This window comes from Ranitomeya variabilis, chromosome 2 (genome assembly GCF_051348905.1).
Source record: "Ranitomeya variabilis isolate aRanVar5 chromosome 2, aRanVar5.hap1, whole genome shotgun sequence".
NCBI classification, from domain to species: Eukaryota; Metazoa; Chordata; class Amphibia; order Anura; family Dendrobatidae; genus Ranitomeya; species Ranitomeya variabilis.
Genome location: NC_135233.1, coordinates 372990448 through 373062050, shown reverse-complemented (window position 1 = coordinate 373062050; position 71603 = coordinate 372990448). Strand labels below are relative to the sequence as shown.

The following is a 71603-nucleotide window of genomic DNA, read 5'->3' as shown; positions in this document are numbered from 1 at the left end:
GGATGTTGAATAACAACGTATTTAATATTCATTTAACTTTCCAACTGTCCTTATCCACAGTGGAATTCTTGGAATTAAGGCTTATTCGCCAAAATGACACCATCTACACGGATCTTTTCCGTAAGAGTACGGCAGCCAATGGACTATTGGACTACAAGAGTTTTCACTTGAAGAGGAACCTACCGACTGGACAATTTTACAGAATCCGACGAAACTGCACCCGACAGAGTGATTTCTGCTCTCAGGCTAAGTCTCTCTCAACATGCCTATAGGCAAGAGGATACCCTAGATCGATTGTCACAAAGGCCCTACAGCGTACCAAATCAATACCGAGGGCAAACTTGCTACAATCAACCAAAAAACAATTAGATAATAGTCTTAGATTGATCACATTACATAACCATTGGAACAATGTCTCAGAACTATTCAAACAACACTGGGACATTTTAAAGACGGATCCAAAGGTGGCAGATCTCTTACCAGTATATCCCGTTAACGGCAAGACGAGCACCTAACTTACGGGACTCTCTCTCAAGGAGCCATTTTGTTAGGCCTACAACCAGACTGGGCAGAGGTTGCACTTTGAGAGGAATGTACCCATGTGGGGACTGTAATATTTGCCCACTTGTGAGCAGGGGATCTTCCTTTACCAACCCTGGAGATGCATCAGTGCATACTCTTAGGGACTATATGAACTGTAAAGGTACCTTCACACATAACGATTTCGTTAACGATATCGTTGCAACGTCATGCTTTTGGTGACGTAGCAACGATCCCGCTAACGATCTCGTTATAGTGTGACAGCGACCAACGATCAGGCCCCTGCTGGGAGATCGTTGGTCGTAGGGAATGATCAGGACCTTTATTTGGTCGCTGATCACCCGCTGTCATCGCTGGATCGGCGTGTGTGACGCCGATCCAGCGATGTGTTCTCTTGTAACCAGGGTAAATATCGGGTTACTAAGTGCAGGGCCGCGCTTAGTAACCCGATATTTACCCTGGTTACCATTGTAAAAGTAAAAAAAAAAACAAAAAACACTACATACTCACATTCCGATGTCTGTCACGTCCCCCGCCGTCAGCTTCCCTGCACTGACTGTCAGCGCTGGCCATAAAGCAGAGCACAGCGGTGACGTCACCGCTGTGCTCTGCTTTACGGCCGGCGCTGACACAGTCAGTGCGGGAAGCTGACAGCGGGGGACGTGACAGACATCGGAATGTGAGTATGTAGTGTTTTTTTTTTTTACTTTTACAATGGTAACCAAGGTAAATATCGGGTTACTAAGCGCGGCCCTGCACTTAGTAACCCGATGTTTACCCTGGTTACCCGGGGACTTCGGCATCATTGAAGACAGTTTCAACGATGCCGAAGTCGTTCCCATGATCGTTGGTCGCTGGAGAGAGCTGTCTGTGTGACAGCTCCCCAGCGACCACACGACTTACCAATGATCACGGCCAGGTCGTATCGCTGGTCGTGATCGTTGGTAAGTCGTTTAGTGTAACAGTACCTTAAGACATCGAATTTGGTATACGTGATCGCGTGCTCTTGCCCTAAAATATATGTGGGGCAGACCACGCAAGAACTACGCAAACTAACCCAGCAACATATCTCAAATATTAATTGTGCCAGGCAGGATATGTCCAAAGGCAAAAATATTTCTACAGTTGCTATGCACTTTTTACAGGTTCATTCTAGCAGTATTCATGATTTACGGGTGTCGGGGCTGCAAAGGATCCCGAACAATCTTCAAAAAACAGATAGACAGGGAGAACTACTCAGATTAGAGGCCCATTGGATATATACAGTTAGGTCCATATATATTTGGACAGAGACAACATTTTTCTAATTTTGGTTATAGACATTACTGTCATGAATCCCCAATGGCTAGGGATAGCACAGGACAAGCAAAGTACAAATAAATAACGGACGAGCTCTAGGGTGATGGAACCTGGGCTGACCGCTGCCCTACGCCTGACAAACGCAACTAGAGATAGCCAGGGAGCGTGCCTACGTTGGTTCTAGACGCCACGCACCAGCCTAAGAGCTAACTAGTACTGCAGAGAAAATAAAGACCTCACTTGCCTCCAGAGGAATGAACCCCAAAAGATATAGTTGCCCCCTCACATGTATTGACGGTGAAATGAGAGGAAGGCACACACATAGAGATGATATATATAGTTTTAGCAAATTGAGGCCCGCTGTAAACTAGAAAGCAGAACGATACAAAAGGGGACTGAGCGGTCAGCAAAAAACCCTAATCAAAAAAACCATCCTGAGATTACAAGAACCCATGTGCCAACTCATGGCACATGGGGAGAACCTCAGTCCACTAGAGCTACCAGCTAGCATAGAGACATAATAAGCAAGCTGGACAAAAAAAACCAAACAACTGAAAATCAGCACTTAGCTTATCCTGAAAGATCTGGGAGCAGGTAGGCAGGAACCAAACAGAGCACATCTGAATACATTGATAGCCGGCAAGGGAATGACAGAAAGGCCAGGTAAAATAGGAAACACCCAGCCTCAGATGGACAGGTGGAAACCAAAGGCCGCAACCCACCAAAGTCACCCAGTACCAGCAGTAACCACCAGAGGGAGCCCACAAACAGAATCCACAACAGCCACCCTGTTTTTAAAGGGACCAAAAGTAATTGGACAATTGACTCCAAGGCTATTTCATGGACAGGTGTGGGCAATCCCTTCGTTATGTCATTCTCAATTAAGCAGATAAAAGGCCTGGAGTTGGTTTGAGGCGTGGTGCTTGCATTTGGAAGGTTTTGCTGTGAAGTAAACATGCGGTCAAAGGAGCTCTCCATGCAGTCTCAGTCTCTCTCTCTCTCTCTCCGTCCCAGCACAGAAAATTTCGTATTGCACATTCCAAATCCCTACTGCGCACAAGCGATAACATGACGATAGGCGTTCACTCCCCTAAGACCTATGTCATCACTCTGCCCACGCTCATTCATTGGCAGAAAAAATGGCGCTAAATGCATCATACGAAACGCGACTTTGGCGCCAAGATCGCGTACCGCATGGCCGACCCCACACAGGGATCGGGTCGGGTTTCATGAGACGCCGACTTTGCCAAAAGTCAGCGACTTATGAAAATGCACGACCCGTTTCGCTCAACCCTAGTGGTACCTGTACTGACCGCAGACCCTGAACCTAACACCGCAACTAGAAGTAGCCGTGGAATGTACCTAGCGCTCCCTAGACATCTCGACACAGCCGGAGGACTAATTACCCCTAGAGATAGAAAAGGGAAAACTATCTTGCCTCAGAGAAAATTCCCAAAGAACAGGCAGCCCCCCACAAATATTGACTGTGAGAGGAGAGGGAAAAAACATACACAGACTGAAATGAGAATTTAGCAAAGGAGGCCACTTCTAGCTAAATAGAAAGGGACAGGACAGAGTACTATGCGGTCAGTATTAAAACACTAGAAAATATCCACCACAGACAATACAAAAACTCCACAGCTAACTAAAGACATGGAGGGTATATCTGCATCTCCAGAGATACCAGCTTGGCTAAACAAATCCTTATACAGACCAAGCTGGACAAGACAAAACATGGAAAGTAACTGAACAATAAGACCACAGCGTGTGGACAGCAAAATCAAGGCCAGAACTTATCTTTGTTGAAAAGAACTGCAAAGCAGAAGAGACTAGGCAGGGATGTGAATCCTCCAGGAACAATGGACAACTGGCACTGACTAAAGGGTGAAGCAAGACTAAATAGCCCTGTCCAAATTGCAAAAAGTGAAAACACCTGATAAATGCTGTGATTCAGAGACAGCAGCGCTACCACTTACAACCACCGGAGGGAGCCCAAGAGCAGAATTCACAACAGTACCCCCCCCCCTTGAGGAGGGGTCACCAAAACCTCACCAGAGCCCCCAGGTCGATCCGGACGAGCCAAATGAAAGGCACGAACCAAATCATCAGCATGAACATTGGAGGCAACAACCCAAGAATTATCCTTCTGGCCATAACCCTTCCATTTGACAAGATACTGAAGCCTCCGCCTCGAAAAACGAGAATCCAAAATCTTCTCAACCACATACTCCAACTCCCCATCAATCAACACCGGGGCAGGAGGATCAACAGAGGTAACAACGGGCACCACATATTTCCGCAACAAAGATCTATGAAAAACATTATGGATGGAAAAAGAGGCTGGAAGGGCCAAACGAAGACACTGGATTGATAATCTCAGAAATCCTATAAGGGCCAATAAACCGAGGCTTAAACTTAGGGGAAGAAACCTTTATAGGGACATGACGGGAAGACAACCAGACCAAATCCCCAACCCGAAGCCGGGAACCAACACAGCGACGACGGTTAGCAAAACGCTGAGCCCCTTCCTGAGACAACACCAAATTGTCAACAACATGAGCCCACATTTGCTGCAACATGTCAACCACAGAGTCCACCCCAGGACAATCAGAAGGCTCAACCTGCCCTGAAGAAAAACGAGGATGAAAACCAGAGTTACAAAAGAAGGGTGAAACCAAGGTAGCAGAACTAGCCCGATTATTAAGGGCAAACTCGGCCAATGGCAAGAAAGCCACCCAATCATCCTGATCAGCAGACACAAAGCATCTCAAATAAGTTTCCAAAGTCTGATTGGTTCGCTTGGTTTGGTGTTGTGAAATTGGATTTTGGGCTCCCCCGGTGGCCACTGGTGGAATTGAACTGGTGTGCATCATCCTCTCTGTTCACCTGTTTCCATCAGGATGTGGGAGTCGCTATTTAGCCTTGCTCCTCTGTCACTTCCATGCCGGTCAACATTGTAATCAGAAGCCTTTCTGTGCATGTTCCTGCTGCTAGACAACTCCCAGCTAAGTTGGACTTTAGTCCTTGTTTGTTTTTGCATTTTGTTCCAGTTCACAGCTGTAGTTTCGTTTCTGTGTCTGGAAAGCTCTTGTGATCTGAAATTGCCACTCTGATGTTATGAGTTAATACTAGAGTCTTAAAGTAATTTCAGGATGGTATTTTGATAGGGTTTTCAGCTGACCATGAAAGTGCCCTTTCTGTCTTCCTGCTATCTAGTAAGTGGACCTCAATTTTGCTAAACCTATTTTCATACTACGTTTGTCATTTCATCTAAAATCACCGCCAATATTTGTGGGGGCCTCTGTCTGCCTTTCGGGGAAATTTCTCTAGAGGTGAGCCAGGACTATATTTTCCTCTGCCAGGATTAGTTAGTCCTCCGGCCGGCGCTGGGCGTCTAGGGATAAAACGCAGGCTACGCTACCCGGCTACTGTTAGTTGTGCGGCAGGTTTAGTTCATGGTCAGTTTAGTTTCCATCCTTCCAAGAGCTAGTTCTTATGTTTGCTGGGCTATGTTCTCTTGCCATTGAGAACCATAACAGTTTGACCGGCCATAAAGGGTTAAATTAATTGACAGAGAAAGGAGAGAAAAGAGAAGTCTGCTGAAGATTTTTTTTTTTTTTTTTTCAGTTCTGAGTGTGCTTGTAATTGAATCTCTTGCTAGTCTGCCTATATTGCAGCCTTTCTCTCTCTCTCCTTCTAATCCTGGAATGGCTCTGTGTTCACCTGTTTAAAATGGATATTCAGAGTTTAGCTGCAGGTTTGAATAATCTCACCACGAAAGTTCAAAGTTTACAAGATTTTGTTGTTCATGTTCCTATGTCTGAACCTAGAATTCCTTTGCCTGAATTTTTCTCGGGGAATAGATCTTGCTTTCAAAATTTCAAAAATAATTGCAAGTTGTTTTTGTCCCTGAAATCTCGCTCTGCTGGAGATCCTGCTCAGCAGGTCAGGATTGTGATTTCCTTGCTCCGGGGCGACCCTCAGGATTGGGCTTTTGCATTGGCTCCAGGGGATCCTGCGTTGCTCAATGTGGATGCGTTTTTTCTGGCCTTGGGGTTGCTTTATGAGGAACCTCAGTTAGAACTTCAGGCGGAAAAGGCCTTGATGTCCCTATCTCAGGGGCAAGACGAAGCTGAAATATACTGCCAAAAATTCCGTAAATGGGCTGTGCTTACTCAGTGGAATGAGTGCGCCCTGGCGGCGAATTTCAGAGAGGGTCTCTCTGATGCCATTAAGGATGTTATGGTGGGGTTCCCTGTGCCTGCGGGTCTGAATGAGTCCATGACAATGGCTATCCAGATCGATAGGCGTCTGCGGGAGCGCAAACCTGTGCACCATTTGGCGGTGTCTACTGAGAAGACGCCAGAGAATATGCAATGTGATAGAATTCTGTCCAGAAGTGAACGGCAGAATTTTAGACGAAAAAATGGGTTGTGCTTCTATTGCGGTGATTCAACTCATGTTATATCAGCATGCTCTAAGCGTACTAAGAAGCTTGATAAGTCTGTTTCAATTGGCACTTTACAGTCTAAGTTTATTCTATCTGTGACCCTGATTTGTTCTTTATCATCTATTACCGCGGATGCCTATGTCGACTCTGGCGCCGCTTTGAGTCTTATGGATTGGTCTTTTGCCAAACGCTGTGGGTATGATTTGGAGCCTCTTGAAACTCCTATACCCCTGAAGGGGATTGACTCCACCCCATTGGCTAGCAATAAACCACAATACTGGACACAAGTAACTATGCGGATTAATCCGGATCACCAGGAGATTATTCGCTTTCTTGTGCTGTATAACCTACATGATGTGTTGGTGCTTGGATTTCCATGGCTGCAATCTCATAACCCAGTCCTTGACTGGAAAGCTATGTCTGTGTTAAGCTGGGGATGTAAGGGGACGCATGGGGACGTACCTGTGGTTTCCATTTCATCATCTATTCCCTCTGAGATTCCTGAATTCTTGACTGAATATCGTGACGTTTTTGAAGAACCTAAGCTTGGTTCATTACCTCCGCACCGGGAGTGCGATTGTGCCATAGATTTGATTCCGGGTAGTAAATACCCTAAGGGTCGTTTATTTAATCTGTCTGTGCCTGAACATGCTGCTATGCGAGAATATATAAAGGAGTCCTTGGAAAAGGGACATATTCGTCCTTCGTCATCTCCCTTAGGAGCCGGTTTTTTCTTTGTGGCTAAGAAAGATGGCTCTTTGAGACCGTGTATTGATTATCGGCTTTTGAATAAAATCACGGTTAAATATCAATATCCGTTGCCACTGCTGACTGATTTGTTTGCTCGCATAAAGGGGGCCAAGTGGTTCTCTAAGATAGATCTCCGTGGGGCGTATAATTTGGTGCGAATTAAGCAGGGGGATGAGTGGAAGACCGCATTTAATACGCCCGAGGGCCACTTTGAGTATTTGGTGATGCCTTTTGGTCTTTCAAATGCCCCTTCAGTCTTTCAGTCCTTTATGCATGACATTTTCCGTGATTATTTGGATAAATTTATGATTGTGTATCTGGATGATATTTTGATTTTTTCGGATGACTGGGACTCTCATGTCCAGCAGGTCAGGAGGGTTTTTCAGGTTTTGCGGTCTAATTCCTTGTGTGTGAAGGGTTCTAAGTGCGTTTTTGGGGTTCAAAAGATTTCCTTTTTGGGATATATTTTTTCCCCCTCTTCCATCGAGATGGATCCTGTCAAGGTTCAGGCTATTTGTGATTGGACGCAACCCTCTTCTCTTAAGAGTCTTCAGAAATTTTTGGGTTTTGCTAACTTTTATCGTCGATTTATTGCTGGTTTTTCTGATGTTGTTAAACCATTGACTGATTTGACTAAGAAGGGTGCTGATGTTGCTGATTGGTCCCCTGCTGCTGTGGAGGCCTTTCGGGAGCTTAAGCGCCGCTTTTCTTCCGCCCCTGTGTTGCGTCAGCCTGATGTTGCTCTTCCTTTTCAGGTTGAGGTCGACGCTTCTGAAATCGGAGCTGGGGCGGTTTTGTCGCAGAGAAGTGCCGATTGCTCCGTGATGAGACCTTGTGCTTTTTTCTCGCGTAAATTTTCGCCCGCCGAGCGGAATTATGATGTTGGGAATCGGGAGCTTTTGGCCATGAAGTGGGCTTTTGAGGAGTGGCGTCATTGGCTTGAGGGGGCTAGACATCAGGTGGTGGTATTGACTGACCACAAAAATCTAATTTATCTTGAGTCCGCCAGACGCCTGAATCCTAGACAGGCGCGCTGGTCGTTGTTTTTCTCTCGGTTTAATTTTGTGGTGTCCTACCTGCCGGGTTCTAAGAATGTTAAGGCGGATGCCCTTTCTAGGAGTTTTGAGCCTGACTCCCCTGGTAATTCTGAACCTACAGGTATCCTTAAGGACGGAGTGATATTGTCTGCCGTTTCTCCAGACCTGCGGCGGGCCTTGCAGGAGTTTCAGGCGGATAGACCTGATCGTTGCCCACCTGGTAGACTGTTTGTTCCTGATGATTGGACCAGTAAAGTCATTTCTGAGGTTCATTCTTCTGCGTTGGCAGGTCATCCTGGAATCTTTGGTACCAGGGATTTGGTGGCAAGGTCCTTCTGGTGGCCTTCCCTGTCTCGAGATGTGCGAGGCTTCGTGCAGTCTTGTGACGTTTGTGCTCGGGCCAAGCCTTGTTGTTCTCGGGCTAGTGGATTGTTGTTGCCCTTGCCTATCCCGAAGAGGCCCTGGACGCACATCTCGATGGATTTTATTTCGGATCTTCCTGTTTCTCAGAAGATGTCTGTCATCTGGGTGGTGTGTGATCGTTTCTCTAAGATGGTCCATTTGGTTCCCCTGCCTAAGTTGCCTTCTTCTTCCGAGTTGGTTCCTCTGTTTTTTCAAAATGTGGTCCGTTTGCATGGTATTCCGGAGAATATCGTTTCTGACAGAGGTACCCAATTCGTGTCTAGATTTTGGCGAGCATTCTGTGCTAGGATGGGCATAGATTTGTCTTTCTCGTCTGCTTTCCATCCTCAGACTAATGGCCAGACCGAGCGGACGAATCAGACCTTGGAGACATATTTGAGGTGTTTTGTGTCTGCAGATCAGGATGATTGGGTTGCTTTTTTGCCTTTAGCGGAGTTTGCCCTCAATAATCGGGCCAGCTCTGCCACCTTGGTGTCTCCCTTTTTCTGTAATTCGGGGTTTCATCCTCGATTTTCTTCTGGTCAGGTGGAATCTTCGGATTGTCCTGGAGTGGATGCTGTGGTGGAGAGGTTGCATCAGATTTGGGGGCAGGTAGTGGACAATTTGAAGTTGTCCCAGGAGAAGACTCAGCTTTTTGCCAACCGCCGGCGTCGGGTTGGTCCTCGGCTTTGTGTTGGGGACTTGGTGTGGTTGTCTTCTCGTTTTGTCCCTATGAGGGTTTCTTCTCCCAAGTTTAAGCCTCGGTTCATCGGCCCGTACAAGATATTGGAGATTCTTAACCCTGTGTCCTTCCGTTTGGACCTCCCTGCATCTTTTTCTATTCATAATGTTTTTCATCGGTCATTATTGCGCAGGTATGAGGTACCGGTTGTGCCTTCCGTTGAGCCTCCTGCTCCGGTGTTGGTTGAGGGCGAGTTGGAGTACGTTGTGGAAAAAATCTTGGACTCCCGTGTTTCCAGACGGAAACTCCAGTATCTGGTCAAATGGAAGGGATACGGTCAGGAGGATAATTCTTGGGTGACTGCCTCTGATGTTCATGCCTCCGATTTGGTCCGTGCCTTTCATAGGGCTCATCCTGATCGCCCTGGTGGTTCTGGTGAGGGTTCGGTGCCCCCTCCTTGAGGGGGGGGTACTGTTGTGAAATTGGATTTTGGGCTCCCCCGGTGGCCACTGGTGGAATTGAACTGGTGTGCATCATCCTCTCTGTTCACCTGTTTCCATCAGGATGTGGGAGTCGCTATTTAGCCTTGCTCCTCTGTCACTTCCATGCCGGTCAACATTGTAATCAGAAGCCTTTCTGTGCATGTTCCTGCTGCTAGACAACTCCCAGCTAAGTTGGACTTTAGTCCTTGTTTGTTTTTGCATTTTGTTCCAGTTCACAGCTGTAGTTTCGTTTCTGTGTCTGGAAAGCTCTTGTGATCTGAAATTGCCACTCTGATGTTATGAGTTAATACTAGAGTCTTAAAGTAATTTCAGGATGGTATTTTGATAGGGTTTTCAGCTGACCATGAAAGTGCCCTTTCTGTCTTCCTGCTATCTAGTAAGCGGACCTCAATTTTGCTAAACCTATTTTCATACTACGTTTGTCATTTCATCTAAAATCACCGCCAATATTTGTGGGGGCCTCTGTCTGCCTTTCGGGGAAATTTCTCTAGAGGTGAGCCAGGACTATATTTTCCTCTGCCAGGATTAGTTAGTCCTCCGGCCGGCGCTGGGCGTCTAGGGATAAAACGCAGGCTACGCTACCCGGCTACTGTTAGTTGTGCGGCAGGTTTAGTTCATGGTCAGTTTAGTTTCCATCCTTCCAAGAGCTAGTTCTTATGTTTGCTGGGCTATGTTCTCTTGCCATTGAGAACCATAACAGTTTGGCCATTTGTATGAGGATGAAATGCGGAAGAAAAAGACAAATCAATGCCCAGCCTAGCACAAAAGGCCCGCCAAAACCTAGAAACAAACTGGGAACCTCTATCGGACACAATGTTCTCCGGAATGCCATGCAAACGAACCACATGCTGAAAAAACAATGGAACCAAATCAGAAGAGGAAGGCAACTTAGGCAAAGGTACCAAATGAACCATCTTAGAAAACCGGTCACAAACCACCCAGACAACTGACATCCTCTGGGAAACGGGAAGATCCGAAATAAAATCCATAGAAATATGCGTCCAAGGCCTCTCAGGGACCGGCAAAGGCAAAAGCAACCCACTAGTGCAGGAACAGCAAGGCTTGGCCCGCGCACAAGTCCCACAGGACTGCACAAAAGAACACACATCCCGTGACAAAGAAGGCCACCAAAAGGACCTACCAACCAAATCTCTGGTAACAAAAATCCCAGGATGACCGGCCAACACAGAACAATGAACCTCCGAAATCACTTTTCTAGTCCATCTGTCAGGAACAAACAATTTCCCCACTGGACAGCGGTCAGGTTTATCAGCCTGAAATTTCTGAAGAACCCGTCGTAAATCAGGGGAGATGGCAGAAAGAATCACCCCTTCCTTCAGAATACCGACCGGCTTAAGGACCCCAGGAGAATCAGGCAAAAAGCTCCTAGAGAGGGCATCAGCCTTAACATTCTTAGAACCCGGAAGATACGAGACCACAAAATCAAAACGGGAGAAAAACAGGGACCATCGGGCCTGTCTAGGATTCAGCCGTTTGGCAGACTTGAGATAAATCAGATTCTTATGATCGGTCAAGACCACAATACGGTGCTTGGCCCTCTCAAGCCAATGTCGCCACTCCTCAAATGCCCACTTCATAGCCAACAACTCACGATTGCCGACATCATAATTGCGTTCCGCAGGCGAAAACTTTCGAGAAAAGAAGGCACACGGTTTCATCAAGGAACCATCAGAATTCCTCTGAGACAAAATGGCCCCTGCCCCAATCTCAGAAGCGTCAACCTCAACCTGAAAAGGAAGAGAAACATCCGGCTGACGCAACACAGGGGCAGAAGTAAATCGGCGTTTAAGCTCCTGAAAGGCAGAAACAGCCGCAGGGGACCAATTCGTAACATCAGCGCCTTTCTTCGTCAAATCGGTCAGGGGTTTAACCACACTGGAAAAGTTGGCAATGAAACGGCGATAAAAATTAGCAAAGCCCAAAAATTTCTGAAGGCTCTTCACAGATGTGGGCTGGATCCAATCATGAATGGCCTGAACCTTAACCGGATCCATTTCTATAGATGAGGGAGAAAAAATGAAGCCCAAAAAAGAAATCTTCTGTACTCCAAAGAGGCAAACAAACAAACAAGGCATTATCACGAAGGATCTGAAATACCATCCTGACTTGTTTCACATGAGACTCCCAATCATCTGAAAAAAATCAAAATATCATCCAAATATACAATCATGAATTTATCAAGATAATTCCGAAATATATCATGCATGAAGGACTGAAACACAGATGGAGCATTAGAGAGTCCGAATGGCATCACAAGGTATTCAAAATGGCCTTCGGGCGTATTAAACGCAGTTTTCCATTCGTCCCCCTGCTTAATACGAACCAGATTATATGCCCCTCGAAGGTCAATCTTAGTAAACCAACTAGCCCCCTTAATCCTAGCAAACAGATCAGAAAGCAAAGGCAAAGGGTATTGGAATTTGACCGTGATCTTATTCAAGAGGCGATAATCAATACAGGGTCTCAAGGAGCCATCTTTTTTGGCAACAAAGAAAAAACCTGCTCCCAATGGTGAAGAAGATGGCCGAATATGCCCCTTCTCCAAGGACTCCTTCACATAGCTCCGCATGGCGGTATGTTCTGGCACACAGAGGTTGAAAAGTCGTCCTTTAGGGAACTTACAGCCTGGAATCAAGTCAATAGCACAATCACAGTCCCTATGCGGTGGAAGGGAACTGGACTTGGGCTCACTTAATACATCCTGGAAATCTAACAAAAACTCAGGAATTTCAGAAGAGGGGGAGGAGGCAATTGACATCACAGGAACGTCACCATGAACCCCCTGACAACTCCAACTAGTCACAGACATAGATTTCCAATCTAATACCGGATTATGCACCTGTAACCATGGGATCCCAGCACAATAGCATCATGCAAATTATGCAACACCAGAAAACGACAATCTTCCTGATGGGCTGGCGCCATGCACATGGTCAGCTGTGTCCAAAACTGAGGTTTATTTTTAGCCAACGGTGTAGCATCAATGCCCCTCAAAGGAATAGGACTCTGCAAAGGCTGCAAGGGGAAACCACAACGTCTGGCAAACTCTAAGTCCATTAAATTTAGAGCGGCGCCTGAATCCACAAATGCCATGACAGAAAATGACGATAATGAGCAGATCAGGGTCACAGATAACAGAAATTTAGATTGTACAGTACTGATGGTAACAGAACCAGCGATTCTCTTGGTACGCTTAGGGCAATCAGAAATAACATGAGCAGAATCGCCGCAGTAAAAACACAACCTATTCTGACGGCTGAATCCTTGTCGTTCAGCTCTAGACACAATCCTATCACACTGCATAGGCTCAGGACTCCGCTCGGAAGACAATGCCATAGTGTGCACAACTCTGCGCTCGCGCAAGCGCCGATCAATCTGAATGGACAGAGACATAGAATCACTCAGACCAGCAGGCGTGGGGAACCCCACCATAACATCTTTAACGGATTCAGAAAGACCCTTTCTGAAGATTGCCGCCAAGGCATCCTCATTCCATTTAGTCAGTACAGACCATTTTCTAAACTTCTGGCAATGATTCTGCCGCTTTTTGACCCTGAGACAGGGCCAACAAGGTCTTCTCAGCATGATCCACTGAATTAGGTTCGTCATACAATAACCCAAGCGCCTGAAAAAAGGTGTCTACATTAAGCAACGCCGGATTCCCAGGTTCCAGGGCAAATGCCCAATCCTGGGGGTCACCACGCAGCAGAGATATAATAATTTTAACCTGCTGGATGGGATCACCAGAGGAACGGGGTTTCAGAGAAAAAACAAGTTTACAGTTATTTTTAAAGCTCAGAAATTTGGACCTATCCCCAAAAAACAAATCAGGAGTTGGAATTCTAGGCTCTAAAACTCTGGAGTCTGAACGATATAATCGGAAATACCCTGTACTCTATCCACACGAGAAGCCAATCCCTGAACATCCATACCAGCGCCGAACTCCTGAGCCACCCAGAGGCAAAGAGGGAAGAGAAAAAAAACCACAACAGACTACAGAAAAAAAAATGGCTCAGCACTTTCCTTCCCTTCTTCTGAGATGCGGTTAACTCATTGTTGGCCAGTTGTACTGTTATGATCTGGTGGCCTATAAGCAGCATGGGACGTACTCTGGAGAAAGTGGTACCTGTACTGACCGCAGACCCTGAACCTAACACCGCAACTAGAAGTAGCCGTGGAATGTACCTAGCGCTCCCTAGACATCTCGACACAGCCGGAGGACTAATTACCCCTAGAGATAGAAAAGGGAAAACTATCTTGCCTCAGAGAAAATTCCCAAAGAACAGGCAGCCCCCCACAAATATTGACTGTGAGAGGAGAGGGAAAAAACATACACAGACTGAAATGAGAATTTAGCAAAGGAGGCCACTTCTAGCTAAATACAAAGGGACAGGACAGAGTACTATGCGGTCAGTATTAAAACACTAGAAAATATCCACCACAGACAATACAAAAACTCCACAGCTAACTAAAGACATGGAGGGTATATCTGCATCTCCAGAGATACCAGCTTGGCTAAACAAATCCTTATACAGACCAAGCTGGACAAGACAAAACATGGAAAGTAACTGAACAATAAGACCACAGCATGTGGACAGCAAAATCAAGGCCAGAACTTATCTTTGTTGAAAAGAACTGCAAAGCAGAAGAGACCAGGCAGGGATGTGAATCCTCCAGGAACAATGGACAACTGGCACTGACTAAAGGGTGAAGCAAGACTAAATAGCCCTGTCCAAATTGCAAAAAGTGAAAACACCTGATAAATGCTGTGATTCAGAGACAGCAGCGCTACCACTTACAACCACCGGAGGGAGCCCAAGAGCAGAATTCACAACAGGGAGCTAGCGGACCCCACTTCTCCCAGTGAGTATAACAGCATCATTAGTTTATGTTATGAACAGTGCTTCTAGCAGGTGTCCCGGTGGGGGTACCCTTACCAGTGATATATATATATGCACTTAAACATGGACTTGTATATTTCACACTAGTGACATTCCAGCATTATCCCTGCATCTTGACTATTGTTGGACTTATTATTAATATTTTATTATCCCACATGTTGACTGAGATTGTTCATGTGTTTATATACAGTGTGATTTGATGTGGGTTGACATTTATTTAACTTATTGAAACACAGGATATCAGGTTTATCACTATTTATTTGTGAAATCAGATCCAATCATTGAAGCTCTATGAAAGGGCAGATTTGACATCGGAAGCCAAAACAGAAGCACGTGCATGACCTAATGTTGCTATATTAATGGAGCGCCCCCACTGTCGCAGGGCCGAGGGGAACCCGGTACCGGGCCTCTCTGTCTCAGTTCTGGGATTGTCACGGTGGCTAGACTCGGTCCGTGACCCTGCTAAGGGGCGTCCAATGAAAGTTGAGGACGATGATGTGTGGTGCAGGTCGCGATGAATAACGAGGACACAGGGTTGCAGTCTCTTTACCTCTTTACTGAAGGCTTCAGGATCCTCAATCCAGAATACTGTTAACCAGGCTGCCTGAGACCAGCCGGTCCGATGGCATCTCCAGAGTTCCCTTTGCAGGTGGAAATCTGTGCCTTCCTTCTAGCGCTTGTGTGTTGTAGTACTTCCCTGCTGAGCACCACGGGATAGTCCCCACAACTGTTGTGTCTGTTTCTGATGTTCCCTCACAACTGATTCTGTTGTTCTTCTCCGTCCCCCAGATGATATGGATAGGACGCACCCGTATGACGGGTAGGCCTGGAGTTCTTCTGGGACCCTAGAGTCGCCCCTCTCCCACTGTTGCCCCCTATGTCTTCTTAGGTGTTTTAGGTGAGACAGCCAACCTATAACTGACTGTCCTGCCGTAGGTTTGAAGTAAGGCCTGGAGCTCAATACTTCCTCGGCGTTCCGGCCACCGGCTACGCGCCTCAGTAGGATACTGCCTCGTCTTACAGCACGACTCCTACTGGTGTTTTCTCCTTGTTGCTATGATCTCGTTTCTCACTCTTCACAATAAATCTCGCTTCTTGTCCTTTCTTGGGGTACCGCCGCAATGAAGTGCAGGCGCGGTCCCGTAACGTTCTTCCTGTTCGCTAGGCCTCTGTCAGGATCCCACCCCTGACAGGGACCCCCCTGAATCTTCCCCTGCAACACCCTCTGCCACAGGATGTTGCCTGGCCAATTCCCAGTCAGCTTCTCTCACTTTCTATCCAACCCCGTTTTACCAGATTGTGAGGAGTGGCCTAATGCATAGCGCCCTTAGCTCCCCCTGGAGGCCAGACTGTGAAATGTATTGGTGTCTGTGATACCTGGTCAGGTGAACTCCTTCAGTGCCATCAGACGTACCATAGCCTCCCTTAGTGGCGGAGCATCAGTACTGCAACGACCAGGACTCTGGGGCGCTGCACTAATATTGTAATGTTACTCACTGGGTGAATCTTAGGGATTGTTTTTCCCTTGGGAGCCTGCTATTTTTCATATCCCTAGAGTCGGGATATTGAAAACGTGTGAGGGTATGTTTTACATGTTTTTATGTTTATATGCACTTTAAACTTGGCCTCAATAAAGCATTTTTCACATTAATTATGGCTGTGTGTGCACCTTCATTGCGCTTCTTTCTTCCTTCTTCTATTGCCTCTTCATATCCCCCTCACACCAGCCCCCTGGATGCCCCTCTACATACCCCCTTAAACCAGTCACACAGCTGGAGAGGACCGAGGGGCTGCAGCATAGAGCCTTGTGAGGAGAGGACCTGCACCATGCAGCCGTGTGAGGAGAGGACCTGCACCATGCAGCCGTGTGAGGAGAGGACCTGCACCATGCAGCCGTGTGAGGAGAGGACCTGCACCATGCAGCCGTGTGAGGAGAGGACCTGCACCATGCAGCCGTGTGAGGAGAGGACCTGCACCATGCAGCCGTGTGAGGAGGACTCAGGGGCTGCACATGGACCCTTGTCCAAGGGAATGAGGACGCAGGAATCGGTGTGTTTGCTCTAAAGTTGTAATTTGGTGTGAGGGGGGAGCATGAGGTATGTAGAGGGGGCTGGTGTAGGGGGGCATCCAGAGGGCTACATACCCCATGCCCCCCTCACACAAGCCCTCTGAATGCCCCTCTACATACCTCATGCCCACCCCCACCAGCCCCCTCTACATAACTCATGCCCACCCCCACCAAACTACAACTTCAGAGCACGCACACCGATTCCGGCGTCCTCATTCCCTTGGACAAGGCTCCATGGTGCGGCCCCTGAGTCCTCCTCACACGGCTGCATGGTGCAGCAGCATCTCACTTCCAGTTCCCGCGTCTCTTCTCCAGCAGCAGCCTCAGCAAAACGGCACGCAGTTTCCTGCCATCGGCTCGTCATTGGACTAAAGGAGGCCCCGCCCCTTCCGGTGACATCATGCTTCCAAGGGATCACTCCTCCCCCTCAGGAAATGCACTCCATTCTGGACGCTACCTATACGTCTCCCGCACAGCTGACTCAGTCTCTGAGTGTTTTCTTCTTCCTCCCGCAGCCTCCTCTGCACCACGTCCAGAATCCAAAATGGATGCGATAGAGGCGTGGGTGAAGGAGCGGCTCCACGATGTCCCGGGAATGAGCGATCCCCACATGGAGCTGTTCCTTATTGGCACCGCACGGCGAAGTTCCAGCGCCGCCGACCTTGTGAGCCGCCTGAGCGACACCGGAGTCGTCGCCGTAACGGACAAAGTGCGCCGCTTAGCTGAGGAGCTGTGGGCGAAGGTGAGAGACCTGTGTGCAGTATGGGCCGGCTGCAGAATGGCGGAGGACTGCTCGCTGGCCATCTGTTCTCTCCATCCTTCATGCTTTATACTGCAGCTCTGCTTGTGTAGCTTAATGCTGCTGCTAAGCACAAGCTCACCAGGACAAGGGGCCGCCATTAGGGTAATGGCAAGATTATTCTTACTTATCTAGCGCCATTGATTCCATGGTGCTGTACACGAGAAGGGGTTACATACAGGTTACAGATATCACTTACAGTAAGCAAACAGACTGGTACAGAGGGCGAGGACCCTGCCCTTCCGGGCGTACAGTCTACAGGATTGTGGGGGAGGAGACAGTGGGTCGGGGGTCGCAGGTGGTGCTGAGGTGGCCGTGTGGTCATTACAGGCTGTGAGATAATTATAAACGGCAAGGACTCATACCGGTACACCTTCCACCGCTCCTCCTCCTGCAGGCGCGTACCATTTAACCAAAATATTCCACAGTTTCCAGGGACTCATGCCTCCTTTCTTCCCCAATCCCCGGGGACATGTGCCTCCTTTCCCCTCCCCGTCCGATCTCCGGGGACTCGTGCCTCCTCACACTCCGATACCCAGGACCCTTGCATCCTCTGCCCTCCCCCCATAGCCAGGGACTCGTGCCTCCTTTCTTCCCCAATCCCCAGGGACTCGTGCCTCCTTTCTTCCCCAATCCCCAGGGACTCATGCCTCCTTTCTTCCCCAATCTCCGGGGACATGTGCCTCCTTTCCCCTCCCCGTCCGATCTCCGGGGACTCGTGCCTCCTCACACTCCGATACCCAGGACTCTTGCATCCTCTCCCCTCCCCCCTCCAATCCCCCTCCAATCCCCCTCCCCTCCCCCCTCCAATCCCCCTCCCCTCCCACCTCCCCTCTGATAGCCAGGGACTCACGCCTCCTATTTCCCTCTGACCCCTGGGGAACAGTGCCTCCGACCACCTGGCTACTCCCCGATCCCTGGGGATGCGAGCCTTCTTTCCCTCCCCATTAACCAGGAATGCATGCCTCCTTTCCCCCTCCGATCCCCCAGGGACGCATGCCTCCTTTTCCCATCCCCCTGATCCCTTGGAATGTGTGCCTCCTTTCCCAACCTCTTTGATCCCCGGGAATGCATGCCTACTTTTCCCCCTTCGATCCCCAGGGACATGTCTCCCTCCCCCACCTCACCCCACCCCAGATCTCCGGGGACATGTGCTTCCTTTCCCCACCCTTCCGATCCCCGGGGACGCGTGCTTCCAAACTCCAGGGATGATGCATGCCTCCTTTACCCACCCCTCCTATCTGCCCCCTCCCCCCGGGGACGCGTGCCACCTTTCCCCACCCCTCCTATCTGCCCCCTCCCCCTAGGGGGTTGGGTGGAGGCGCTGTTGCTTGCTGTATGTTCCTGCACCAGATTTCCAGTCTTGTGTTACACTGCGATGAAGGAGACACTAATAAAACACTTACCTTCATTCTCTTTTTATCCCAGCTGCCCCGTAAAACCCCGGTCGAGCGTCCGGCCAGAGCTGCCGAGAGAGAAGCTTTAGCGATGCAGCAGAAAAACAAATCTTACGCTCTCCTGGAAGACAGCGACGAAGAGGAGGAGAAGATGGCGAACAAACACAAGAAGAAGAAGAGGAAAAAGAAACATCTCCGGAAGCGGAAGAAAGAGGAATCGTCTGACAGCGAAAGTGATCGGGCGAAGTAAGTATAGTCCATGGGGACTTCATGGTGGTCCTAGTGCAGGAGGGTGAGATGGGGCTTCATGGTGGTCCTAGTGCAGGAGGGTGAGATGGGGCTTCATGGTGGTCCTAGTGCAGGAGGGTGAGATGGGGCTTCATGGTGGTCCTAGTGCAGGAGGGAGGGTGAGATGGGGCTTCATGGTGGTCCTAGTGCAGGAGGGAGGGTGAGATGGGGCTTCATGGTGGTCCTAGTGCAGGAGGGAGGGTGAGATGGGGCTTCATGGTGGTCCTAGTGCAGGAGGGAGGGTGAGATGGGGCTTCATGGTGGTCCTAGTGCAGGAGGGAGGGTGAGATGGGGCTTCATGGTGGTCCTAGTGCAGGAGGGAGGGTGAGATGGGGCTTCATGGTGGTCCTAGTGCAGGAGGGAGGGTGAGATGGGGCTTCATGGTGGTCTTTGTGCAGGAGGGTGAGACGTACATGTTCTCCATATTGTCAGACTAAGCTCAGTCATTACTCCAGTCCTTGATCCCACCAGGAATGAGTCTCTGATCATCATCATCTCTGATGATGAGGAAGAGCGTGAGGAGCAGGCCAGGCTGAAGGACTTGGAGGAGAGAGATGCATTTGCTGAGAGGGTAAAGCGTCGAGATAAGGAAAAGACCAGGAACGTTGTGGAGAGGTCCGATAAGAAGGTGAGTTGCTCGTATGTGGGGACCGGCATTAGAAATTGAGGGTTTTGGATCAAGGAGCCCACCAGTAACTTTTTCTGATTTCTACCCAATTGGGTAGATCATGTTCGTCCAACTGCTGGAACCCCACACCCATGGCCAATAAACCCACCCAGAAACATTACATTAATGCCATTGTGTCCTAGGGCTATGCTTAGGATTAATGGAGACCTTCTCTTATCCCCCGTTTGTGTCCATCCTGGTACATCAACCATGTATGTGCATGGAGGTTACGCACCTCCCATGGCAGCCATAGCTTAAGTTCCTATGGAACGAAGGGGCGGCAGTGGTCACGGCATCATCCACGTTCTGGGTCGGGTACCGTAGTAGTCACCAGACGTAGCACATGGCCCAGACTTGGCGCAGGCGCCTGGACATCACTTTGTACTTTTTTCTAGGCTTATGAAGAAGCGCAGAAAAGACTCAAAATGGCCGAGAAGGACCTTAAGAAAATGGTAAGTGGATTTCCGGTGTTTAAAGGAGTTCCTCCACTTTGCAACATTTCCCACCCAAAATACTGGAGTGAATACAATTGAAGGGTCTCCTCTTATTTGGGCTACGGCAACTAAACGCTCACTTTGGAGACGAGACATGTTCCATGTGATGTAAGTTCACGTTATGCCTCTGCTACCTCTCACCATAATGTACCTGAGTGTGATCGCACTGCCAACAGCAAACATCCGCTTACATTATGGTACGACGTGGCCGTCCATTTTTCCAGAGGTAATAGGGACTTTGTTTTTCCCCTTTGGATCAGTACGGTCCTGAATTCTGGCAGTCGGTGACTACACATTTTTGGAACTAGTCAGTAGGCCATAAGAAATACACAGTGGAGTTGTCCGACATTGGGGGTTAATGTCCGACGCCTCTAACTTGTGCCAGTCATTACACTGGCTACTCATCCACTCCAGAATCCAGTACAAAACTACTACCCTCATCCACAAAGCACTCCATGGCTCAGCACCACCCTACATCTTCTCTGGTCTCAGTCTACCACCCTACCCGTGCCCTCTGCTCCGCTAATGACCTCAGGTTAGCATCCTCAATAATCAGAACCTCCCATCTCCAAGACTTTTCATGTGCTGCGCCGATTCTTTGGAATGCACTACCTAGGTTAATACGATTAATCCCCAATCCCCACAGTTTTAAGCGTGCCCTAAAAACTCATTTGTTCAGACTGGCCTACCGCCTCAATGCATTAACCTAACTATTCCTGTGCGGCCTATTTAAAAAAAATAAATAACATAATCAGGTTCCTCGCATCATGTTCTCATACACTTTATGCAGTTAATAGCCCTCTGTGTCTGTACTGCTACATATTTAGGCAGTTAACTGGTTCATGCAGCTTTACATGAACACCCGAGCCTTACACTATGGCTGGTCCAAATAACTAAAGCAATTGTTACCATCCACCTCTCGTGTCCTCCCTTTTCCTCATAGTTTGTAAGCTTGCGAGCAGGGCCCTCATTCCTACTGGTATTTGTTTTGAACTTTGATTTCTGTTTTGCTGTAATGTCTATTGTCTGTACAAGTCCCCTCTATAAGTTGTAAAGCGCTGCGGAATATGTTGGCGCTATATAAATAAAAATTATTATATTATTATTATTATTAATGTCTGCAGTCACTCAATATGACTGCAGACTTGTGAATCTTCACTGTCAGGATCGGGAAATGGGCGAGTGCATGACCACAAATATGTGATTTGCATACATGCGGTCACATGCCGACTAGACGTGCGCAGCCTCTCTCGATACAAGTGAATAGAGCAAGGCCAGACACGTCTAGTCGGAATGTGACTGGTCGTATGCAAATTACATATTTGTGGTCACATGAGCGGCACCGAAGAAACCTCACAGTACGAGGAATGACTGCAGACTTGTACCCCAAGGCTGGACAACCCCAATAATGCCAGAGTGTATAAAAATACATTACTTCTAAGACCAGCGCCACCTTCCCTACAGGCTGTGTATGCTACTGCAGCTTTGCCTCCTTTCATTTAAATGGGACTGAACTGCAATACCAGAAAATATTCCCCCCTTCCAGAAACGGCTCCCCCCTCCCATTCGTGGCTGTGTCTGGTATTGCAGCCTTTGCCACAGTCATGGTTTACTTTTTACCTATCGTTTTTGTTTTCTGAAGATTCCAGAATTGCGGAAAAAGTCTCGGCGAGATTATCTCGGGAAGAGGGAGAAAGAGAAGCTGGAGGACCTGGAAGCGGAGATAGCAGACGAGGAGTATTTCTTCGCCGACAGCCGCTTGACGTCGACCGAGAAGAAAGACCTGGAGTACAAGAGGAGCGTCCGGGATCTGGCCAAGGAGTACAGGAAGGCCGGAGAGAAGGAGCGCATGGAGAAACACGATCGCTACTTCATGCCCGAGGAGAGCACGAGTGAAGTACGTCTTCTAGTAATGAAGCTCGGGGGGTCTAGTAATAACCAACGTTTTTGTACACAGCTCTCATGCAGAGTTGGTTTATGTTCACAGGGGCCACTGAATTTATCGGATCGGTCCCGTCTGCAGCTTCATGGGCCCAACCACATCCATAAATCGGACCCAACGATCGCATGCTGCCAGATTTTGTAATATTATATTAGCATTTTGTACTTCCGACATAGCGCCCCTTTAAGACTCCACGGAAATGGAGGATATTACAAGTGTCCGTTGTGTTATATTTGCCGTGCAGAAAATTCCGGATCGGTACGAGGAGCCGCTGAGCGAGGAGCGTTTTGCTCTCCGCGAAGAGCAAAGGCGTTGGGAGGAGGAGCACATCGGCGCGGCCGCTCTGAAATTTGGAGCCAAGGATGCCCACGCTCGCAGTCAGAAGAAATACGACTACGTGATGGAGGAAGACGAGATGATACAGTTCGTCAGCGCCACCCAGATGAAAGGGACGGTGGAGAAGGTGAGGCGGAAGGTTTAGGAATTGTTACGAGCAGTTTCCTAGTTAAAGGTGATGTCGCTCTTTCCGCAGTAAGCGGTGGCTCTATGTACGGTGTGGCTCTGGGAGTTAGCGGTAAAGGTGGTGTAATGGCCGGACTTAACCCTTTGCTGTTATAAATATCTGCCACCTTCGCTCCTCAGGAAGACGAGTCGGCCAAGCAGCTGTCGGAGGTGGAGAAGCAGAAGATGTCCATCCGGGAGGTGAGGCGCAGTCTGCCCGTCTTCCGCTATCGCTCCGATCTCCTCCAAGCCATCGCCGATCACCAGATCCTCATCATCGAGGGGGAGACGGGTTCTGGCAAGACCACCCAGATCCCCCAGTACCTGCACGAAGAAGTAAGTGGTTATCGTCTAGTGTCCCCTCTTATGTTTGTGCCTGTAGTAGACCCCCATTACCTGTCTCCTTCCTGCACAGGGCTACACCCAGAAAGGAAAGAAGATCGGGTGCACTCAGCCTCGGAGGGTGGCGGCCATGAGCGTAGCCGCACGCGTCGCTCAGGAAATGTCTGTGAAGTTGGGCAATGAGGTGAGCGGTGTGGCGGAGCTGCGATACCTGACAAATCCATGGAAGAGAGTGGTGCTGGGTTTTTTTTTTTTTTTTTTTTTTTTAAAGAAAGCGGTCATGTTTTGACATCTGTCTCCATGACAGTAACTCATTTAAAGGGTAATTTCTAGTGATGAGCGAATATACTCGTTACTCGAGATTTCCCGAGCACGCACGCTCGGGGGTCCTCATGAGTATTTTTTTTTTGTGCTCGGAGATTTCGTTTTTCTTGCTGCGGCTGAATGATATACATCTGTTAGCCAGCATAAGTATATGTGGGGATTGCCTGGTTGCTAGGGAATCCCCACATGTAATCAAGATGGCTAACAGATGTATATCATTCAGCTGCGGCAAGAAAAACTAAATCTCCGAGCACTAAAAAATACTCGGAGGACACCCGAGCGTGCTCGGGAAATCTCAAGAAACGAGTATATTCGCTCATCACTATTTATTTCTATTTTCATAGAAGGATATTGTTGGATGGAGCTTGAAAATACAACACATTTTTCAATTTACCACTTATCAAAATTTTCAGCCGTTATCGAGATACTAACGCTTTTTTTGAGTACAGCTTGTTGCCTTGGAGACCGACCACCGCTGGTAGATAGGAGAACAAGTGTAGCGATTCCAGGCTCTTTACTACCGAGATTGTAACTACTGCTCTGACTCCAGACGGGAGCGCTAGGACCTCCTGATCCCGCCGACTTCAGTGCAGTGCTTACAAGCCATACAGCAGCAGTGGTCGGTTTTCTAGGCAACCTGTTGAAAACAAAAGCGTTAATATCTCAAGAACGGCTACAAATTTTAATAAGCAGTGAATTGCAAAAGTGCTTGTTTTTACAATCTCTATCCGACAATATCCGTCTCCTTTAAAGAAGCTGTTCACTTTGGACAGTCCATTTTTGTTCAAAGGTTGCGTTGGTTTAAGGGGATTACAAGGTGTTTTGTTACGGGGAATCTCTTGTGATCAGCTACATGGGGGTCTCTTGTGATCAGCTACGGGGGGTCTCTTGTGATCAGCTTCCGGGGGGGGGGGGGGGGAATCTCTTGTGACCTGCTGTCTGTTGTTGTGAAACCTCCCAGCGAGTGTTCAGTTTTCCTGCAGCACCACCGCAGGACACATGAGGCATTCCCAATCTCTCAATGAAATCCGGTGTCTGTCCTTGTCCTGTACATACATGGTGGTTCCTCCAGAGCAAAATGTGTCTGTGACCGCCACTTTGAGGTTCCTGAACTCCCAATTTAAGCATTAAAAGGGGTTTTCTAAACCGGATCAGCAGCCCCCTCGGAGAAAGTCCCCTTTTCTGGAGCCATATCTGTCAGGTCAAGCACTGATACCGGATGAGGGGATGTGAAAATCTTATCTGACAACCAATCTAGGAGCGTTGATGGTAACCCTCTGATTATATCCGTTCTCCGCTCCCAGGTGGGGTACAGCATTCGGTTTGAGGACTGCACGTCAGAGCGCACAGTCCTGAAGTACATGACAGACGGGATGTTGCTCCGTGAGTTCCTAACTGAGCCGGACTTGGCCGGATACAGGTACTACACCAATATCGGCGAAGCTTTATCCTCGTCTGCTGGGATCTACTTCTCCTTAAAGGGAGTGTGTCAGGGCAAAATTACATTCCAAAAGAAAGACACATCCACATCAGGCATCTTGCACCGAAAACAATTAGTGCTTGTGTTACCAGTTTTGTACATTAGATGTGTACAACGATGTCAGAAAGTCTGATGCTCCTCCCTCTTGTCAGTCGGATCGGCCGCCTCCTACTTGATTGACAGCGCTGGTTTTATCTCGGGTCTGCGCCGTCTCTTCTGACATCACGGACACGTCTCTACAGCTCCTGAGCATGCACCAATATAGCAGCACGGGGATGTGCACACGCGCCAGATTTCTGCCCAGCCAGCACTGTCCATCAAGAAAGCAGGAAACCAAATTTAAGGGAGGTCTTTTTAACTATGAAGCACCTCCCACTTCGCACTGATGACCTAATTTGCATAGAGCTTTGGAGCCATTTTTCTGCAGTTTTGGCAACCAAAGCTATGGTTGCTATTAGGAGGAGCCGCCCGGCATGGAGATGTCCTCACTGTAGAAGTCACTCTTTAAAAGGGTCGTCGGTCGTTACTCGGGCAAATGGTGGTACGACCCCACACACCCGCACGTGATCTATTCTAAGGACTCGTGCCTGATCCCTGGGGATGGTAGGCGCTTCTCGGCAGGTCCTTGGGGTCATCATCAGCCCCGCTCATGTAATAAGTGTCATCTGGATCCTTTCCCCTGTTTCTCCCTCTGCTTTGTAGTGTGGTCATCATAGACGAGGCTCACGAGCGAACCCTGCACACGGACGTGCTCTTCGGCCTCATCAAGGACATCGCCCGTTTCCGGCCAGACCTCAAGGTCCTGGTGTCCAGTGCCACTCTCAACATCGAGCGCTTCTCTTTTTTCTTCGACAATGCCCCCGTTTTCCGTATTCCTGGCCGGCGATATCCAGTAGACATTTACTACACAAAGGTGCGGCGAGAATATAACTTATATAGATGTATCTGGAGAGGGGGTGATAGTAAAGGGTTAACATCGCCTGGTTTCTTCTTTATCCCCTCCAGGCACCGGTGGCCAATTACCTGGAGGCGTGTGTGGTGTCCGTCCTACAGATTCACGTCACACAGCCGACTGGAGACATCTTGGTCTTTTTGACCGGGCAGGTACATGCAGATCAGAGGGATGCTGGGCTTTGTGGTTCTTCTGATGTCATTTTCCTCGTATTTGTCACCACATCACACTCCATGACACTGATTGCTGAGCCCGCGTCACAGGGGCAGGCGCCAGCTGTGTTATACAGGCAGCACCCGCTTCCAATGGCGTCAGCAATGCGGTCAGTCTCTTACTACGGCATATGAAGTAGCACGGCGCAATCGCTGGCTATTTAAATAAAAAAATAAGGTTTGGGGGGGATAAAATAGGGTTGGGAAAACGACGGGGGGTAAATTGGCACACAGTTATGTGTACATCTGCCTGGTGACCAACATTGTGCTCCTGGCTTGTTATTACATATGACCACAAGAGGGCAGTGACCACACAGCCAGTCACTCAGGTCCAATAGATATTAGTGTTGTACATGGGACCGGATACCATGTAGCGCCCAATCTGCCCCCTGTCATATCGGTGTGGGGGTCCCGCTACAGATTTTACATTGGAGAACCCCCAAGTTTCAGGGTCTCTGTCCAAGATAAAAGTGCGCTCAGGCTGGATATCACAGGGTGCCCACACGGAGCAGATGATGGTGGTTATACTCTCGGCTGGTGAATGTGTTACAGGATGAGATCGAGGCTTGCTGTGAAATGTTACAAGAACGCTGTCGCAAGCTGGGCTCCAAGATCGCCGAAATGCTGATTTTACCCATCTATGCCAATCTGCCGTCTGACATGCAGGCCAAGATATTCGACCCCACCCCGCCTGGAGCGAGAAAGGTGAGGAATGGCCTAGTAGGAGGGAAAGAAGAGAACCGTGAATTTTTTTTTTATATATATTATTACATTATGTATTATGTATAATAAATATATATGCACACACACACTCACCGGCCACTTTATTAGGTACACCATACTAGTAACGGGTTGGACCCCCTTTTGCCTTCAGAACTGCCTCAATTCTTCGTGGCATAGATTCAACAAGGTTCTGGAAGCATTCCTCAGAGATTTTGGTCCATATTGACATGATGGCATCACACAGTTGCTGCAGATTTGTCGGCTGCACATCCCAAAGATGCTCCATACAAGGCAGGATGGATCCATGCTTTCATGTTGTTTACGCCAAATTCTGACCCTACCATCCGAATGTCGCAGCAGAAATCGAGACTCATCAGACCAAGCAACGTTTTTCCAATCTTCTACTGTCCAATTTCGATGAGCTTGTACAAATTGTAGCCTCAGTTTCCTGTTCTTAGCTGAAAGGAGTGGTACCCGGTGTGGTCTTCTGCTGCTGTAGCCCATCTGCCTCAAAGTTCGACGCACTGTGCGTTCAGAGATGCTCTTAGGCCTACCTTGGTTGTAACGGGTGGCGATTTGAGTCACTGTTGCCTTTCTATCAGCTCGAACCAGTCTGCCCATTCTCCTCTGACCTCTGGCATCAACAAGGCATTTCCGCCCACAGAACTGCCGCTCACTGGATTTTTTTTCTTTTTCGGACCATTCTCTGTAAACCCTAGAGATGGTTGTGCGTGAAAATCACAGTAGATCAGCAGTTTCTGAAATACTCAGACCAGCCCTTCTGGCACCAACAACCATGCCACGTTCAAAGGCACTCAAATCACCTTTCTTCCCCATACTGATGCTCGGTTTGAACTGCAGGAGATTGTCTTGACCATGTCTACATGCCTAAATGCACTGAGTTGCCGCCATGTGATTGGCTGATTAGAAATTAAGTGTTAACAAGAAGTTGGACAGGTGTACCTAATAAAGTGGCCAGTGTGTGTGTGTGTGTGTGTGTATGTGTGTGTGTGTGTGTGTATATATATATATATATATATATATATATATATATATATATATATATTACATTGTTTCTTTTCTTCCAAGGTCGTCGTGGCCACCAACATTGCGGAGACCTCGCTGACCATAGACGGCATCATTTACGTCATTGACCCCGGATTCTGCAAGCAGGAAAGCTTCAACGCTCGCACCGGAATGAAGTCCCTCATCGTCACCCCCTGCTCAAAGGTGACCCCATTCACTTCTGTCTCTATCCAGCAACAAAGAGGTAGAAAATCTTTTCTGAGGGTGGCCATACACCTTTCATAAACCCTCCTAGGCGTCGCATGTAAAAGTACGTTGTTGTTCTTTTTGCTAGGTCACAATGTATTGTAGCAGGCTCAGGAGCTGAGACCGCACAATATCCGGCAGTCACTGCCTTTTAACCATTTAGATGCCACTGTCTATTCACAGCAGCATTTATATGGCGTGGTGTGCGTCTTATCCGGTCATCCATGACATGATTGCAGGGGCCCGATGGGTTTTCTTAGGAGACTGAGGTCCATCCCAGTAATCCTGTAAAGCCCAGCCTGGGTCTAGACATCCTAGGAGAGCGTCATTATGACTATGTAATTCGATACAAGTCACCTACAGGAAGTAAAAAAATTGCAAAAATATTTTAAAATATTAAAAAACAAAACCCATTTAGCACCGATCTGTCAAAATATAAAATGAATTAACCCATATGGTAAAGGCCATAAAAAGTCAAAACGCTAGAATTACATTTTTTCAGTGACTAACCCCTAAAAAAAAAAAAAAAAAAAAAAAATTGCATTAAAAAGTGATCAAAACATCATCTGTAACCCAGACTGGTATGATTCCATTTTTGCTCATCGCCCAAAAAAAGAAATAAAATATTCACACATCTCCATTGACAAAGAAAAATACAACTTAACAGGTCTCAGAAAATGGTGACCTAAAGCAATGTTTTTTGCACCACTGAAATAAAAAAAAACAACAAACCACAGCTATACACGTTTGTTATCGCTTTAATCGTAGAGTCGTTAATGAGTGTCGTTCTTCTTCCAGGCTTCCGCCAACCAGAGAGCGGGACGAGCCGGCCGCGTGGCTGCAGGAAAGTGTTTCCGGCTTTTTACAGCTTGGGCGTACAAAAACGAAATGGAAGATACGACTGTACCGGAAATACAAAATTGTCCAAAAACATAATGATGCTGCATATATAGAAACCTCCAACAAGGGAGGTTTATCCATCAAAGCATTAAGTATAGGGGTGTGTTAACCTAGCATAATCTAACAACCGGGTATCAAGTACCCAAACACACCACTCTCTCAAAAAAGTGTTTTAGAAAAATTAGTAAGTTTTATTATAAAAAACACAGAAAATACCAAAATCACATATTCATTAAGAGGAAAGGATGAGTACCCGAGTATAAAGCACAACAGAGTGATACAGGAAATAGTATATAGGCTTCTGGGATCATAAAGTCCGTGTCATAGCATATGGGCATCCCAAATATATACGCCCTAGTCTAAACAGACCTAAAGTGCATAGTGCCAAGTTCCCAATCCAGTTAAGCACATATAGAGTGCCTGACACATACCCATGTGGTGAGACCGTCCTTAGTATCACAAACGTCCCGACGTACGTTTCGCATCTTCCGCTTTCTCAAGGGAGAAGAAGATGATTGTGCATGTCATGTCTCTATAGTTGCTGGCTTATATATTATCCCCACTCACCTATTGCCCAGTAGTGTGTCGCGCACGGCACCGCCGCCCCCGGGTCCCAGGTGCATCCAATGTCGGCACTCAGCTTCAGCGTGCAGGGAGGAAATCCCCCATGACGTCATATCCGCACGCAGGAGTTTAAAGAAGCCTTCAAAAAGATGTCGGATCCCGGTGGTGTGTTGCACATGCGCGTCGCCATTTTGTTGGAGTCCAACTACACAGCCTCTAATGCGCAGGTGCGCAGCCCTTTCTATTGATGGATTAGGATAGTGCAAATATCCCGCCCTAACCCATGCATACTGATGACAAAAATCGCATATCTCCCTACGCTTCCCCTATATTTAGATCATTGAAATATCCAGAAATACATACAAACAGGAATATATCACATACTAATCAAGGGGCATTCAAAAGCAAGAGAGATCATATATAATCAAAATAAACAAACACAGATTTATAGCCTCCAGGTTAGTTCGGGAGATTCTTTGAACATATGTTGCGACCAAGTCGGATTCCATGCGATCTTCAAAAGTTGTCAGTGAGTGCAAGATCTTATGATAGGGGAATCATATCTCAAGCCATAGCAGAGTATGAGGTTTCATATAATTGGATTACTAAAATAAAAAATATACAACAAAAACACATTAATAAAAGACATAACAAGATTAAAAACAAGCAGGGATTACAGGTACGGGGCAAAGCTCAGTTTCTCGTTTAGGCCACTGGGGGACACAGTGCCAAGCTCCACAATCCATCTGGTTTCGGCTTGTGCTAGCATTTGCTTCAGATTTCCACCTCTTCTGCCCCCATGTATTCTGTCGATTCCCTTCACTTTAAGGTCACGTGGGTCAGAATTGTGGTATAGCCTAAAGTGTTTGGGCAGGGTTTTCAGCAGCGAAAGGTCCTCCACCTCCTTAGCCGCGAGTATGTCCCTGACGTGCTCCCTTACCCTAATGCGCAGTTCCCTGGAAGTTAGGCCAATATAAACCTTAGAGCAGGGACACTGTGCAAAATAAATCACATATGAAGTGGTACAGGAGATATAATGATTAATAGTGTATTCCCGAGTACCATCCATATTTGTAAAAGTTTTAGCTCTTATGATGTTATGCAGGTTGCACGCCAAACAATTCCCACAAGTGAAATATCCCCACCTGTGAAGGAAGCCCTGTTCCTCCCACGTCACCAATCCGTGACGTCACTACACAGGCACAGCTCTCCGGCACCCCCTTTGTCTCTCAGGTCAGTAAGGGAGCTGCACCTGGAGCAAACGGCCGCCGGGGAGACTGCCCTGTTACCCACGCGGGGTATTCTAAGATTCGCAATCAGAGTAAAAGGATCAGCTCAAAATTAATTTATGATTTAATTGCCTTAAGGGCGCACTAGGTAATTACAAGAAATATACAATCACAATATATCAAGAGTTACAGTCAGAGCAAAATATAACAGTCATAATACAGGGCTTAAAGGTATACAGCTGGAGGTCAATTTACCAGGTTGAAGGTCGCTTGTGGAAGCCGGGGGGGCTCAGCGTTCCGCAGGTCCAAAACTTAGTTGCCGGGCAGCCCCCAGAAAGCGGGTGCTTGCTCCCCTCTGGCTGGCATATGCCCTGTTCCTTAGTTAGACATCTTCTTCTGAGTGTCCCCCTCTCCAAGGGTCCTCAGACCTTAAACCTTCCTGGGTCCCTCCGCCTGTAGCTGGGTGGGCTTAGCAATCTCCACCCCCTCTGCCTCCCTGCAAGATTTATTCCTATATATATATATATATATATATATATATATATATATATATATATATATATATATATATATATATATATATATATATATTGTCTAAGGGTTTTCCCGTCTGTCCTGGAAATCCCGCGTCTCTGATTGGTCGAGGCCGCCAGGCCTCGACCAATCAGACGGGCACAGCATGGCGACGATGATGTCATAAAGGTTGCCTCGACCAATCAGCGACGGGCACAGCTGATGTCACAGGGCGCAGCGACGATGTCATAATGGTTGCCATGGCGACGATGATGTCATAAAGGTTGCCTCGACCAATCAGCGACGGGCACAGCATGGCGACGATGTCATAAAGGTTGCCTCGACCAATCAGCGACGGGCACAGTATCGACGTAGATGTCATAATGGTTGCCATGGCGATGATTATGTCATAAAGGTTGCCTCGACCAATCAGCGACGGGCACAGTCTGCCGCGAATTCTGGAATCATCATTGTCCATATACTACGGGGACATGCATATTCTAGAATACCCGATGCATTAGAATCGGGCCACAGTCTAGTCTTCTATATATAATTGTCTAAGGGTTTTTCCGTCTGTCTGTCTGTCTGTCTGTCCTGGAAATCCCGCTGTAGACCATACCTTATATGGAGTGGTCGGCGGTTTGTAGACCATACCTTATATGGAGTGGTCGGCGGTTTGTAGACCATACCTTATATGGAGTGGTCGGCGGTTTGTAGACCATACCTTATATGGAGTGGTCGGCGGTTTGTAGACCATACCTTATATGGAGTGGTCGGCGGTTTGTAGACCATACCTTATATGGAGTGGTCGGCGGTTTGTAGACCATACCTTATATGGAGTGGTCGGCGGTTTGTAGACCATACCTTATATGGAGTGGTTGGCGGTTTGTAGACCATACCTTATATGGAGTGGTCGACGGTTTGTCGCCAGGCCTCGACCAATCAGAGACGGGCACAGTCTGCTGCGAATTCTGGAATCATCATTGTCCATATACTACGGGGACATGCATATTCTAGAATACCCGATGCGTTAGAATCGGGCCACAGTCTAGTATCTAATAAATGGGATAACTGCTCTCAGGATGATCGGGTCAGCACACGGGCAGTACCACCGCCTGTGGTTTGTTCTGCCGGTCGTACTGGGATCAAACCTGGACCCATTCGGTCCCTGTGGGAGGCTGATCTCTATATCTCGGGTTTCAGACCTCCCACGGACACGGGAGTCGCACTGTTAGATGCGCAATTTCTTTAGGGCGAGGGGAATATTTTTTATGAGCCGGTACCTCGGACGATGCGTCCATAATTCACGATTCCATGTTGGAGACGGTTCGACTGGACGGCCATAATAGATGTGTATCCAGTGGCCACTTGACATGCGTGCTTTAATTAAGCCCCCAAGCACTTCCAAGCCCCCTGCTGGTGTGGCTTCCTCACTGAGCTTTGAAGTACCTTCTGCACTCTACATTGTGCTCAGGCCATTTACATACTGAAAAGAACTTTATTCATTAGAAAAGGTGGGGGCCAGGAGCACTCCTCTCTGCAGACCTGTGACCAGGAGACAAAATGGAGTCACGCCAATCTCTGTTAGCATGCTCGTCCAAGATGGCGGCTGTTTCCTCATCACACCTCCCTGCTTTAGAGGGCGCTAGGGGGCATCACATTCCTGTGTTCCCCCATGCGCCCTTCCACACATTCTCCTTGCCGGGACAACCCATCAGCGTTACCATGGTCTCTGCCGCTTCTGTGGCGAATGCTGAAGTGATACTGCTGGAGAGCCAGGCTCCAGCGTAGCAACCTCCCATTCGTCCCAGAGACCAAGTGTAACCAGCTGAGGGGGTTGTGGTATGTTTCCACGGTGAAGTGGCGTCCGTACAAGTATGGCTGCAGACGCTGCAGGGCCCATGCAATTGCCAGACATTCCTTCTCCATCGTGGAATAGGCCACTTCCTTCGGCAGGAGCTTCCGGCTCAGGTACAAAACGGGGTGTTCATGTCCCGTAGTGTCGACCTGGCTGAGCACAGCACCGAGGCCAAAGTCACTGGTGTCGGTCTGTACTACGAACGGCCGCGTGAAGTCGGCTGCCTGTAGTACAGGAGAGCTAGACAAGGCGGTTTTGAGCGCCTGAAAAGCTGTCTCGCAGGCGACTGTCCAGTCGACTGCGACGGGCAGCTTCTTGGTGAGGTCCGTCAGGGGCTTGGCCAGGGTGCTATAGTGTGGAACAAACCTTCTATAGTACCCGGCAGTCCCCAAGAAGGACATCACCTGCTTCTTGGTCCTGGGGGAGGGCCAGGAGGTGATGGCATCCACCTTCCCGGGCTCTGGCGTCAGAGCTCCCCCACCTACCCGGTGTCCCAGGTACTGGGCCTCACTCATACCCAGCTGGCACTTTTCCGGCTTAATGGTCAACCCTGCCCTCTGGATCCTCCCCAACACCTGCACCAGGTGCTGTAGGTGATCCTCCCAGGTGGGACTGAAGATGGCAATGTCATCCAGGTACGCGGTCGCATACCCTTCCAGTCCCTTGAGCAGCGTGTTGACCATCCGCTGTGGCAGGGGCATTCTTCATTCTGAAGGGCATCACCGTGGACTCGTACAGTCCAAATGGGGTGATAAAGGCAGAGCGTTCCCGTGCCTTAGGGGTCAGGGGAATCTGCCAATATCCCCAGCTCAGATCCATGATGGTCAGGTACTTGGCCCTGACCAGCTGATCGAGCAGGTAATCGATGCGCGGCATTGGGTACGCATCGGTGACCGTCACAGTGTTGAGCCCCCGGTAGTCCACGCAGAACCGCGTAGTTCGGTCCTTTTTAGGGACGAGGACTACAGGTGAAGCCCACGCGATGTTGGACGCTTGGATCACCCCCAGCTTCAGCATCTCGTCTATCTCTTGGCGCATGTGCTGCTGCTCCTCGAGAGAGACCCGATATGCTGAACGCCGCATCGGGGGGGTGATTGCTGGTGTCCACATCATGGACGGCTGCCTCAGTCCTTCCGGGCAGGCTGCTGAACAGCTCCCGAAAGGGGTGTAGGGTGACCCCCAGCTGGGAACGTTGGTCATCCGAGAGCTGGTGGCCAACCCCCACATCCTCGATGGATCCACCCGCCTTGGCTTGAGTGAGCAGATCCAGGAGGGTTTCTACCTCACCTTCCTCTGGGAGGTTGCACACTGGGTGGGCACAAGCCTCCCGCTCATGATGTGCCTTCATCATGTTCACGTGGAAGGCCTTCCTCCTTCCACGGCCGTGGTCCAGGGTGACCAGATAGGTGACGGCGTTGAGCTGCTGGTGCACGAGGTATGGACCTTCCCAGGCTGCCTGAAGCTTGTTTTGTGGGACGGGGACCAGTACCCACACCTTTTGACCCACCTGGTAGGTCCTCTCACAAGCATTCTGGTCGTACCACCGCTTCTGGTCAGCTTGGGCCTGGGCCATATTGTCATGCACCAGCCGTGTCAAGGCCGTCATTCTGTCCCGGAAGCGCACAACATACTCAATGGCCGACACTCCAGGGGTGGCCAAATCTCCTTCCCACGCTTCCTTCACCAGAGCAAGGGGCCCCCATACACGTCGCCCATACAGGAGCTCAAAGGGGGAGAACCCCGTTGAGGCCTGTGGAACCTCCCGGTAGGCAAATAGGTGTGGGAGATACCGCTCCCAATCTCTCCCGTGGGAGTCGACCAACATCTTAAGCATCTGCTTTAAGGTGCCGTTGAACCGCTCACACAGGCCATTGGTCTGTGGGTGATACGGGCTGGCTACCAGATGTTGCACCTGGATCTGCTTACAGAGAGACTTCATCAGCTGTGACATGAACTGGGTCCCCCGGTCGGTGAGCATATCCTGGGGAAACCCCACTCTGGAGAAGATCTCCAGTAAGGCAGTGGCCACTTTGTCAGCCCGAATGGATGACAAAGCGACCGCCTCCGGGTACCGAGTGGCATAGTCCACTACCGTTAATACGAAGCATTTCCCGGAGCGACTGGGAGTGGACAGAGGTCAAATGAGATCCACAGCCACCCTCGAGAAAGGCTCTTCAATGATGGGCAGAGTTACCAGTGGGGCTTTGGGGCGCCGCCCCGCCTTCCCCACCCTCTGACAGGTGTCACAAACGGCAGTAGGCAATTACCTCGGTCCTCATTCCAGGCCAGTAGAAATGCTGCGCTAGCCTGGCCCTGGTTTTGGCTATCCCTAGGTGTCCGGCCATGGGAATCTCGTGTGCTGTCCGCAACAATTCCGCCCTGAACGGATAGGGTACCACTAACTGTCGGTCTCTGGGCCACGCCTCCGGTGAACCCTGCTGGACCGATACCCGGTACAGCCATCCCTGGTTCCAAACCACCCACTCGCGGTCTGACTCCCCATGAGGCTGTGCCGCCTGCTCCTTGAGAGCTTTCAGGCTAGCGTCAGCTTCCAACGCTGCGTGAAATCCCTGACTCGATGTGGCGAGAATGGACGACACTGCCACATCCGCTGTCAGCTCCCCGGGATCTGTCTCCTGGCTGCTGTCGGACTCGGCAGCCACTTGGTCAGAGAGGGGGAAGCCGTCGGACCTCTGCAAGGCTCCGGCGCTCCCACTACTGGTGACAGTGGCCACGACCGCTGTGCCCATGGGTAGCGCCTGCTTCCCCCCGGCCCCTGACCAAGTCGCCGGGTCAGGCAGACTTCCCTGCCCTCCTAACATCCCGGGTGTGGGGAACTCCTGCCCTGGGGTCTTACCTGGTGGCTCCTCTCCTGGGACGCCTCCTCCCCCCCATGGCCTGTTCCTCTTCCTGCAGGGGCCCTAGACTCAGCAGGCTGGATTCACTTAGGGGCCCTACACTGCCCATAGCAGCCCCTCCCTCCACCTCTGAGCTCTCCCCTACTGTCTCCTCACCTGTCCTCCCTGTGAGCCCTGTGTGTGTGGTCTCAGTGTATGGATTACCATCAGGTTCCACTCCCTCCCCCACGGTTGGAGGCACATTCAACACATCAACATTCACAGTAGAGTCATGACATTCTTGGGGAGCCGAACTTGGGGGTTCAGTGGCCACATACTGAGACACTAGCCGCCCCAAATCGGTCCCAAGTAATACATTGGCAGGAATATTTGACGTTACTCCCACCTCCCGCAGTCCCCTCCCGGCGCCCCAGTCCAAAAACACCTTGGCGACAGGCAGCGCCGGTTCCACGCCTCCAATTCCGGAGACGGAAAGGGTTTTCCCCGGCACCAAGTCTTGAGGGGACACCACCTCAGGACGTACCAGGGTTCGTTCAGCGCCTGTGTCCCGCAGTCCCATGACCGCTGAGCGGCAGATGGTGACGGGTTGGTAATTGTCCAGGGACCTCCCACCACCCCCTCCCACACATAAAACAGTGGACGGTTTCGGGGACAGGGATGGGGCCTTAAGACGCTGGGGACATACAGCCTTGAAGTGTCCCAGCTGGTTGCAGTGATGACAACGTCTGGGTTCTGCAGCTGGCCTGGAGAGGGCAGCAGGGGGGTACACTCCTTGCACTCTGGGGGCTGGGGAAACGGGCAGGATTGGGCTTACCCCCTCTCCAGGAGCTGCTGGCAGGCTTCTCCGGCTCAGGCGCCCTGTTATTGGCATACTCGTCTGCCAGGGCGGCTGTAGCAGAAGCCCCCTTCGGTTTCCGGTCACGGCGGAACTGCTGGAGGTCCTCTGGGCAGTTCCACAAGAACTGCTCCGTGACGAACAGTTCCTGGACCTCCTGACAGGTGGTGAGCGCTAGACCCGAGGTCCAGTGCTCTGCAGCTCTCAGCAACGCCCGCATGTGGTCGGTGCAGGTGTCCTTTGGGCCCCGCTGCAGACTCCGGAACTTCTTGCGGTAGGACTCCGGGGTGAGGTTGTAGTGTTGGATCAGGGCCCGCTTGATGCTGCTGTAGTCCTGCTCCACCCCGGCAGGTAAGTCCCCCAAAACTTCCAGGGACTTACCCCTCAAACGAGGGGTCAGGTATCTTGCCCACTGAGCCGGGGCCAGATGGTGTTGAAGGCAGGTCCTTTCAAAGGCCAGCAAGAAGGAATCCAGGTCTCCATCCTTCTCAAGCAGAGGGAAGTCCTCGGCCCGGACTTTGGAAACCCTGGACTCTAGTGGTGCTGGGGCGTCCAGCGGGAGCCCGTGTTGAGCCATCTCCAGTCGGTGCTGGCGCTCCGCTGCTCTCTGCCGCTGCTTGCTCCGCTGCCTCACGGCGTTCTGTACGCTCGGCCTCCGCTGCTTTCTCTGCCCGATCAGCAGCTTTCTCGGCCTGCTCCGCTGCCTCACGGCGTTCTGCACACTCTGCCTCCGCTGCTTTCTCTGCAGCTGCCATAAGTCTCATATAGGCGTCTTCATTACCCGCCTCGAGACGTGCCGCTGCAACAAGGGTCGCTGATGTGGACAGGCTGGGGCGGGTAGGTGGTGGGTAGTCCCTTGCCGGACTAAGCACGGGTGGCTGGCTCCTTGGGGAGTCTGGGCTGAGCTCCCCCTCGCCTTGAACAGTAAAGTCCACCACCACCTCCTCATCGACCATAGCACTGGCCTGCACCCTCACTGCACTCCTGGTGCCCTCCGCCATCTTTGGAACCTCTGGCTACTGACACAGCTGTAACCCTGACCTTGCACACAACTTATTATATCTGCACTCTGACCGTCTGGTGCTGGGCTGACCTTAAGACCCCAGCAGTGAAAGTTACCACTGGTAGTCTTTAGTGTCTGGGAGTAGGGGTCCCACGCACACTATTACTCTGATCCCATCCGCTGCCACCACTGTGAAGGAAGCCCTGTTCCTCCCACGTCACCAATCCGTGACGTCACTACACAGGCACAGCTCTCCGGCGCCCCCTTTGTCTCTCAGGTCAGTAAGGGAACTGCACCTGGAGCAAACGGCCGTCGGGGAGACTGCCCTGTTACCCACGCGGGGTATTCTAAGATTCGCCATCAGAGTAAAAGGATCAGCTCAAAATTAATTTATGATTTAATTGCCTTAAGGGCGCACTAGGTAATTACAAGAAATATACAATCACAATATATCAAGAGTTACAGTCAGAGCAAAATATAACAGTCATAATACAGGGCTTAAAGGTATACAGCTGGAGGTCAATTTACCAGGTTGAAGGTCGCTTGTGGAAGCCGGGGGGGCTCAGCGTTCCGCAGGTCCAAAACTTAGTTGCCGGGCAGCCCCAGAAAGCGTGTGCTTGCTCCCCTCTGGCTGGCATATGCCCTGTTCCTTAGTTAGACATCTTCTTCTGAGTGTCCCCCTCTCCAAGGGTCCTCAGACCTTAAACCTTCCTGGGTCCCTCCGCCTGTAGCTGGGTGGGCTTAGCAATCTCCACCCCCTCTGCCTCCCTGCAAGATTTATTCCAATATCTAATAAATGGGATAACTGCTCTCAGGATGATCGGGTCAGCACACGGGCAGTACCAGCGCCTGTGGTTTGTTCTGCCGGTCGTACTGGGATCAAACCTGGACCCATTCGGTCCCTGTGGGAGGCTGATCTCTATATCTCGTGTTTCAGACCTCCCACGGACACGGGAGTCGCACTGTTAGATGCGCAATTTCTTTAGGGCGAGGGGAATATTTTTTATGAGCCGGTACCTCGGACGATGCGTCCATAATTCACGATTCCATGTAGGAGACGGTTCGACTGGACGGCCATAATAGATGTGTATCCAGTGGCCACTTGACATGCGTGCTTTAATTAAGCCCCCAAGCACTTCCAAGCCCCCTGCTGGTGTGGCTTCCTCACTGAGCTTTGAAGTACCTTCTGCACTCTACATTGTGCTCAGGCCATTTACATACTGAAAAGAACTTTATTCATTAGAAAAGGTGGGGGCCAGGAGCACTCCTCTCTGCAGACCTGTGACCAGGAAACAAAATGGAGTCACGCCAATCTCTTTTAGTATGCCCGTCCAAGATGGCGGCTGTTCCCTCATCACACCACCTTTGTTTTGAATTGCCAAAGGGACATTTCTGAGGAACCACATAGTGGCTCTTCACCAGCTGATCCTTGAGGTTTTTACTTCTCCTAGCCGTGATCAAGGGTCTTGTGGAAATTTCTTTCCTCAAGTTCGGATCAGTTTGAAGGATGGGCCAATGTTTAGTAAGGGTCTGGCGAATAATGTCCCACTGGCAATTAAATGTTGAGATAAATCTTATTTGGGGGTCACTCTTATCCTTCACTTTACCACAACTACCGAGTAGGCCTTGTCGAGGGGTATATTTAGCCCGCTGGTATCCCTGTTTAAAATACCTTCGACTATAGCCTCTCTCCTGAAAACGAGCTCTCAAATCCCTAGCCTGTGCCTCAAACCCATCCATAGTAGAGCACGTCCGTTTAGCCCTCAAAAATTGGCCCGTAGGGATGGCCCTAACCCATTCCACGATATGTCCAGAGGAGGCGTGCAAAAGTGAAATGACCGAAGTCTCTTTTTGGTAGATGTCCGTCTGGACGAACCCAAAGTCGTCCACCGTCAATGCAGTGTCTAGAAAATCTATTTTTCGTTCATGCCACTTGTACGTTAACCTGATATTATAATTATTATTGTTTAAAGTTGACATGAACATCTCCAGCTCAGGGCCTGGACCCTGCCAGATGATGAAGAGGTCGTTGATATAACGAAACCAGCACTGCACATTGTCGGCGGCGCATGCCCCCTCCCCGCGGAACACCTCCCTCTCCCATAAACCGAGGAAGAGGTTTGCGTAAGCGGGCGCACACGCCGCCCCCATGGCAGTGCCACGCCTCTGCAAGTAGAACCGGTCCCTGAAGGTGAAGAAATTATGGTATAATACAAATTGCAAAAGTTCCAATAGTAGATCGACAAGGGGTCCCTCCAAACTACTCATCTCCCAGAAATTTTGCTGCACGCAGGCCATGATCATGGTCAATGCACGTATACAAGGACTCGACGTCCGCGGTGAGCAAGAGCCTATCGGAGTCCAAAGAGAGACCGTCGACCCTCACCAAGACGTCCGCAGAGTCCCTGACATAGGAGGGCAGTGTCTCCACCAAAGGTTTTAGATAGTAATCAATGAATTTACATATTGGATCGCAGAGTTCTCCTATGCCAGAGACTATTGGACGCCCCGGGGGGTCCGTAGGGTCTTTATGTATTTTTGGAAGGAGGTAAAAGGTAGGGACCTTGGGGAATTTTGTCACCAGCCCATCTAGCACTTTCTTGGGAATGATCCCCTTTTCCCATGCATGGGTCAGAATCGAGTCCAATTTTACCCCTTCACCCCCGGAGCTTTTTCCGTTTTCGTTTTTCGCTCCCCTCCTTCCCAGAGCCATAACTTTTTTATTTTTCCGTCAATTTGGCCATGTGAGGGCTTATTTTTTGCGGGACGAGTTGTACTTTTGAACGACATCATTGGTTTTAGCATGTCGTGTACTAGAAAACGGGAAAAAAATTCCAAGTGCAGTGAAATTGCAAAAAAAGTGCAATCCCACACTTGTTTTTTGCTTGCCTATTTTGCTAGGTTCACTAAATGCTAAAACTGACCTGCCATTATGATTCTCCAGGTAACTACGAGTTCATAGACACCTAACATGACTAGGTTATTTTTCACCTAAGTGGTGAAAAAAAATTCCAAACTTTGCAAAAAACAAAACAAAATTGCGCCATTTTCCGATACTCGTAGCGTCTCCATTTTTCGTGATCTGGGGTCAGGTGAGGGCTTATTTTTTGCGTGCCGAGCTGGCGTTTTTAATGATAGCATTTTGGTGTAGATACGTTCTTTTGATCGCCCGTTATTGCATTTTAATGCAATGTCGTGGCGACCAAAAAAACGTAAATCTGGCGTTTCGAATTTTTTTCTCATTACGCCATTTAGCGATCAGGTTAATGCTTTTTTTTTATTGATAGATCGGGCGATTCTGAACGCGGCGATACCAAATATGTGTATGTTGGGGTTTTTTTTATTGATTTATTTTGATTGGGGCGAAAGGGGGGTGATTTAAACTTTTATATTTTTTTTATTTTTTTCACATTTTTAAAAACTTTTTTTTTTTACTTTTGCCATGCTTCTATAGCCTCCATGGGAGGCTAGAAGCAGGCACAGCCCGATCGGCTCTGCTACATAACAGCGATCATCAGATCGCTGTTATGTAGGAGAATTGCAGGTGTGCTGTGAGTGCCGACCACAGGGTGGCGCTCACAGCCACCGGCGATCAGTAACCATAGAGGTCTCAAGGACCTCTATGGTTACAATGGAGGAGCATCGCCGACCCCCGATCATGTGACGGGGGTCGGCGATGCGCTCATATCCGGCCGCACGGCCGGATGCGGTAGTTAAATGCCGCTGTCTGCGTTTGACAGCGGCATTTAACTAGTTAATAGCGGCGGGTGATCGCGATTTCACCCGCCGCTATTGCGCGCACATGTCAGCTGTAAAAAACAGCTGACATGTCGCGACTTTGATGTGCGCTCACCGCCGGAGCGCACATCAAAGCGGGGGTCCCGACATGTGACGTACTATTCCGTCACATGTCGGGAAGGGGTTAAAGAGAGGTCAAAGGGTTTTGAGGGAGAAGGGTATAGTTATTTTTATCTTTAAGTTTAAATACTTCCCTCTCATATTTATCCATAGGCCAGATCACGACATTTCCCCCCTTGTCCGCTGGTTTGATGACCACATCGTCCAGAGCTTTAAGTTGTTTTAAAGCACGTCTTTGGTTTGGACTGAGATTGTCTTTCCTTATATTGGTGGAGATCTGTTTAAAATCTTCAGTCACCAGGCGTGCAAAAATATCAATTTGCGGACAAATGGACAAGGGGGGAAAGGTCGTAGATCTGGGCATGGCAGACTTAGGAAATTTGACCAAATTCTATGACTTGTTCCCCAAGTAGTCCCTCCAATACCTCCAATGCCTCCTGCTCAGTCCCACCGCAGACGCCGATATCCTCCCCTGAACGATGGTGCAGCCGCCTCAGGACAAGTTTACGGCAAAAAAGGTTCAAGTCCTTCACTGCAGTAAAAAAATGAAAACCGTTAGTGGGAGAGAAGGATAAACCCAAGCTCAACAACTTAAGTTGTGCCTGAGATAATGTATGTGTTGAAAGATTTAATTACCTCAAGATTATTACTGGTGGCACTGCGGGTCTTTTTAACATATTGCTGTGGGGGGGGGGGGGGGGGGGATTTTTCTTTTTGTTAAACTTGTTGTTTCTCTTAGTATTTCTGGGATTCAGAACAGCAGAGGGACCCTCGCCATGTGATTCACCACCACTCTGTCTGGACTCATCCACCGAAGTAAAGGAGGACATTGATCCAGATCTTGATCTACTCGGTCTCCTAATTCTGTTATTTTTCCTCCATTTATACATGGTTTTATTTTGAAAATCGAGGATATCCCGCTGGAGTTTCCTTGATTTAAAACCAACAATTTATTTTTCCCACTTCTGGAAGCATAATTCAAGGTCTTTATTGAAATCTTCCAGAGCCCCCACATATAAATCTTTCCTGAGGTTACCCTGAATCTCCTCAATCTCGTTTTCAATGTCTTTAAGCTTCATATCATCTAATTGGACCAAAATTTCCATGAAGCCTTTAGAACAGTCCCCAGCAATTGTTTCCCACTTATCCTTCAGCAATTCATCATTAACCATAAAGGACGGGAAAATCTGGACTCGTAGCTCACGAGGGATCAGATTTCTGGCCATATAGCGCTCCAAGAATGCTCGATTCCACCACACCTTAGTGAAGGAGATCCTTTAACCGAGCAGTTTGCTCCTGTGTATCCCTGCTATTTAAAACAATACCCGCGTCATCCTTAAATACCTCATCCAGTTTATTGAGCCACGTTTGATCACGTGCTCGATAGTCCATATGTTTTGGATCACAAGCTGTGAAAAACACAGAAACAATTACAAATACAAAATTGTCCAAAAACATAATGATGCTGCATATATAGAAACCTCCAACAAGGGAGGTTTATCCATCAAAGCATTAAGTATAGGGGTGTGTTAACCCTAGCATAATCTAACAACTGGGTATCAAGTACCCGAACACACCACTCTCTCAAAAAAGTGTTTTAGAAAAATTAGTAAGTTTTATTATAAAAAACACAGAAAATACCAAAATCACATATTCATTAAGAGGAAAGGATGAGTACCCGAGTATAAAGCACAACAGAGTGATACAGGAAATAGTATATAGGCTTCTGGGATCATAAAGTCCGTGTCGTAGCATATGGGCATCCCAAATATATACGCCCTAGTCTAAACAGACCTAAAGTGCATAGTGCCAAGTTCCCAATCCAGTTAAGCACATATAGAGTGCCTGACACATACCCATGTGGTGAGACCGTCCTTAGTATCACAAACGTCCCGACGTACGTTTCGCGTCTTCCGCTTTCTCAAGGGAGAAGATGATTGTGCATGTCATGTCTCCTTAGTTGCTGGCTTATATATTATCCCCACTCACCTATTGCCCAGTAGTGTGTCGCGCACGGCACCGCCGCCCCCGAGTCCCAGGTGCATCCAATGTCGGCACTCAGCTTCAGCGTGCAGGGAGGAAATCCCCCATGACGTCATATCCGCACGCAGGAGTTTAAAGAGGCCTTCCAAAAGATGTCGGATCCCGGTGGTGTGTTGCACATGCGCGTCGCCATTTTGTTGGAGTCCAACTACACAGCCTCTAATGCGCAGGTGCGCAGCCCTTTCTATTGATGGATTAGGATAGTGCAAATATCCCGCCCTAACCCGTGCATACTGATGACAAAAATCGCATATCTCCCTACGCTTCCCCTATATTTAGATCATTGAAATATCCAGAAATACATACAAACAGGAATATATCACATACTAATCAAGGGGCATTCAAAAGCAAGAGAGATCATATATAATCAAAATAAACAAACACAGATTTATAGCCTCCAGGTTAGTTCGGGAGATTCTTTGAACATATGTTGCGACCAAGTCGGATTCCATGCGATCTTCAAAAGTTGTCAGTGAGTGCAAGATCTTATGATAGGGGAATCATATCTCAAGCCATAGCAGAGTATGAGGTTTCATATAATTGGATTACTAAAATAAAAAATATACAACAAAAACACATTAATAAAAGACATAACAAGATTAAAAACAAGCAGGGATTACAGGTACGGGGACAGGAGACAGGTCCATCCCAGTAATCTTGTAAAGCCCAGCCTGTGTCTAGGCATCCTAGGAGAGCGTTATTATGACTATGTAATTCGATACAAGTCACCTACAGGAAGTACAAAAATTGCAAAAATATTTAAAAAAATGTTTAAAATTAATAACAAAAAATTAAAATATTAAAAATTAACAAAACCCATTTAGCACCGATCTGTCAAAATATAAAATGAATTAACCCATATGGTAAAGGCCATAAAAAGTCAAAACGCTAGAATTACATTTTTTCAGTGACTAACCCCTAAAAAAAAAAAAAAAATTGCATTAAAAAGTGATCAAAACATCATCTGTAACCCAGACTGGTATGATTCCATTTTTGCTCATCGCCCAAAAAAAGAAATAAAATATTCACACATCTCCATTGACAAAAAAAAATACAACTTAACAGGTCTCAGAAAATGGTGACCTAAAGCAATGTTTTTTGCACCACTGAAATAAAAAAAAAAAAAACCCACAACTATACACGTTTGTTATCGCTGTAATCGTAGAGTCGTTAACGAGTGTCGTTCTTCTTCCAGGCTTCCGCCAACCAGAGAGCGGGACGAGCCGGCCGCGTGGCTGCAGGAAAGTGTTTCCGGCTTTTTACAGCTTGGGCGTACAAAAACGAAATGGAAGATACGACTGTACCGGAAATGCAGAGGAGCAACCTGGGAAATGTGGTCCTGCTGCTGAAGAGTTTAGGTGAGGGGTTGCACAGAACACTATGGGGGGAGGATTGGGGTTGTAATATCTTGTGTAAATCCATAATCCCTGAATAATGGAAATTCTGCAGCTTTCTGTCATATCTGGGATCAATTCCTGTCCACTATTAGGATCTCTGCTTGCTGTGTAGTGAATGGAAACCACTTCTGTGTACGACTCGGGACGGCGGCCACGGACTGGACCAGGGTCCTGCACATCAAGTCTCTCCCCTCTGCTCATCTTTTCTTCATCTCCAAACGCTCAGTTTCTTGTCCTTTTCTCCAGGCATTAATGATCTCGATCACTTTGACTACATGGACCCCCCACCCCACGAGACGCTGGCTCTGGCGCTGGAGCAGCTCTACGCCCTCGGGGCCCTAAACCAGCTAGGAGAGCTGACTAAGGTAACACTGATGCTGAGGGTAGTGGTGGCACAGCGGCGCTTCATCCGCGTCTTCTGTTTACGTGTCGTCTCCTTTTGTTTTCTGCAGATCGGGAGAAGGATGGCCGAGCTCCCGGTGGATCCCATGTTATCCAAGATGATCCTGGCGTCTGAGAAGTGAGTTGTCTGCCTGGAAGCCGTTCTCTTTCCTGTTCTCTGTTATTTCTTCACTATCGTCCCAGATTTTCAATCCGTCACCGTTACACCCCTTTGCGTCCTTTCTCAGGTACGGCTGTTCAGAGCAGATTCTGACCATCGCCGCCATGTTGTCTGTAAATAACGCCATCTTCTATCGACCCAAAGACAAACTGGTCCATGCAGACACCGCACGGACCAACTTTACGGTGGCGGGGGGCGACCACATGGTGCTGCTCAATGTGTACACACAGGTAAGACGATGAATGTATATATGGCCGGTCGTCTGGATGTCTAGTAATCTAAAAACATGGCTGCTTTCTTCCAGAGATGGCGCCACGTCAGTTCACAGGTTGTCGTCTGGTAGATCAGATTAGTACCATTCACTACAAAGGACACAAACCATGGACAGGAGTGGCGCTGTTCCAGGAACAAAGCAGCCATGTAACCAGAGTTAATATTTCCACACGTCTGTGTAATGTATGCTGCACTCTCCACCTGGCAGGACCTGTGGACTTGGGTCATGTGACCTGAGGACATCATCATAAGTCCGTCTGCACTCTGTTGCTGCCTGCTTATGATTGGTCAGTGTCGTACAGGAAGCAAAAGTACACGCCCCCACTAAAAACTGATAATACCCACTTGGACTTAACTCATTAGGTGCCAACTATTTGATTGCTCATATTTCCGCAAAGTAGAGGAGAAATTTAAAAAAAAAAAAAAAATGTAATCCTCTGACGCTATGAGTTCAGTTCAGCATGAAAAATCTTGTGAAAGGTCCCGTTTCAAAAAATAATATAAAATAATAAAAACTGAATTTACCCCTTAATTCTCCCCCACCGGTGACACCTCCATGTAAGGCACATGGAGCTCAGCGCTTTAGGACCTCCATGGAGTCCCGGACCACCCGTCTACCATGTTTCCTTACCGATGTCGTTTCTCTTTGTCAGTGGGTGGAGACGGGTCACTCCCGGCAGTGGTGTTACGAGAACTTCATCCAAGCCCGTTCCCTCCGCCGTGCCCGCGACGTCCGGGAGCAGCTGGAAAGACTCATGGCCCGGATAGAAATCGAGTTAACGTCCTGCGAAGGAGACACCGTGCCAATACGGAAGGTAGAGACCCGTATCCTAACGTGCCAGAATGTCCGGGTTCCCTTTTGGATAATTTTGGCTGTTGTGTGCCGTGAATATTGGGGCACGGGTAGGTCCTGAACGTGCCGTCCTGCAGGAAAAACTGACTGCTCTGCCTAAGGTGGCGGAGGGGCACACAAGGTGGTCTCTTGGGCATCTTCCCCTTGTTGGGTGTAACCAGAGTGCATCGGTTTTGTATGGAGTACCCTTTTAACCATGTGCTCCGATGCATCACCGCCCTGCTTTCAGCCTGACAGTCCGGTTCATTCAATGATAGCTTCACTCCTATATATTTATTTATTTTTTTTTACTTCTAGGCAATCGCAGCCGGGTACTTCTACCACACGGCCAGGCTGACCCGCAGCGGGTACAAGACGGTAAAACGACAACAGTCGGTGTTCATCCACCCGAACAGCAGCCTACACGATAAGCTGCCCCCCTGGGTCATCTACCACGAGCTGGTCTTCACCTCCAAGGAGTTTATGAGACAGGTCAGATAGTTTTCTTATTTTTCTGTCCTTGTTTCCGCTTTTTCTTGCGGGCCTTAAAGTGGTTTACTCATCTTCAATTTTCAGGAGCGCTCTGCTTCCCCACCTCACTGTTCGCCCCAGCGGCATTGTTGCTCCGCTGGTCCGAACTTCACTCTTTGCCTCTGCGTCATCAGAGGAGCACTGAAGCTAACTGGATCCTGCGATCTGGCCGGCTGCAGAGCAGCGCTCACAAGCTGTACAGGAAAGAGCATGTAAGTGCTGTGCTCCTCACCTAGGAAGCCACCCACCTCTGATACACTGTATCAGTAAATATAAAAATCCAAAATGACCGCTGCAGCTATTCAGTCTGCTCTTTCTACTGAACATCACCACTGCAGGCAATCAGTAGCTGCTAAATGGCTCCAGATGTCATGGGATGTCCACATTGGTGGAAGCGATGATATAGATGGTGACATGTGCAGCATCGGATATATATATAATTTTATTTTACATTCACCTTAAACCTTTTTTTTTTTTTTTTTTTAAATGGTAATACTTTATTTAAGGTACCAACTGCATGGGGTGATGCCCCTGTGGGGTACAGGTTGCCCTGGCTGTGGGCCCACGTTGCCCACTTGCCCTAACACTGGAAACGTTTCTATCCAACAGGTTAGTAATTTGCACTTTATTGACGTATTACGTTCTCCCTCCACCCGCAGATCATTGAGATCAACAGCACCTGGCTCCTGGAGATTGCACCGTATTACTACCAGTCCCGAGAACTAGAGGACGCCAGCAGTAAGAAGATGCCCAAACAAACCGGCAAGAGCAAAGACGAACTTGGCTGAGTGGTGGCCATATTACTGGAGTTCTAGCACTCAGGTGCCGATCTGGAATAGCTGGACATTTCGGGTGTGTTCACATTCTGCGTACGTCTAGCTCTGCAGCAGTGACCGTTCGCGCTGCCGGAAGAGGCCTCGTCACGTTGCAGTCGCTCACTGGATTATATGGATCATATCTGTACAGATCTTGTACAGTATATAAAAGTTCTCATTTAGGATATAAAACCTGTTTCTGCCTCTTGTATGTAACGCTTTACACATGGTGATAGCAGTCACTTATAATGTAGTCAGAACGTCTGCCGCAGTCACAGGACACAGCCTGGTGTTGGTCTCCTGCTTGTGGGACATTCAGCATTAAACGCTCCTGTCACGATTCCCACCGTGACTGTCTCCAATTGTCACGATCCCTTAGCCGTGGCCCGCAGTTTGTCACGAAAATCCACAAGGATTCCTGACCACTGCCACCATTAGGTCACGGATTGGGGTGACTTTGGACCAGCAGACAGCTATCACATGTGCAGGGGGCTTATCCTCGTTATCCCTCCACTGTCACAATGTGATAAAAAAAACACACAAGGTTATTGACCTCTTAGTTTACAGCAGGGGCTTATTTTAGGTATCACACTGCTCTTCAATATACCATGAACTGCAGGGATTTGTGTATCCCGCTTACAGTTTCACTCAACCCTTGCAGCTCTCTGGCGCCCCCCTTACTCTCAGGTCAGATTAGGTACTGCACCTAGGGTAATTAGCCGCCAGAAAGGCTGCCTGCTATGTACTGGCTATTGGGCGCGCTGCAGCGACGCGATAACTACTCCCACTCAGGCAGGAACAATAATTATCAAGCCACAGTCGCTACAGTGACCCCAAAACCCTGCACACGGTAAGCTGCCACCAGCTCCGATTAAACGGGTCCGGAGCTAACCCAAAACAGTAGCGTAATTCCCCTTCAAGAGACTTAGGGTACGTTTTTAGAGCAGGGAGGAAGAACTGGCATGAAATAATATACCCCACAAGGAGTAGGCAGTGCTTTATAAAAATATTTTACAAAGATGTTACAAGTGAGACAATTGCAAATATGTACAAGGTAATTATGAAAATAAAAGGATTAAATGAAGAAAAGATAACACTCACATTTCTCAGATCATTGCATTGCAGGCAACCATACGTCCCAGCTCATTGGACGTGCTGCTCAGGTCTGTCCAGGAAAAACTCACAACAACCCCCTGGAAGCCTGCCAGCAACTTTATAACCTACAGCCTGTGACCTCACAGAAAGGGCTGGCTTTTCCAATCCCTCCTACCTCTTCCTTTTTACTAACAGGGCATGAAATATATTTGATGCCCGTAACTTCGCTCCAGAACATGTCATAATCGTACCATACCCAGCATTCATCTTGTATTATCGCTGGCATTCTAGTGAGATCAAATATGTCATATTTGGGATGTATATTTACAGAGAAATCCCTACTTCTTCACCTGATGGAGTTAAAAGCTCATGTTTAGAGTGATGGGTAGCTCCTTCGATGGAGATTACAAATATATGTTTTCGTGGTCTTAACTTAAACGATTTGCCTAATATCTTACAAAAACAGAACAAAGGACTTTCATGATTCTAGAAGGTTCTAGTCCAGTGATAGCTGGACAAGAGCTTACGCGGCAGGAAATGCCGGTCGTAAATACCTTCAATAAAACTCCCCTCTCACATACATTGGCAAGGCAAGCTCAACTCTGAAGTAAAAGAGAAGGGGGGTTTCTTAGCCCACATCCTGGGCTGACAAGAGAAACTCAACTTATGATATTTCCTACCATATCGTGACACCTCCCCCTTTTGGCGTGCGCTACGGTGGCAGAACCTCTCGGTATGCCTCCATGCGCACCTCCGTGGGTTCACCCTGGCGGGAGAGTCCATCTGCATTCCCATGCTCTTTGCCCGCTTTGTGTTTAATGGTGAAGTCAAATTGCTGAAGGGCAAGGCTCCAGCGTAGCAACCTGCCATTGGTTCCACACATGGTGCTTAGCCAGCGCAGAGGGTCCTGGTCGGTCACCACAGTGAAGGTGCGACCATACAAGTAGGGCTGCAAGCGCTGCAGGGCCCAGACTATGGCCAGGCACTCCTCAATGGTGGAGTAGGCCACTTCCCTCGGCAAAAGTTTCCGGCTCAGGTACAACACGGGGTGCTCTTGGTCCTCCGAGTCAACCTGGCTGAGCACAGCACCAAGGCCAAACTCGCTGGCGTCGGTCTGTACCAAGAACGGTCGACTGCTGTCGACTGCTTTCAACACAGGGGCATTGCACAGTGCTATTTTCAACGCCTGGAAGGCCCCCTCACAGCCATCTGTCCAGTTGACGATGTGGGGTAGCTTCTTCCTGGTGAGGTCCGTCAAAGGTTTTGCCAGGCTACTGTAGTGCTGCACAAAGCGCCTATAGTACCCTGCAGTGCCCAGGAAGGACATCACCTGTTTCTTGGTCCCAGGAGTGGGCCAGTTCACGATCACGCCCACTTTGTCAGGCTCCGGTTTCAGGGTGCCTCCGCCTACCCGGTGCCCCAGGTAGTGGACCTCCCTCATGCCCATCTGGCACTTTCCCGGCTTGATAGTCAGTCCTGCTCGGTGAATTCGCCCGAGCACCTCCTCGAGATGCTGCAGGTGTTCATCCCAGGAAGGACTGAAGATGGCAATGTCATCTAAGTACGCCACAGCGTACTTCTCCAGTCCCTGAAGCAGGAGATTGACCATCCGCTGGAAAGTGGCAGGGGCATTCTTCATGCCGAAGGGCATGACCGTGGACTCGTACAGTCCAAAGGGTGTGATAAAGGCGGACTTCTCCTGCGCTTCGGGGCTCAGGGGAATCTGCCAGTATCCTCGACTGAGATCCATTATTGTCAGGTATTTTGCGCCAGCTAACTTCTCAAGCAGCTCCTCGATGCGCGGCATTGGGTGCGCGTCAGAGGCTGTAATGGCGTTGAGCCTCCTGTAGTCCACGCAGAACCGGGTGGTCCGGTCCTTCTTTGGCACGAGAACTACAGGTGAGGCCCACGCGCTCTTTGACCGTCGAATCACCCCCAGCTGTAACATCTCATCGATCTCCTGGCGCATAATCTGCTGCACCTGGTCGATAGGGTGTTCGCCGTAGTGGGGCGTGATTCCCGGTGTCCACCTCGTGGACCGCTAACTCAGTCCTTCCAGGCCAGTTGGAGAACACGACCCTGAAGGGTTCCAGTGTGGTTTGCAACTGCAACCGCTGTGGTTCATCTAGCAAGGCGCTCACCTCCACGTCCTCAATGGACCCACGGGCCTTGGCTTGGGCCAGCATGTCCAGGAGGGTGTCTTCCTCCCCGTCTTCGGGTGCGCTGCAGACCGGTAGGATGAAAGGTTCACGTTCGTGATGCGCCTTCATCATGTTGACGTGAAAGGCCTTTCGCCTACCCCGAGTGTGGTCAAGCGTGACCACGTAGGTGACCGGGTTGAGCTGTTGGTGGACGATGTACGGGCCCTCCCAGGCTGCCTGAAGCTTATCCGTTGGTACAGGAACCAGCACCCACACCTTTTGACCCACGTGGTAGGTCCGCTCCCGGGCGTTCTGGTTGTACCAGTGCTTCTGATCAGCCTGAGCCTGCGTCATGTTGTCATGCACCAACTGCGTCAAGGTCTGCATCTTGTCACGGAAGCGCATGACATACTCCACTATGGACACTTCAGAAGGGATCGGCTCCTCTTCCCAGGATTCTCTTACCAACCCAAGGGGTCCCCGGACTCGCCTGCCGTACAGGAGCTCGAAGGGGGAGAACCCCGTCGAGGCCTGCGGAACCTCTCGGTAAGCGAATAGCAGGTGTGGGAGGTACCGCTCCCAGTCGCGCCCTTGTGTCTCAACCAGCATGCGTAGCATCTGTTTGAGGGTACCATTGAAGCGTTCACACAAGCCATTGGTCTGTGGGTGATACGCACTCGATACCAGGTGCTTCACCTGCATTTTCTTACAGAGAGCCTCCATTAGGTGAGACATAAATTGGGTCCCTTGATCAGTAAGCATTTCCCTGGGAAATCCTACACGTGAAAAGATGGCCAACAGGGCATCCGCCACCTTATCTGCCCTAGTTGATGACAGAGCTACTGCCTCTGGGTACCGGGTAGCGTAGTCTACCACAGTAAGAATATATTGCTTTCCAGAGCTGCTGGGGACGGCCAGCGGGCCCACAATGTCCACCGCAATCCTCTGGAAAGGCTCCTCTATCACTGGCAAAGGGATCAGGGGAGCCTTAAGAGCAGGCCCCGCCTTCCCCACTCTTTGACAGGTGACACAGGAGCGGCAGTAGTTTGACACATCTGTCCCCATCTTAGGCCAATAGAAGTGTTGAGACAGCCGGGCCTTAGTTTTGCTGATCCCCAAGTGTCCAGCTAGCGGGATCTCATGGGCAATCCGCAACAACTCACCCCGGAATTGCTGCGGGACGACCAGCTGTCTTTCCCTCAACCACTCCTTTTGTGATTCTCCGGGTACTGTCTCCCGGTACAACCTTCCTCCTTCCCAGAACACCTTCTCCTTATCAGTCTCGGAGAATGGCGTCCTGGCGAGTTGTCTCAAACTCTCTAGGCTCGCATCTGTGTGCAGAGCGGCCTGAAACTCCTGGCTAGGGGAAGCCAGAGGCGACGTCAGGGTCCCTTCCCCACGGGAGCCCTCTGGGACCTGCCCTGGGTCCACCTCTGGTTCAGTCATAATGATGACTGAGGAGGGTCCGGAAGGCAGACAGTTATCTGCGTTCCGGGCACTCTGACTGCGGGTGACAGCAGCTACGTAGGCTGTCTCCCCGGGGGTTTCTACAGACCCATCAGCCGACGCTGCTATGGGCTCTACCTCCCCATCCACCCCATTACCTCAGGAGCATTGCTACTTATGGGCCAGTTACCTTCCTCGGTGGCACTGGTCAATTGCATGGCATCACCTTCCTCACGGTTCCCATGTATCTCCCCATTTCTTGTAGCACCGACACTTGCCCCTGCTAGGGGCTCCTCAGCCGTCTCACTCCGCAGAGCGACGTGGCTGAGCACTCCTGTACCTATGGACACATCAACTTTCACAGAAACATCATTATCAGATACAGTTGGCACAGGTACAACATTTCCACCATCAATCCTAGGGAAAAAATGGTTATCAGATGCAACATTACAAGATAAAGCATGGTCAGGTAACACATGCGATTTCCCATCATCATCATCATCAGGGTTAACTTTACCCTCATTAGTAGATTGGGGAGGGGTGTCAGGGACGTAGTATGCAAACAACCTCCCCAAATCAGTCCCCAACAAAACATCAGTGGGCAAATTATCAGACAGCCCCACTTCCTTCACCCCGCTCCCGGCACCCCAATCAATATAAACCCGGGCCATCGGTAAGGGACAGCTGATGCCCCCAATCCCAGTGACAGTTAGGGTTTTCCCCGGAATGATTTCTTCAGGGGCCGCCAGTTCGGGTCGGATGAGGGTTCGTTCAGCCCCGGTGTCCTTGAGGCCTGTAGCAACATGACCTCCCACAATGACATGCTGTACGTTATTACACCCCCTCCCAACCACACCACCCACCAAAAGAACTGCTGCGTTAGGCCCTGGGGCCTGGGATGAGGGGTTCTTCTGCTTGGCTGGACATCGGTGACTGAGGTGTCCAGTCTGCCTGCAGTGGTAACACTGGCGAAGTTCGGTGGTAGGTCTGGTGCTGTTGGCCACGGGGACAGGACCTCTGGTGTGTTGGCTGGCAGGGGTACTGGCGTTGGATGCAGGCTTACCCCCTCTCCAGCTGGAGGTGACTGGCTTCCGCACTTCCGTTCTACGGTTGGCCTCATAGGCATCGGCAATCTGCGCTGCTTTCGTCACGTCTTTGGGTTCTCTGTCCATCACGAACTGTCGCACCTCAGCTGGGCAAAGATGGAAGAACTGGTCTTTGATCATCAGGTCTCGCAGCTGTGCAAAGGTGGTCACTGACAGTCCTTGGGTCCACTGGTCAAAGTGGGTCCCCAGTCCATGCACCACATCACTGTAACTGTCGTGTGGGCCACGTTGGAGGGTCCGAAACTTTTTACGGTACACCTCGGGTGTAAGCTGGTACTTGGCTATGAGGGCCTGCTTGATAGCCTCATAGTCACCATCTTGTTCTTGAGGGAGGGCAGCAAACGCCTTCAGAGCTTTGCCTCTCAGCCCTGGTGTCAGTTATCGTGCCCATTCTTGTGTAGGCAGCTGGTACTGCCTGCAGGCTTTCTCAAAGGCCCGCAGAAAAGTGTCCAAGTCTCCATCCTTTTCCATAACAGGAAAGTGGTCGGGCCGGGGCTTTGGTGTCTGAGCGCTGCTGGGCTCACGGCTCTGGGCAGTGGAAGGCGTCCCCCCCTGCCGGAGCATCTCCAGTTCATGTTCTCGCTGGGCTTGGCGCTCGGCTCGCTGGGCCTGGGCCTCTCGCTCGGCTCGCTGGGCCTCTCGCTCGGCTCTCTCTGCCTCTCGCTGGGCCTCTCGTTCGGCTCTATCTGCCTCTCGCTGGGCCTCTCGCTCGGCTTGCTCCTGGTATTGCTGGATCAGCTGCAGACGTCTCTCTAGGTCATCTGCGGAGCATTGTTGCAGAGCCAGCTGCAGGCGGAGGTCTGCCCCCCCTGGTTGCCAGTAGGGCCCGTATTCAGTGGTTGGACCTCTGCTGCAGCACCATGTTCGCTGGTGCTGGCATCTGCGGCCTCTGGGCTCTGTGAGTGGTCTAGAGCGGCTTCCCATTGCACCAGTTCAGCGACCATTTGAGTCTTGGTCTTGTTCTGGGGGTTCAGGCCATGGTACATGCATATCCCAGCAAGAGTGTCTTTCTTCTGCTGGGTGTACCAGGCTTCTCCTTTCGCAGCCATGGTTGCCAAATAAAAGATAGAATAGAAAAACGAAGAGAAAGGGCGGGGATAATTACCAGTACACAATTGTCTCACAACTAATAAGCACTGAGTTCGTTCTCCCAAACTTATTTGCGCAGAGTTCTCGCAAGAACTTTCTGCAAGTTTTTAGTGAGAGGAATGATTGCTCAAACCAAATCACTAATGCTCTAAGATCCCACCGCCTTGCCACCAATTGTCAGGATTCCCACCGTGACTGTCTCCAATTGTCACGATCCCTTAGCCGTGGCCCGCAGTTTGTCACGAAAATCCACAAGGATTCCTGACCACTGCCACCATTAGGTCACGGATTGGGGTGACTTTGGACCAGCAGACGGCTATCACATGTGCAGGGGGGCTTATCCTCGTTATCCCTCCACTGTCACAATGTGATAAAAAAAACACACAAGGTTATTGACCTCTTATTTTACAGCAGGGGCTTATTTTAGGTATCCCACTGCTCTTCAATATACCATGAACTGCAGGGATTTGTGTATCCCGCTTACAGTTTCACTCAACCCTTGCAGCTCTCTGGCGCCCCCTTACTCTCAGGTCAGATTAGGTACTGCACCTAGGGTAATTAGCCGCCAGAAAGGCTGCCTGCTATGTACTGGCTATTGGGCGCGCTGCAGCGACGCGATAACTACTCCCACTCAGGCAGGAACAATAATTATCAAGCCACAGTCGCTACAGTGACCCCAAAACCCTGCACACGGTAAGCTGCCACCAGCTCCGATTAAACGGGTCCGGAGCTAACCCAAAACAGTAGCGTAATTCCCCTTCAAGAGACTTACGGTACGTTTTTAGAGCAGGGAGGAAGAACTGGCATGAAATAATATACCCCACAAGGAGTAGGCAGTGCTTTATAAAAATATTTTACAAAGATGTTACAAGTGAGACAATTGCAAATATGTACAAGGTAATTATGAAAATAAAAGGATTAAATGAAGAAAAGATAACACTCACATTTCTCAGATCATTGCATTGCAGGCAACCATACGTCCCAGCTCATTGGACGTGCTGCTCAGGTCTGTCCAGGAAAAACTCACAACAACCCCCTGGAAGCCTGCCAGCAACTTTATAACCTACAGCCTGTGACCTCACAGAAAGGGCTGGCTTTTCCAATCCCTCCTACCTCTTCCTTTTTACTAACAGGGCATGAAATATATTTGATGCCCGTAACTTCGCTCCAGAACATGTCATAATCGTACCATACCCAGCATTCATCTCGTATTATCGCTGGCATTCTAGTGAGATCAAATATGTCCTATTTGGGATGTATATTTACAGAGAAATCCCTACTTCTTCACCTGATGGAGTTAAAAGCTCATGTTTAGAGTGATGGGTAGCTCCTTCGATGGAGATTACAAATATATGTTTTCGTGGTCTTAACTTAAACGATTTGCCTAATATCTTACAAAAACAGAACAAAGGACTTTCATGATTCTAGAAGGTTCTAGTCCAGTGATAGCTGGACAAGAGCTTACGCGGCAGGAAATGCTGGTCGTAAATACCTTTCTTCAATAAAACTCCCCTCTCACATACATTGGCAAGGCAAGCTCAACTCTGAAGTAAAAGAGAAGGGGGGTTTCTTAGCCCACATCCTGGGCTGACAAGAGAAACTCAACTTATGATATTTCCTACCATATCGTGACACCTCCCCTGTTGTGAATTTGGTTTCTGGGCTCCCCCGGTGGTTTCTGGTGGTACTGCACTTGTGTGCTTCATCTCCTCTGTTCACCTGTTTTCCATCAGTATGTGGGAGTTTTCTATTTAGCCTTGCTCCTCAGTCATTTCTATGCCGGCCAACAATGTTACCAGAAGCCTTTCTGTTGCATGTTCCTGCTCCTAGACTACTATCAGCTAAGTTGGACTTGTTGTCCTAAGTTTGTTTTGCATTTTTGTTCCAGTTCTCTGTGATTGAATATTTCTGAGGCTGGAAGCTCTTGTGAGCTGAAATTGCCACTCTGGTGTCATGAGTTGATGTTAGAGTCTTAAAGTAATTTCAGGATGGTATTTTGAAAGGGTTTTCAGCTGACCGTGAAGTTCCCTTTTCTGTCTTCCTACTATCTAGTAAGCGGACCTCAATTTGCTAAACCTATCTTCATACTTCGTATGTAATTTTCCTCTAAAATCACCGCCAATATATGTGGGGGCTACTGTCTGCCTTTTGGGGAAAATTTCTCTAGAGGTAAGCCAGGTCTGTATTTTCCTCTGCTAGGGTCAGTCAGTTCTCCGGCTGGCGCTGGGCGTCTAGGGATAAAACGTAGGCACGCTACCCGGCCACTGTTAGTTGTGCGGTAGGTTTAGCTCATGGTCAGCTCGAGTTCCCATCTTCCAAGAGCTAGTCCTTTTGTATGCTTAATTACGTTCTCTTGCCATTGAGAACCATGACAGTTTGGCCGGACAAGGGTTAAAATAATTGGCAGAAGAAAGGAGAGAAAAGAAGTCTGCAGAGAATTTTTTTTTTTTTTTTCTCCTGAGTTTGCTCATTAGTTGATTCACTAGCATCTCTGCTTACTGCAGCCTTCGTCTCTCTCTCCTTCTAATCCTTGAATGGTTCTGATTTCACCTGATTAATATGGATCCACAGAGTTTAGCTACAGGTTTGAATAATCTCGCTATGAAGGTTCAAAGCTTACAGGATTTCGTTATTCATGCTCCTACATCTGAACCTAGAATTCCTTTACCTGAATTTTTCTCTGGGGATAGATCTCGCTTCCAGAATTTCAAACATAATTGTAAATTATTTTTGTCTCTGAGATCTCGCTCCGCTGGAGATCCTGCACAGCAGGTCAGGATTGTAATTTCCTTGCTCCGGGGCGACCCTCAGGATTGGGCATTTGCTTTGGCACCAGGGGATCCTGCGTTGCTCAATGTGGATGCGTTTTTCCTGGCTTTGGGGTTGCTTTATGAGGAACCTCATTTAGAGATTCAGGCTGAAAAAGCCTTAATGGCCCTGTCTCAAGGGCAAGATGAGGCTGAAATATACTGCCAAAAATTTCGTAAGTGGTCTGTGCTTACTCAGTGGAATGAGTGCGCCCTGGCGGCGAAATTCAGAGAGGGTCTCTCTGATGCCATTAAAGATGTTATGGTGGGGTTCCCTGTGCCTACAGGTCTGAATGAGTCCATTACAATGGCTATTCAGATTGATCGGCGTTTGCGGGAGCGCAAACCTGTGCACCATTTGGCGGTGTCTACTGAGAAGGCTCCAGAGATTATGCAATGTGATAGAATTCTGTCCAGAAGCGAACGACAGAATTTTAGGCGAAAAAATGGGTTATGCTTCTATTGTGGTGATTCAACTCATGTTATATCAGCATGCTCTAAACGTACTAAGAAAGTTGATAAGTCTGTTTCAATTGGCACTTTACAGTCTAAGTTTATTCTATCTGTGACCCTGATTTGCTCTTTATCGTCTATTACCGCGGACGCCTATGTCGACTCTGGCGCCGCTTTGAGTCTTATGGATTGGTCCTTTGCCAAACGCTGTGGGTTTGATTTAGAGCCTCTGGAAGTTCCTATACCTCTGAAGGGTATTGACTCCACGCCATTGGCTAGTAACAAACCACAATACTGGACACAAGTAACTATGCGTATTAATCCGGATCACCAGGAGATTATTCGCTTCCTTGTGTTGTATAATCTACATGATGTGTTGGTGCTTGGATTGCCATGGCTGCAATCTCATAACCCAGTCCTCGACTGGAAAGCAATGTCTGTGTTAAGCTGGGGATGTCAGGGGACTCATGGGGACGTACCTTTGGTTTCCATTTCGTCATCTATTCCCTCTGAGATTCCGGAATTTTTATCTGATTATCATGACGTTTTTGAGGAGCCTAAACTTGGTTCACTACCTCCGCACAGAGATTGCGATTGTACTATAGATCTGATTCCGGGCAGTAAGTTTCCAAAGGGTCGTTTATTTAATCTATCTGTGCCTGAACATGCTGCTATGCGGGAATATATTAAGGAGTCCTTGGAAAAGGGACATATTCGTCCTTCGTCATCTCCCTTAGGAGCCGGTTTTTTCTTTGTATCTAAAAAAGATGGCTCTTTGAGGCCGTGTATTGATTATCGGCTTTTGAATAAAATCACGGTTAAATATCAGTATCCTTTGCCACTGCTTACTGATTTGTTTGCTCGAATAAAGGGGGCCAAGTGGTTCTCTAAGATTGATCTTCGTGGGGCGTATAATTTGGTGCGAATTAAGCAGGGGGATGAGTGGAAAACCGCATTTAATACGCCTGAGGGCCATTTTGAGTATTTAGTAATGCCTTTTGGTCTTTCAAATGCCCCTTCAGTTTTTCAGTCCTTTATGCATGACATTTTCCGTGATTATTTGGATAAATTTTTGATTGTGTATCTTGATGATATTTTGATTTTTTCGGATGACTGGGACTCTCATGTCCAACAGGTCAGGAGGGTTTTTCAGGTTTTGCGCTCTAATTCCTTGTGTGTAAAGGGTTCTAAGTGCGTTTTTGGGGTTCAAAAGATTTCGTTTTTGGGGTACATTTTTTCCCCCTCTTCCATTGAGATGGACCCTGTCAAGGTTCAGGCTATTTGTGATTGGACGCAACCCTCTTCTCTTAAGAGCCTTCAGAAGTTTTTGGGCTTTGCTAATTTTTATCGTCGATTTATAACTGGTTTTTCTGATGTTGCTAAACCGTTGACTGATTTGACTAAGAAGGGTGCTGATGTTGCTGATTGGTCCCCTGCTGCTGTGGAGGCCTTTCGGGAGCTTAAGCGCCGCTTTTCTTCCGCCCCTGTATTGCGTCAGCCTGATGTTACTCTTCCTTTTCAGGTTGAGGTTGACGCTTCAGAAATCGGAGCTGGGGCGGTTTTGTCGCAGAAAAGTTCCGACTGCTCCGTGATGAGACCTTGTGCGTTCTTTTCTCGTAAATTTTCGCCCGCTGAGCGAAATTATGATATTGGTAATCGGGAGCTCTTGGCTATGAAGTGGGCTTTTGAGGAGTGGCGTCATTGGCTTGAGGGGGCTAGACATCAGGTGGTGGTATTGACCGACCACAAGAATTTGATTTATCTTGAGTCTGCCAGGCGCCTGAATCCTAGACAGGCGCGCTGGTCGTTATTTTTCTCTCGGTTTAATTTTGTGGTTTCTTACCTACCAGGTTCTAAAAATGTGAAGGCGGATGCCCTTTCTAGGAGTTTTGAGCCTGATTCCCCTGGTAATTCTGAACCTACAGGTATCCTTAAGGATGGAGTGATATTATCTGCTGTTTCCCCAGACTTGCGACGGGTCTTGCAGGAGTTTCAGGCGAATAGACCTGATCGTTGCCCGCCTGGTAGAATGTTTGTTCCTGATGATTGGACCAGTAGAGTCATCTCGGAGGTCCATTCTTCTGCGTTAGCAGGTCATCCTGGAATCTTTGGTACCAGGGATTTGGTGGCTAGGTCCTTCTGGTGGCCTTCCCTGTCGCGAGATGTGCGAGGTTTTGTGCAGTCTTGTGATGTTTGTGCTCGGGCCAAGCCTTGTTGTTCTCGGGCTAGTGGATTGTTGTTATCTTTGCCTATTCCGAAGAGGCCTTGGACTCACATCTCCATGGATTTTATTTCTGATCTCCCTGTTTCTCAGAAGATGTCTGTCATCTGGGTGGTGTGTGACCGTTTCTCTAAGATGGTCCATTTGGTTCCCTTGCCCAAATTGCCTTCCTCATCCGAGCTGGTTCCTCTGTTTTTTCAAAATGTGGTGCGCTTGCATGGTATTCCGGAGAATATCGTTTCTGACAGGGGAACCCAATTCGTGTCTAGATTTTGGCGAGTGTTCTGTGCTAGGATGGGCATTGATTTGTCTTTTTCGTCTGCTTTCCATCCTCAGACTAATGGCCAGACCGAGCGAACTAATCAGACCTTGGAGACTTATTTGAGGTGTTTTGTGTCTGCGGATCAGGATGATTGGGTTGCCTTTTTGCCCTTGGCGGAGTTTGCCCTCAATAATCGGGCTAGTTCTGCCACCTTGGTTTCTCCTTTCTTCTGTAATTCGGGGTTTCATCCTCGTTTCTCTTCCGGTCAGGTGGAGTCTTCGGATTGTCCTGGAGTGGATGCTGTGGTGGAGAGGTTGCATCAGATTTGGGGGCATGTGGTGGACAATTTGAAGTTGTCCCAGGAGAAGACTCAGCATTTTGCCAACCGCCGTCGTCGTGTTGGTCCTCGTCTTTGTGTTGGGGACTTGGTGTGGTTATCTTCTCGTTTTGTCCCTATGAAGGTTTCTTCTCCTAAGTTTAAGCCTCGGTTCATCGGCCCGTACAAGATATTGGAGATTCTTAACCCTGTGTCCTTTCGTTTGGACCTCCCTGCATCTTTTTCTATTCATAATGTCTTCCATCGGTCATTGTTGCGCAGGTATGAGGTACCGGTTGTGCCTTCCGTTGAGCCTCCTGCTCCGGTGTTGGTTGAGGGTGAGTTGGAGTACGTTGTCGAGAAGATCTTGGACTCCCGTGTTTCCAGACGGAGACTTCAGTATCTGGTCAAGTGGAAGGGCTACGGTCAGGAGGATAACTCTTGGGTGACAGCCTCTGATGTTCATGCCTCTGATTTGGTCCGTGCCTTTCATAGGGCTCATCCTGATCGCCCTGGTGGTTCTGGTGAGGGTTCAGTGCCCCCTCCTTGAGGGGGGGGTACTGTTGTGAATTTGGTTTCTGGGCTCCCCCGGTGGTTTCTGGTGGTACTGCACTTGTGTGCTTCATCTCCTCTGTTCACCTGTTTTCCATCAGTATGTGGGAGTTTTCTATTTAGCCTTGCTCCTCAGTCATTTCTATGCCGGCCAACAATGTTACCAGAAGCCTTTCTGTTGCATGTTCCTGCTCCTAGACTACTATCAGCTAAGTTGGACTTGTTGTCCTAAGTTTGTTTTGCATTTTTGTTCCAGTTCTCTGTGATTGAATATTTCTGAGGCTGGAAGCTCTTGTGAGCTGAAATTGCCACTCTGGTGTCATGAGTTGATGTTAGAGTCTTAAAGTAATTTCAGGATGGTATTTTGAAAGGGTTTTCAGCTGACCGTGAAGTTCCCTTTTCTGTCTTCCTACTATCTAGTAAGCGGACCTCAATTTGCTAAACCTATCTTCATACTTCGTATGTCATTTTCCTCTAAAATCACCGCCAATATATGTGGGGGCTACTGTCTGCCTTTTGGGGAAAATTTCTCTAGAGGTAAGCCAGGTCTGTATTTTCCTCTGCTAGGGTCAGTCAGTTCTCCGGCTGGCGCTGGGCGTCTAGGGATAAAACGTAGGCACGCTACCCGGCCACTGTTAGTTGTGCGGTAGGTTTAGCTCATGGTCAGCTCGAGTTCCCATCTTCCAAGAGCTAGTCCTTTTGTATGCTTAATTACGTTCTCTTGCCATTGAGAACCATGACACTCCCCCTTTTGGCGTGCGCTACGGTGGCAGAACCTCTCGTTATGCCTCCATGCGCACCTCCGTGGGTTCACCCTGGCGGGAGAGTCCATCTGCATTCCCATGCTCTTTGCCCGCTTTGTGTTTAATGGTGAAGTCAAATTGCTGAAGGGCAAGGCTCCAGCGTAGCAACCTGCCATTGGTTCCACACATGGTGCTTAGCCAGCGCAGAGGGTCGTGGTCGGTCACCACAGTGAAGGTGCGACCATACAAGTAGGGCTGCAAGCGCTGCAGGGCCCAGACTATGGCCAGGCACTCCTCAATGGTGGAGTAGGCCACTTCTCTCGGCAAAAGTTTCCGGCTCAGGTACAACACGGGGTGCTCTTGGTCCTCCGAGTCAACCTGGCTGAGCACAGCACCAAGGCCAAACTCGCTGGCGTCGGTCTGTACCAAGAACGGTCGACTGCTGTCGACTGCTTTCAACACAGGGGCATTGCACAGTGCTATTTTCAACGCCTGGAAGGCCCCCTCACAGCCATCTGTCCAGTTGACGATGTGGGGTAGCTTCTTCCTGGTGAGGTCCGTCAAAGGTTTTGCCAGGCTACTGTAGTGCTGCACAAAGCGCCTATAGTACCCTGCAGTGCCCAGGAAGGACATCACCTGTTTCTTGGTCCCAGGAGTGGGCCAGTTCACGATCACGCCCACTTTGTCAGGCTCCGGTTTCAGGGTGCCTCCGCCTACCCGGTGCCCCAGGTAGTGGACCTCCCTCATGCCCATCTGGCACTTTCCCGGCTTGATAGTCAGTCCTGCTCGGTGAATTTGCCCGAGCACCTCCTCGAGATGCTGCAGGGGTTCATCCCAGGAAGGACTGAAGATGGCAATGTCATCTAAGTACGCCACAGCGTACTTCTCCAGTCCCTGAAGCAGGAGATTGACCATCCGCTGGAAAGTGGCAGGGGCATTCTTCATGCCGAAGGGCATGACTGTGGACTCGTACAGTCCAAAGGGTGTGATAAAGGCGGACTTCTCCTGCGCTTCGGGGCTCAGGGGAATCTGCCAGTATCCTCGACTGAGATCCATTATTGTCAGGTATTTTGTGCCAGCTAACTTCTCAAGCAGCTCCTCGATGCGCGGCATTGGGTGCGCGTCAGAGGCTGTAATGGCGTTGAGCCTCCTGTAGTCCACGCAGAACCGGGTGGTCCAGTCCTTCTTTGGCACGAGAACTACAGGTGAGGCCCACGCGCTCTTTGACCGTCGAATCACCCCCAGCTGTAACATCTCATCGATCTCCTGGCGCATAATCTGCTGCACCTGGTCGATAGGGTGTTCGCCGTAGTGGGGCGTGATTCCCGGTGTCCACCTCGTGGACCGCTAACTCAGTCCTTCCAGGCCAGTTGGAGAACACGACCCTGAAGGGTTCCAGTGTGGTTTGCAACTGCAACCGCTGTGGTTCATCTAGCGAGGCGCTCACCTCCACGTCCTCAATGGACCCACGGGCCTTGGCTTGGGCCAGCATGTCCAGGAGGGTGTCTTCCTCCCCGTCTTCGGGTGCGCTGCAGACCGGTAGGATGAAAGGTTCACGTTCGTGATGCGCCTTCATCATGTTGACGTGAAAGGCCTTTCGCCTACCCCGAGTGTGGTCAAGCGTGACCACGTAGGTGACCGGGTTGAGCTGTTGGTGGACGATGTACGGGCCCTCCCAGGCTGCCTGAAGCTTATCCGTTGGTACAGGAACCAGCACCCACACCTTTTGACCCACGTGGTAGGTCCGCTCCCGGGCGTTCTGGTCGTACCAGTGCTTCTGATCAGCCTGAGCCTGCGTCATGTTGTCATGCACCAACTGCGTCAAGGTCTGCATCTTGTCACGGAAGCGCATGACATACTCCACTATGGACACTTCAGAAGGGATCGGCTCCTCTTCCCAGGATTCTCTTACCAACCCAAGGGGTCCCCGGACTCGCCTGCCGTACAGGAGCTCGAAGGGGGAGAACCCCGTCGAGGCCTGCGGAACCTCTCGGTAAGCGAATAGCAGGTGTGGGAGGTACCGCTCCCAGTCGCGCCCTTGTGTCTCAACCAGCATGCGTAGCATCTGTTTGAGGGTACCATTGAAGCGTTCACACAAGCCATTGGTCTGTGGGTGATACGCACTCGATACCAGGTGCTTCACCTGCATTTTCTTACAGAGAGCCTCCATTAGGTGAGACATAAATTTGGGTCCCTTGATCAGTAAGCATTTCCCTGGGAAATCCTACACGTGAAAAGATGGCCAACAGGGCATCCGCCACCTTATCTGCCCTAGTTGACGACAGAGCTACTGCCTCTGGGTACCGGGTAGCGTAGTCTACCACAGTAAGAATATATTGCTTTCCAGAGCTGCTGGGGACGGCCAGCGGGCCCACAATGTCCACCGCAATCCTCTGGAAAAGCTCCTCTATCACTGGCAAAGGGATCAGGGGAGCCTTAAGAGCAGGCCCCGCCTTCCCCACTCTTTGACAGGTGACACAGGAGCGGCAGTAGTTTGACACATCTGTCCCCATCTTAGGCCAATAGAAGTGTTGAGACAGCCGGGCCTTAGTTTTGCTGATCCCCAAGTGTCCAGCTAGCGGGATCTCATGGGCAATCCGCAACAACTCACCCCGGAATTGCTGCGGGACGACCAGCTGTCTTTCCCTCAACCACTCCTTTTGTGATTCTCCGGGTACTGTCTCCCGGTACAACCTTCCTCCTTCCCAGAACACCTTCTCCTTATCAGTCTCGGAGAATGGCGTCCTGGCGAGTTGTCTCAAACTCTCTAGGCTCGCATCTGTGTGCAGAGCGGCCTGAAACTCCTGGCTAGGGGAAGCCAGAAGCGACGTCAGGGTCCCTTCCCCACGGGAGCCCTCTGGGACCTGCCCTGGGTCCACCTCTGGTTCAGTCATAATGATGACTGAGGAGGGTCCGGAAGGCAGACAGTTATCTGCATTCCGGGCACTCTGACTGCGGGTGACAGCAGCTACGTAGGCTGTCTCCCCGGGGGTTTCTACAGACCCATCAGCCGACGCTGCTATGGGCTCTACCTCCCCATCCACCCCATTACTTCAGGAGCATTGCTACTTATGGGCCAGTTACCTTCCTCGGTGGCACTGGTCAATTGCATGGCATCACCTTCCTCACGGTTCCCATGTATCTCCCCATTTCTTGTAGCACCGACACTTGCCCCTGCTAGGGGTTCCTCAGCCGTCTCACTCCGCAGAGCGACGTGGCTGAGCACTCCTGTACCTATGGACACATCAACTTTCACAGAAACATCATTATCAGATACAGTTGGCACAGGTACAACATTTCCACCATCAATCCTAGGGAAAAAATGGTTATCAGATGCAACATTACAAGATAAAGCATGGTCAGGTAACACATGCGATTTCCCATCATCATCATCATCAGGGTTAACTTTACCCTCATTAGTAGATTGGGGAGGGGTGTCAGGGACGTAGTATGCAAACAACCTCCCCAAATCAGTCCCCAACAAAACATCAGTGGGCAAATTATCAGACAGCCCCACTTCCTTCACCCCGCTCCCGGCACCCCAATCAATATAAACCCGGGCCATCGGTAAGGGACAGCTGATGCCCCCAATCCCAGTGACAGTTAGGGTTTTCCCCGGAATGATTTCTTCAGGGGCCGCCAGTTCGGGTCGGATGAGGGTTCGTTCAGCCCCGGTGTCCTTGAGGCCTGTAGCAACATGACCTCCCACAATGACATGCTGTACGTTATTACACCCCCTCCCAACCACACCACCCACCAAAAGAACTGCTGCGTTAGGCCCTGGGGCCTGGGATGAGGGGTTCTTCTGCTTGGCTGGACATCGGTGACTGAGGTGTCCAGTCTGCCTGCAGTGGTAACACTGGCGAAGTTCGGTGGTAGGTCTGGTGCTGTTGGCCACGGGGACAGGACCTCTGGTGTGTTGGCTGGCAGGGGTACTGGCGTTGGATGCAGGCTTACCCCCTCTCCAGCTGGAGGTGACTGGCTTCCGCACTTCCGTTCTACGGTTGGCCTCATAGGCATCGGCAATCTGCGCTGCTTTCGTCACGTCTTTGGGTTCTCTGTCCATCACGAACTGTCGCACCTCAGCTGGGCAAAGATGGAAGAACTGGTCTTTGATCATCAGGTCTCGCAGCTGTGCAAAGGTGGTCACTGACAGTCCTTGGGTCCACTGGTCAAAGTGGGTCCCCAGTCCATGCACCACATCACTGTAACTGTCGTGTGGGCCACGTTGGAGGGTCCGAAACTTTTTACGGTACACCTCGGGTGTAAGCTGGTACTTGGCTATGAGGGCCTGCTTGATAGCCTCATAGTCACCATCTTGTTCTTGAGGGAGGGCAGCAAACGCCTTCAGAGCTTTGCCTCTCAGCCCTGGTGTCAGTTATCGTGCCCATTCTTGTGTAGGCAGCTGGTACTGCCTGCAGGCTTTCTCAAAGGCCCGCAGAAAAGTGTCCAAGTCTCCATCCTTTTCCATAACAGGAAAGTGGTCGGGCCGGGGCTTTGGTGTCTGTGCGCTGCTGGGCTCACGGCTCTGGGCAGTGGAAGGCGTCCCCCCCTGCCGGAGCATCTCCAGTTCATGTTCTCGCTGGGCTTGGCGCTCGGCTCGCTGGGCCTGGGCCTCTCGCTCGGCTCGCTGGGCCTCTCGCTCGGCTCTCTCTGCCTCTCGCTGGGCCTCTCGCTCGGCTCTATCTGCCTCTCGCTGGGCCTCTCGCTCGGCTTGCTCCTGGTATTGCTGGATCAGCTGCAGACGTCTCTCTAGGTCATCTGCGGAGCATTGTTGCAGAGCCAGCTGCAGGCGGAGGTCTGCGCCTCCCTGGTTGCCAGTAGGGCCCGTATTCAGTGGTTGGACCTCTGCTGCAGCACCATGTTCGCTGGTGCTGGCATCTGCGGCCTCTGGGCTCTGTGAGTGGTCTAGAGCGGCTTCCCATTGCACCAGTTCAGCGACCATTTGAGTCTTGGTCTTGTTCTGGGGGTTCAGGCCATGGTACATGCATATCCCAGCAAGAGTGTCTTTCTTCTGCTGGGTGTACCAGGCTTCTCCTTTCGCAGCCATGGTTGCCAAATAAAAGATAGAATAGAAAAACGAAGAGAAAAGGCGGGGATAATTACCAGTACACAATTGTCTCACAACTAATAAGCACTGAGTTCGTTCTCCCAAACTTATTTGCGCAGAGTTCTCGCAAGAACTTTCTGCAAGTTTTTAGTGAGAGGAATGATTGCTCAAACCAAATCACTAATGCTCTAAGATCCCACCGCCTTGCCACCAATTGTCAGGATTCCCACCGTGACTGTCTCCAATTGTCACAATCCCTTAGCCGTGGCCCGCAGTTTGTCACGAAAATCCACAAGGATTCCTGACCACTGCCACCATTAGGTCACGGATTGGGGTGACTTTGGACCAGCAGACGGCTATCACATGTGCAGGGGGGCTTATCCTCGTTATCCCTCCACTGTCACAATGTGATAAAAAAAACACACAAGGTTATTGACCTCTTAGTTTACAGCAGGGGCTTATTTTAGGTATCCCACTGCTCTTCAATATACCATGAACTGCAGGGATTTGTGTATCCCGCTTACAGTTTCACTCAACCCTTGCAGCTCTCTGGCGCCCCCCTTACTCTCAGGTCAGATTAGGTACTGCACCTAGGGTAATTAGCCGCCAGAAAGGCTGCCTGCTATGTACTGGCTATTGGGCGCGCTGCAGCGACGCGATAACTACTCCCACTCAGGCAGGAACAATAATTATCAAGCCACAGTCGCTACAGTGACCCCCAAAACCCTGCACACGGTAAGCTGCCACCAGCTCCGATTAAACGGGTCCGGAGCTAACCCAAAACAGTAGCGTAATTCCCCTTCAAGAGACTTACGGTACGTTTTTAGAGCAGGGAGAAAGAACTGGCATGAAATAATATACCCCACAAGGAGTAGGCAGTGCTTTATAAAAATATTTTACAAAGATGTTACAAGTGAGACAATTGCAAATATGTACAAGGTAATTATGAAAATAAAAGGATTAAATGAAGAAAAGATAACACTCACATTTCTCAGATCATTGCATTGCAGGCAACCATACGTCCCAGCTCATTGGACGTGCTGCTCAGGTCTGTCCAGGAAAAACTCACAACAACCCCCTGGAAGCCTGCCAGCAACTTTATAACCTACAGCCTGTGACCTCACAGAAAGGGCTGGCTTTTCCAATCCCTCCTACCTCTTCCTTTTTACTAACAGGGCATGAAATATATTTGATGCCCGTAACTTCGCTCCAGAACATGTCATAATCGTACCATACCTAGCATTCATCTCGTATTATCGCTGGCATTCTAGTGAGATCAAATATGTCCTTTTTGGGATGTATATTTACAGAGAAATCCCTACTTCTTCACCTGATGGAGTTAAAAGCTCATGTTTAGAGTGATGGGTAGCTCCTTCGATGGAGATTACAAATATATGTTTTCGTGGTCTTAACTTAAACGATTTGCCTAATATCTTACAAAAACAGAACAAAGGACTTTCATGATTCTAGAAGGTTCTAGTCCAGTGATAGCTGGACAAGAGCTTACGTGGCAGGAAATGCCGGTCGTAAATACCTTTCTTCAATAAAACTCCCCTCTCACATACATTGGCAAGGCAAGCTCAACTCTGAAGTAAAAGAGAAGGGGGGTTTCTTAGCCCACATCCTGGGCTGACAAGAGAAACTCAACTTATATGATATTTCCTACCATATCGTGACAGCTCCCATACACATTACACCAATGTTGGCCGAATGCGCCAAGATCGACAGGTTGGGCTGACTGTCTGTGTATGGAAGTGCCTGCCGACTGATGGTTGAGAGAAATGTCGATTCTGTATGTATTCTCCCAGAGATAAGACACCGGCCAACGTGTCTGCAGACTGCTTTCTCAGAGAACACAGAAGAGCGGGCGCTCCCATGTCTGAGAGAGGCGGTGGCAGCACAGCGGGCACTCCCATATCAGAGAGGAGGCGGCAGAGCGGGCGGTGGCAGAGCGTGCGCTCCCATGTCTGAGAGGAGGCGACAGAACGGGCGCTCCCATGTCTGAGAGGAGGCGGCAGCGGGCGCTCCAATGTCTGAGAGGAGGCGGCAGAGCGGGCGCTCCCATGTCTGAGAGGAGGCGGCAGAGCGGGCGCTCCCATGTCTGAGAGGAGGCGACAGAGCGGGCGCTCCCATGTCTAAGAGGAGGCGGCAGAGCGGGCGCTCCCATGTCTGAGAGCCATCTTTTGTATGGCCAGATTAATACAAGTGATAATAGATCTGAGGAAGCACAGATATCACGTGATTCTCATCTCCATCATCCCCTTTCTGTGTGGATTGTGTTTTACATGCTGGGCAGCAGATACGAGTCCAGTGTAAGTAGCTGATCTGTGTTCTGCTTAATGACAGTAATTTAATGAAAAATGACGGGAGCCGTTCTCCTTCCCTCTGAGCTTGGTCAGTACTATAACAGGTCAGGCCATATCGGAGGTTTTGCGAAGTAATGAACACTCCCATTAATGAGAAATAAATTACATCTGACCTATTACACACCCTCACTGACACACAGGTACTTTTCTACATTTATTATACTTGTCAAAAAACTTATTATGGTGATTTCCAAAGGGGATAATCCCCGATCACCCGCACGTCCCACTACGGCAAATGCGTCTCCATTTCCTCTTCATTTATATCAGTGATGAGAAATTCTGCGATTCCCTGGAAGGTCTCCCCCACCCACCGCCAAACTTTACCCTATAAATAAATGAGCACCAGATTTATCTGTCTACAAGCACCATGGCCTATAGGTAGGAAAATCACTGCTATAGCGGCAGCAATACTGTAAGGGACCGACATTGCCCTATACGCTGCAGCCCAGAGACGCGTGGTGTCCGCAGTATGGTGCCATTACACACCTCGTTACTTCCAGACGTTGCGTTTTATTCATTATTACATACAGAAAATATAAAGCGGCGGTCCTCACTGCTCCCCCCTCATCTGTTTCCAGTACGGCTTGTACAGCTTCTGGAGTTTGGTGACGTCCTTCTCGGACGGCTCTTGCCACTCGTACCGGGAATACCACAGGCCCGGCGGGGGTGGAGGCGTCTGTGCCACCGCACTGTGCGTCCGCGAGTAGTCTCCGAAGGTGATGTCCTTGTTCTGTATCATTACTGCCAGGAGACCTGCGGATTAGGAGGGAACGATACGTTGTCAGGTGCAATTTTATACGTCTCAAAAAATTATTTAAAGGGGTTGAAATAAAGTCTGCAGTCACTATATGACCACGAGTGGTGGCTAGGGTTGAGCGAAACGGATCGGTCAATTTCATAAATCGCCGAGTTTCGGCAATGTCGGGTTTCGTGAAACCCGATCCGATCCCAGTGTGGGATCGGCCATGCGGTCGGCGATCTTCGCGCCAAAGTCGCGTTTCATATGACGCGTTCAGTGCCATTTCTCAGCCAATGAAGGTGGACGCAGAGTGTGGGCAGCGTGATGACATAGGTCTCAGTCCCCACCATCTTAGAGAAGGGCATTACAGTGATTGGCTTGGTTACAGGGGCTATAAAGGGGCGTGCACGCCGACCGCCATCTTACTTCTGCCGATCGTAGCATAGGGAGAGGTTGCTGCCGCTTCGTCAGAAAAAGGGATAGCGTTAGGGAGGGAATATTAACCCCCAAACCGCTTGTGCTGTAGCGATTTCCACTGTCCAACACCACCTTTTCTTTGCAGGCACAGTGGAGGCTACTTATCTGTGCATCAGCTCTGTAGCTTATAAGGCTCCCTGATAGCTGCATTGCTGTTTGTACGCCGCTGTGCAAACCAACTGCTTTTTTCAAAGCAAAAATCCTGTTGCTCCTTTCTGCACAGTTCTATTGTTTCTTTGTTTGTCCACACTTTTGTGTGCAGCAGTCCTTTTTACTGCTGGCTGCCATACTTGTCCTGAGATCATTGTAGGGAGATTGTTATTGTAGCACAGTGCCTTTTTTTAATATATAGATCTGCTAACCACTGTCTGCCACTCAAACTGTGTAGTGTAATGCAGTGGGCCTAATTTTCCCAGCAGTCTCCCACACCTATAAAGGGAGATTTCTATTGCCACTGAGTTCATCTGCGTCAGTCCTGTTTGTGGCATATCTGCCAGCCACTTTCTGACACTCAAACTGTGTAGTGAAATACAGTGGGCCTGATTTTGTTTCTGCATTCTCCCACACATAAAAAGAGAGATTTCCATTGCCACTAAGTGCATCTGCGTCAGTCCTGTTTGTGG

The 71603-nt window shown here is 49.4% G+C and overlaps 1 protein-coding gene and 1 pseudogene across 2 annotated transcripts in view; one reads left to right on the top strand and one right to left on the bottom strand.

Moving 5' to 3' along the window:
• Positions 1 to 17070: 17070 nt before the first annotated feature.
• LOC143806067 (pre-mRNA-splicing factor ATP-dependent RNA helicase DHX16-like) lies at positions 17071 to 48334 on the top strand. The gene is made up of 20 exons (XM_077286007.1): positions 17071 to 17395; positions 18881 to 19095; positions 19609 to 19765; positions 20200 to 20256; positions 21941 to 22195; positions 22485 to 22703; positions 22883 to 23077; positions 23157 to 23267; positions 24712 to 24827; positions 25590 to 25800; positions 25893 to 25991; positions 26604 to 26756; positions 27864 to 28004; positions 44903 to 45065; positions 45351 to 45469; positions 45557 to 45624; positions 45734 to 45896; positions 46593 to 46754; positions 47090 to 47263; positions 47962 to 48334. The coding sequence occupies exons 1-20, from the start codon at positions 17198 to 17200 to the stop codon at positions 48088 to 48090; spliced, it is 3105 nt and encodes a 1034-aa protein (XP_077142122.1). The 5' UTR covers positions 17071 to 17197; the 3' UTR covers positions 48091 to 48334.
• A 21677-nt stretch (positions 48335 to 70011) lies between these two features.
• LOC143808945 (small ribosomal subunit protein mS40-like) overlaps positions 70012 to 71603 on the bottom strand; it is a 13908-nt pseudogene continuing 12316 nt past the window's right edge. Inside the window, exon 6 of the transcript XR_013222023.1 lies at positions 70012 to 70517. The product of XR_013222023.1 is annotated as a small ribosomal subunit protein mS40-like (transcript). The remainder of the gene's footprint in view (positions 70518 to 71603) is intronic.

Bases quoted from the DNA above. Each gene is read 5' to 3' on its own strand.
- LOC143806067 (XM_077286007.1), top strand. From the start codon at position 17,198: ATGGATGCGATAGAGGCGTGGGTGAAGGAGCGGCTCCACGATGTCCCG. The intron at 23,268-24,711 runs GTGAGCGGTGTG...CTCCGCTCCCAG, and splicing joins CTGTGAAGTTGGGCAATGAG to GTGGGGTACAGCATTCGGTT. The intron at 25,992-26,603 runs GTACATGCAGAT...AATGTGTTACAG, and splicing joins TGGTCTTTTTGACCGGGCAG to GATGAGATCGAGGCTTGCTG.